At 40.9% G+C, this 71,449-nt stretch overlaps 4 protein-coding genes and 2 long non-coding RNA genes across 9 annotated transcripts in view; 3 read left to right on the plus strand and 3 right to left on the minus strand.

Moving 5' to 3' along the window:
• The first annotated feature begins 5,236 nt into the window (after positions 1 to 5,236).
• Positions 5,237 to 18,893, plus strand: LOC128374308 (uncharacterized). Its single transcript, XR_008322982.1, has 3 exons — positions 5,237 to 5,287; positions 5,401 to 5,577; positions 18,850 to 18,893. It is a non-coding gene; the product is annotated as an uncharacterized LOC128374308 (long non-coding RNA).
• Positions 18,894 to 19,878: 985 nt separating this feature from the next.
• On the minus strand, positions 19,879 to 22,939 carry LOC128373942 (uncharacterized). Its single transcript, XM_053334145.1, has 6 exons — positions 22,917 to 22,939; positions 22,719 to 22,833; positions 22,455 to 22,631; positions 21,877 to 22,050; positions 21,525 to 21,668; positions 19,879 to 19,908 (listed from the first exon to the last, which is right to left on the minus strand). The coding sequence occupies exons 1-6, from the start codon at positions 22,937 to 22,939 to the stop codon at positions 19,879 to 19,881; spliced, it is 663 nt and encodes a 220-aa protein (XP_053190120.1).
• Positions 22,940 to 23,770: 831 nt separating this feature from the next.
• On the minus strand, positions 23,771 to 27,271 carry LOC128374088 (uncharacterized). Of its 4 annotated transcripts, none has more exons than XM_053334338.1 (6): positions 27,249 to 27,271; positions 25,538 to 25,572; positions 25,144 to 25,190; positions 24,665 to 25,044; positions 24,442 to 24,564; positions 23,771 to 24,159 (listed from the first exon to the last, which is right to left on the minus strand). In XM_053334338.1, exons 2-5 carry the CDS (start codon positions 25,555 to 25,557, stop codon positions 24,442 to 24,444), a joined length of 570 nt encoding a protein of 189 aa, XP_053190313.1. In that variant the 5' UTR covers positions 25,558 to 25,572; positions 27,249 to 27,271; the 3' UTR covers positions 23,771 to 24,159. The 4 variants fall into 4 exon arrangements, with proteins under 4 accessions (XP_053190313.1, XP_053190312.1, XP_053190311.1 ...); XM_053334337.1 differs by lacking the exon at positions 27,249 to 27,271 and adding an exon at positions 26,245 to 26,299 and having other exon boundaries at positions 25,538 to 25,573; XM_053334336.1 differs by lacking the exon at positions 27,249 to 27,271 and having other exon boundaries at positions 25,538 to 25,591.
• A 173-nt stretch (positions 27,272 to 27,444) lies between these two features.
• On the plus strand, positions 27,445 to 29,495 carry LOC128374218 (uncharacterized). Its single transcript, XM_053334490.1, has 5 exons — positions 27,445 to 27,472; positions 27,602 to 27,621; positions 27,709 to 27,823; positions 27,913 to 28,089; positions 28,533 to 29,495. The coding sequence occupies exons 1-5, from the start codon at positions 27,470 to 27,472 to the stop codon at positions 29,160 to 29,162; spliced, it is 945 nt and encodes a 314-aa protein (XP_053190465.1). The 5' UTR covers positions 27,445 to 27,469; the 3' UTR covers positions 29,163 to 29,495.
• Positions 29,496 to 46,352: 16,857 nt separating this feature from the next.
• Positions 46,353 to 71,449, plus strand: part of LOC128373975 (growth factor receptor-bound protein 10-like) — a 41,487-nt gene continuing 16,390 nt past the window's right edge. The window contains exons 1-6 of the mRNA XM_053334177.1: positions 46,353 to 46,625; positions 49,600 to 49,708; positions 56,436 to 56,529; positions 59,647 to 59,896; positions 60,707 to 60,830; positions 71,015 to 71,171. Of these exons, the coding sequence (XP_053190152.1) occupies positions 49,658 to 49,708; positions 56,436 to 56,529; positions 59,647 to 59,896; positions 60,707 to 60,830; positions 71,015 to 71,171 (676 nt within the window). The 5' untranslated portion in view covers positions 46,353 to 46,625; positions 49,600 to 49,657. The remainder of the gene's footprint in view (positions 46,626 to 49,599; positions 49,709 to 56,435; positions 56,530 to 59,646; positions 59,897 to 60,706; positions 60,831 to 71,014; positions 71,172 to 71,449) is intronic.
• Positions 63,778 to 71,449, minus strand: part of LOC128373976 (uncharacterized) — a 14,139-nt gene continuing 6,467 nt past the window's right edge. The window contains exons 2-3 of the long non-coding RNA XR_008322962.1: positions 66,801 to 66,863; positions 63,778 to 63,809 (exon numbers count right to left, since the gene is read on the minus strand). This is a non-coding gene — a long non-coding RNA (uncharacterized LOC128373976). The remainder of the gene's footprint in view (positions 63,810 to 66,800; positions 66,864 to 71,449) is intronic.

Genomic DNA, 71,449 nt, shown 5'->3' on the forward strand with positions numbered 1-71,449 from the left:
GAGAAATAGTGTTACCTGTTGATGTGATGTTAGGTGTGGCTTCTAAGGACAAGTTTACTTCTGTAAGCGACTATGTGACCAGAACAGCAGATACACTCTCTACTGTAGTGGAGGCAGTAAAACGGCACCAGGCCAAGGCATCTAATCGGCAAAAGGCAGCACATGATTTTCGTGTTAATTTCCAATATTATTCGGTTGGGGAATTGGTATGGGTGCAAAATAAAGCAAGAAAACGTGGGCTGTGTCCTAAATTGCAAAGGCGATACAAGGGACCTTATAAAGTCCTGGAGAGAGTTACAGATGTGCTATATCGCCTGACATGGGAAGGAGGGGGGCCTGATATTGTAATCCATTTCAATAGACTCAAACCTTTTGTTTCTGGTTCATTTTCAGCGACTCCGGCCACCCCAGCCAGGCCAGGCAGAAGTTTCTCCTCCAGAGGCTCCACTGAGGCATCTCTAACGGGCAGTGGGGTCCACCATGGGCAGACAGAGCCATCTGGGAGTTCCGCTGGTGGGGAGAGACAGGAGCCTACTGTGGTGCCAGGTTGCTCCAGAGGGATGCAGCCAGTGAAAGCCGTGGTTCCTTGCACGGTCTCCGACGGTCCGTCAGCCGAGCCAATAGCTCTTCCTGGGTCTGGGCCAAGGGAGAGCCATTCTGACGAGCGTCGGGGCACAGAGCAACTTCGATCACCTTTACCGGAGGCTGGCGGAGATGGTGCACAGGGGAGACATTCTGGAAGCCGGGGTGCTGAGGCTTCAGGTTATCAGGGGCCACATTCTGACCGCACAAGGAGGCCACCTGTATGGACTAGAGACTATGACATGTCCCGTCCTTAACTCGGGGACGAGTTTTCTCTTCATGGGGGGGAAGAGTGTGATGGACCTATTGGGGGAGGGGAGATGGTTTGATGAGGCTGATTACCTGCAGCTGTGCTTGGGATGCTGGGGTTTAAAAGGGAGAGTTGAGAGGTCTGTCGTTGTTGTTGCTGGGGGAGCATTGTTTGTGTTGCGAGCCGTACACTCAGGGAGCGGGAGGGGTGCTCGCAGCTTATAGTGTTGCCGGCATGAAGATAGTGAGTTAGGGGAGTTGTTCCAGTGCCAGGGAGGGGAGGCTAGACGCCTCCTGTAGTCAGAAAGGGCCCGGGGTTTAGGAGTGTGCGTGTGAGCCTCTGTTCTCCAGCCTTGACGTTCAGCCCTCAGCCTGCTGCTGCGCGCTGACAGCACTGCCCGACCAAATCACTGTTCCCCGGGGAGTCGGACAGTGCCAAGCTCAGACCCCGGGGGAGGGTCTCGCCAACCGGGCGAGTTAAGTATTTTAAACCTGTTAGTTTATTTGTGTTTGTGTATTAATGTTTATAGGCCTAATTGTATATTTAGTTTATTTGTGTGTCTCTTGTTTAGCGGAAATAGAGGGAGGGGGGGGTCAATCTGGTAGACCGCCGCTCGGGAGTGAGGGATGCTCTTATGCCCATAATTTGTAGTGTTAACTCTGGTGTGGAGCCTGTGTGGGCCTTAGTGTTGGTGCATTTGCGCCTGACTGGTGTGTACCCCTTTTTATATGTGTGTATTTTTATAGTGCCGTGCATTGACCGTGTGTCCTGAAGGTGGGGAGCGGTCCCCCCCCGGGGCGAAGAGGTAACCCGGGCGATATCCTCCTCCCTTTTTTAGATTGTAGACATGAATTAATAAAGTGCCATTTTTGTAACTTCTGGTTGTGTGTGATATCTGGCCTCCGATTAGGCCCATCTGGGCAGGTTTATTACAATACCACCGGGCTCACACTAATATGCATATCCTCCTCTCTGAATCTGAGAATTATTTTCCACTCCTCCCTCAGAGTCTTTTTCCGATTAGTTCTCCTATCTTCCTCTGAACTGTTTCCATCCCAACTTCTCTTGCTGCTCTGACTCCTTCCCTCCTGCCTGTCTCCTCCTCTCCTTCCCCCACTAGCAACACGAGACCATTCCCCAAACTCCATGTCATCATCACCATCATCCCCCCCTATCCCCTGTGCCGCCATCCTGATCCAGTCACAAACCAGTTTATGCCAACCACCACTTCGCTATTTCAAAATCACCGTCGTTTGTTTGTCCGTCGCTGAGATCTGTTGCGTACGCCTGCACCTCCTCTTCCGTGTCACGATCGCCGCGTTCCGACACACACACTGTGACGGTGTTGGAGGACCATCAACCTCCAATGAAGAATATAGAGTTAAAACTAATCAGTCTGATGAGTGTAGAAGTGTGTGTGGTTATATTGTAGCAGCCTGGTGTCATCAGCTGATTTAATAAACAGTGAACGGCTGTGCATAATGGCACTGTGCTCTGTGCAGCATCTCAGAGGCTACAGACTTATAAACATGTCAGTCCTACAGTATAAACAGCTGTGGATAACAGACACTGTGAGAGTCACCTACATTCATAAACAGATTAATACAGATGTTTTAACCACAGATGTTCGGATGATGTTCTTGTTGATAAAATCAAGTGGAAGCGGAGCGACTTTTCTCCATCAGCAGACGTGGTTCTGAGACCCTGTCTTCACAAAAACACCAACAACTCACTCTGTGCTGCACACCACACAGACATCATGGCGCTTTGTTTTTATTTGTTTATCTATAATTACAGTTTTAGTTCTCTTTTAAATCGTTTTGTTCAGTCATGGAGTAACAGGTAATTTCAGCAGGGTTTTAATTATTGAAAGTATCTAAACTTATACTGTAGGACGTATATGATGATTAGTCTGAAGCCTCTGAGATGCTGCACAGAGCGCAGTGCCATTACGCACAACCATTCACTGTGTATTAAATCAACTGATGACACCATAACTACACACACCTCAACACTCTGGTCAGTTATAACATTCTTTTCAGCAACATTAACTCGTGTTTTATTCTTGAAACACATTGCTTGACAAATGCGCCATTATAATAGCAAAAAAATGGGGCCCAAAAACTCCCATGTAAAAATGCCCAACTCCCACACTTAGAAATTACATCTAAGCACAAAGCTCATTGCTGTTTGTTGACTTGAACTTTAAAACCTGAATAAACTGAAGATTAATAAACATGTTGTCTTGAGTGGTTTTGAATAAAGGGTCAGTGAATGGTTTTATGAAAATGATGTGAATTATATGCTGTAGTCTTCACATACACCATATGAATGAGGGACCACTTTTCTCTTACTTCCCACACATGGTTCATCTATTTGAGATTTTTTTTAAATATTAACCTGGTGATTTTTCCAGGTTTTATACCGCTGAAGTTGTTTACTAATCACACATTTAAACATGGATTTGCTTGTAGAGCAAAAAGACTGGGATAATATTACTATCTCATTAACCCATTGTGGTAAGGAAACCTTTATTTTGAATTAATATGAGTAGTTTTTCCATCCCTGCTTTTACAAAGAAATATATTTCCTATGTCACAACATAGACAGTGTACATATTTTAGGCATGCATTGTTTCCAAAAACAGGAATTAAGGAAATATGTAGTTTGAGAGAGCTGAAAAGTGTGACACCACCCCATACAGTTGGGCTAAATGGACCTTTGCCTATGCTGTGTAAAGCCAACACATACAATAAACTTTCCATGTTTAAAATGAATTACATTCCCAAATCACAGATGAGAAACAACCATGAACAAATAAAATGCCATTACATGTTTTGCACAGATTCTTACATAACTGTGGTCAGGGAAGAAAACATGACATGATATGACTGTAACCCTTCATAAAAGTAAATCAATCTGTTTGGGTGTCTGTTGTTTTGCATTGCCGATATCTCTTTGCTAAACCACAACAAGTTTCTTTTTCCTGGTATCTGCAGTCATCACTGTGTGACTGAAACTTTCCATTACGTCTGCAGCTATTTACTTCCTGCTTCAGCTGTAGCATCTCACACAATTATACAGACGTACTGTCACTCAAACAGGACAAACATCATCCTCCAACTAATAGTGAGTTGCTGTACTTTGCATTCATGTTGTATTTTCTTTTTTATGTCCTCTTGGTATAAACAGCTTTAATTTAGGAGAAACACACTCCAGCCAGGAGATTATCGCCTGACATTTGTATCTATGCTCTTCTTGTGTTGGCACTCCCTGCACATATCTATAAAACCTGCCTACTCTGTTCAGTCCTGAGCAATCCAGTAGTTTCAGCAGAAAGAGGGTGTGGATAATTACAACGAATGCTATATAGTAGCTACTCATATCTTATTACAGCTGTCCTCATATTGTGAGTTCAACAATTTGGTTTCATGTTACATCAGAAAACTGAGGCGTTTGTTGTAGAAAGCTGTAGTTGTAGAAACAGAGTGCGGGACTTTATTTCTGCCATCCTTTTAGTTTCATTTACTTATAATCACTTACTGTACGATGGTGAGTAGCTGTTTTTAAGTGGTTTCTTTTGCCAATACTTTATATGATCATGTTTTGATTCTGTATTGCTAAATTAATTTCTGTTTTGAGTGGAAAGTTTGATTGATGTAATGTGTCATGTATCATTTTTTAAAATTTGCATTAGAGTGCCAAGAAGATGGAAATGAGGTGAGTCTACTGATTTACTCATTTAACACTTTTTATTGATTTTTGTCAATAAAACACAATTATGAGCAACAAGTTCAAATCTTGGTTGTACAAATGTGTAGCATAAGTAATATAACATAGTAGTATTAGTCAAACCACCCACCCACCTAATCTCCCACCCCACCCTCGTCCAACCCACTCATCCCAACCTCAACCCCATCCAGTCACACCCTACAGTCTTTCTTAACAGACATTTCAAAAGCTGTAATACAGTACAGTATGTTACTATACAATGTACAGTATTAGGTACATATAAACATAAATACATACCAGAACCACAAAAAAGACAAACCAACACATACAAAACAAAACAAAAAGAAGGGGGGAGGGGGGGGTCACCATCTAGTCTGTCTCCTGTAGAGGGATTTGTAGGCTCTCAAAGTATGTCAAGAAAGGACTCCAAGTTCTCTCAAAATTCTGTATAGAGCCCTTCAGTGTGTATCTAATTTTCTCCAGTTTCAGGAAAAACATAATATCTCTTATCCATCTAATGAATGTGGGTGGTGGTCTACTGATTTACTGAACCACGTATTGCTACATTCTGTTTCTTCAATCCCTAAAAACTGTCTTTTTTACCATAGTGAAGCCAAATTGAAGGCAGCCTACTACTTCAGAAGGAATGCTTACTTGATTATTCAGAAAATGGTTGAACTGAATACCATCTCTCCAGAACATACTACATTGTATGTGGATGAGGTATGTCTGAAAATGACTTTTTTGAAAGTATGCATGGCTCTTTCATTGTGTATTTTGCAAAGTTACAAACAACACAGAAATGGTATGTTTTTCAATGTCTTTTTACCATACAGGTTCTTCACAGTATCTTCTTTTTGGGAAAGATCAAGAATTGCCCCAGATATACCCCCCAAATGATTGTGAATGATGATGAAATTTATGATGCGCTGAAGAAGGACTACCCCCGGGCTTTTGACCTGTATTCTTCTCAACTGCCCAAGCGGAGTCCATTTTCATGTGTGCTAGACATGGTAAGATTATAGATTCTTAGAAGACAATACACATCTTCCTTGTAAAATTGTACAGAATTGTTATTGTAACCCACTTGTAGGAAACACATTCAATGACTAGGTTCGAAAAGAGCTCATTTGTCATAGACCTAAATAACCATTATGAACAACACCAAACACCCAGAATTTGCAAAAGTAAACTCTTTAGTGTGTATTATGAGGTAAAGGTTTACAACATTTGAATAAACAGTAATATGAAAAATAATAAAGAAAATAAAATGGCGCCTTTCAAATATTAAAGTCTTATTCCCCTTTTAGTTAAGTACCGGTACTGTTTTGTGTTTCAAGATGTTTCTCTGATCAATCCATGTGTGTTGTCCCTTTATGTATCACTGTTGTGTGACAGTCACCAACTGTAGTTAATAGAACTTCTCAAGGATCTGCGGGAGGCTCGCCATCTATGGATCATCGAATCACTCCATCCAAGCTCTGGATCTTCTTCATATACAGGGACTTCTATGAAGACCAGGGGTCTCCAAAAAACCTGACCTGTTTATTTAAGTAAACAGGACCTTTATGTTAAATCTAATTGTTGTACAACATAACTAAAGCATAATGACAGTTTCCTTTAACTTTTAATCTACATTACACTAAAGTTCAAATATTTTCAAGTTATAAATCAAGTGCTTATAAATGAATCATTGAATAATAATTCAAACATTTAAACAATAATTTTAAATCATGAGAAAATGTATTCATCATGAGTTTCACTTTTAGAGATCATGAGATTAACTTTTTAACTCACAACTGAGGTTTTAAGTGCAATTCTTAACACTATAATTCTTATAACAAAATAAATTCCCTTTTCTTAAAGTTAGAAAAATAAATCCTTCAAACATTTCCTTTAAACACATATTGACACAAGTGCTAATCACATAAACACGTACTTTGTGCTGCCAAAAATTATACTGTTAACTAATTAGCAATGTTCATTTTAGTGCATTAAATACGGACTAAAGAATGAAATAATTACACCATGAAACATAATGCAACAATTCACTAAAGTATCTCCACATAGCTAACCCGTTCAGACATAAACAGCAGCAGCAGCGGCTAACATATCACTCTCACCGATGCGTTTTCTTCCAATGCTGAGTGTGGTCGGCTCTCAACTCTCAAGAAGGGAAAAGCGGTTCGTCTGCGTTACCGCTGAATCACAGTGCTAAACTGTAAACAAAAAGACTAATTGAAGCTAACAATAACTTTAACAATTTGCGGTAGCTTTACTACAATCAATATCTTACCGCTTTTGCTCAGTAGATAGCTGTCTGTTCGCTGCTGCGGCTGGAGTCAAAAGGAAGTGGAAACATGCTGCTTACTGACTTATTTTCTACACAATAGGTTGAACGTGCTCGCTAATTGGCTAATCAACGGTTAGCTGCATTTGTTTGGTCAGACCGTGAACCTGAGTGCCGCCTTCAAGTGCGGTTGAAAACCAGTGTTGCATTCAAGTGCAACTAGGAAAAACATGTTACATTCGAGTGCAACTCGGAAAAAACATTAAAGATGTTTTAACACATAACAGTAAATTAAACATTAATTTCCTTTTCAGGACAACTCTATGGTTTAGTTAACCGGGTTTTACACCTGGGTTACACCTTCCCCTCCTTACATGACATGAGTCCCTTCATGTTCTCCTTTCAAGGAGTAATTACTTTCAAAGGATTCAACCAAAGCTTTGTTAAAACTGTCCACCATGGTTTGGACAAAAGCGATGAAGGGATTCCCAAGCTGTGGGTATGTGAACTTCCCTGGTGCTTTTCTGACACGCTCAGACCTCCGTGGAGGTTCAACTGTTTCCTCACTGTTACCATTTCCTGTTTCAACAGCTGGATTTATACCACTAAGGGTGGATGGTTGAAGCGTATCTTCTTGGGATTCACTCTCAGACACAGGTAGGTTAGCTGGAGTGCATTCATTGGTTCTTTCTCTTGTTCCCAATTGCTCTGTTAGTTCTCCTGTCTCTCCTTCAGTATCAGTTGCAGTGTTCCCTTTTTCCATTTTATTTGCATCCTTTTCATTCGCCATGTCATTTTCAGGTTCATGAGCAACAGGTAAGTTTCCTTCCATTTCCAGTTCAACTGATCTTTTTTCCACAGGTTCTTGTTCCACAGATTCCAGTTCAGGTAAGTTTCCTTCCATTTCCAGTTCAACTGATCTTTTTCCCACAGGTTCTTGTTCCACAGATTCCAGTTCAGGTAAGTTTCCAGTTCCGATTGGTGCGTCAATTCCAGTAGATGTGTCAATTCCGGTAAGTGTGTCAACTCCAGTAGTTATGTCAATTCCAGTAAGGGTGTCATTTCCAGTGGTTGTGTTAATTCCAGGGAGTCTTGTCTCAATAATTTTGACTGAATGAAAGCATTGATCATTTTCCTCCTCATCCTCAGAGGATGAAGGCTGTTCATCAGCTTGATTTGATGTCTGTCTCGTTCTGGGCCTACGAGTAGGTTTAGGCTTCGCCATTTCTTCTTGTGGTTCAGAGAGAAACCCACATGGTAATAGAAGATCACGATGCAATGTACGTGAGGGACCGTCTTGGCCTTCTGGGCACACTGTATAGACAGGTAGGTCTCCAGCCCTTTTCTGCACTACATAAACTGTCGGTTCCCACCGATCAGCTAATTTATGTTTACTGCGAAGGCGGAGGTTTCGCACAAGGACTCTGTCTCCTGTTTCAAGTGTGGACTCTCTCACTCTGGCATCAAATCTTTTTTTGTTTTTGTCAGCTACTTTCTTTGAATTTTGAATTGCAAGCTGGTAGCTTTCCTTCAAGTGAGTCTTTAGACTTTTCACATACTGCGAATGTGAAGTGGACGAACTGTCTTTGACTGGTAACCCGAATGCAATGTCAATGGGCAACCTAGGTTGGCGTCCGAACATGAGTTCGTAGGGTGAAAACCCCGTAACATCATTTTTTGTACAGTTGTATGCATGCGTAAGTGGTTTTACATGTTCACGCCACCTTGTCTTTTCCTTAACCTGCAGAGTTCCCAGCATACTAAGCAGTGTACGATTAAAGCGTTCTACGGGTTTCCCCCTAGGATGATATGGACTTGTTCTAACTTTACGAATGCCAGCTAAAGCACAGAGTTCTTTAATGGTCTGCGACTCAAAATCACGACCTTGGTCGCTGTGGAGACGTTCTGGGAACCCGTAATGACTGAGGAACTGCTCCCACAAACATTTGGCGACTGTGCTAGCTTTCTAATCTTTTGTTGGTATAGCAACAGCATACTTCGTAAAGTGATCCGTTATGACTAGGATGTCTTTGGTGTTATGACTATCCGGTTCTAACGACAAAAAGTCCATACAAACTAGTTCCAAGGGTCTGCTGGTTTGGATGTTGACAAGGGGTGCTGCCTTTTCCGGCTGCCTTTTTCTCCTTCCACATCTCTCACATTGTTTGATTTTTGTCTCGACATCATATGCCATCTTTGGCCAATAGAACCTGGACCTGACCAGCTCTAGGGTACGTTCAACTCCCATGTGCCCCATCTCGTCGTGAAGACTAGTGAGCACTGATGACTTTAGTACGTTAGGCAGGACAAGCTGACACACCAGTTTACTGTCGCACTGCCTTCTCCTGTACAACAGGCCATCCTTTAGTTCAAGACGGTTCAGCTCTCTGAAAATCAGCCGACTTTCAGGTGATTCAGATTTTAGACTGGCAGGTGCAAGTTCTCCAGACTCAATCAGCTCGATGACTTGGCTGATAACAGGGTCTGATCTTTGCAGTTTGGCTAGCTCTTCTTTACTGTGCTTAGGGACTGTGAGCAGACCGTCTTGGACTCCCTCCTCCTCAAACTCTGCAGGAATGGCCTCGGGGTGGATAGCGAGGGACTCTACGAAGCAAGGAGAAGGTAAGTCTTTCAGATATGCAATAGTGTGACTTTGACAGACTGCTTTAATAGCTTCTGTGGGACAGAGGTTATCATCTTTTGAGCTGAGATGATGGGAAGTGAAGGTGTGAATCCTTTCACTTTCCTCTTTAGACTGATCGTCGTTGACCAACTCACCGTGAGACCTCCTGGACAAGGCGTCGGCGTCTTGGTTCTGCTTTCCGGCTCTGTAGGTGATGTCAAAGGTAAAGGTGGATAACTCAGCTAACCAGCGATAGCTAGCAGCATCCAGCTTAGCAGTAGTGAGTATATACCTCAGCGGGTTGTTATCTGTGACTACTGTAAAGGTGTTGCCATAGAGGTAGTCGTGGAATTTATCAGTGATAGCCCACTTTAGAGCTAAAAATTCCAACTTGTGTGCTGGGTACTTAGCCTCACTGTGTGATAAGCCTCTACTCGCGTAGGCAATGACACGAGTTTGTCCATCCTGAACCTGATATAATGCCGCGCCAAGCCCAGTTGTGCTGGCATCTGTGTGGAGGACATACGGCAGCTTGGTGTTGGCATATCCTAACACAGGAGCAGATGTGAGCTTATCAATTATTTCCTCAAAAGCTTGTTGGCAAGCAGGAGTCCATCTCTCAGCGAATGGCTCTTTGGGGTGGAAATATTTGCAGTCACTTTTAGTTTGCTTACGCCCCTTTTGAGGTGGTGGGTAGCCAGCAGTTAAACTGTTTAAGGGCTTCACGATCTTGGCATAATCTTGGACGAATCTCCGGTAATACCCAGAGAACCCAAGAAAAGATTTGAGCTCCTTCAGCGTTTTCGGCATCGGCCAGGTTTTAAGGGCCTTAACTTTCTCTGGATCGGTTTTAATGCCGTCTCTAGATACGATGTGGCCCAAGTAGCGCACTGATGTTTGAAAAAACTGGCACTTTTCTGGTGATAGCTTGAGACCATGTTCTCTCAGACGATTTAAAACATTCAGCAAGCGAGCTTCATGCTCCTCCAAGGAGCTAGAAAAGACAATTATGTCATCAAGGAAAACTAGTGCTTCGCGAAGATGGATGTCGCCCATACACTCCATCAAGCGCTGAAAAGTGGACGGTGCGTTAGTTATTCCTTGTGGCATCCGGTTCCATTCATAAAATCCCAAAGGACAGACAAAGGCAGTTTTTTGTTTGTCACTCTCCTCCATTTCAATTTGGTAGTAGCCGGATTTTAAGTCCATCACTGTAAACCACTGAGTCCCAGCGAGTGCAGAGAATGATTCCTCCAGGTTGGGTAACGCATACGCGTCTCTGATGGTCTGGAGGTTCAACTTTCTGTAATCGACGCACAATCTGACGTCACCATTTTTTTTCTTAACCACGACAATGGGTGACGAGAAAGGGGACTCAGATTCTCTTATGACTCCGGCTTTGAGGAGGGTTTGAAGATGGCGACGCACTGCTTCATAGTCTTGTGGATGGATAGGGCGTGATCTCTGCTTAAAAGGTGTTTCATCTTTTAGTTTGATGTGATGCTTTACCTTTGTTGCATGCCCGAAATCAAGCTCATGCTGAGCAAAGACATCAGCATAATCACTTAGCCTCTGTGTTATCTTTGTTTTCCAATCTTCAGGAACTGGAGAGTCACCGAAGTTAAACTTCAGCTTTGGACTTTCATCCGGTGCTTGCTGACTGGAGATGCAGGCTGTGTACTGCGGCTTGTCAGGTTGAGAGGGTTCTTTATTCAGGTGAGTCGGTTCTTGGTTAGGGTCTGCATCATGCACAATCTCATGAGCAACTGTCAGTTCAGCAATGACACAGTTAGTGGGCAGTATTATGTCATGGTCTGATTCATTTCTCAGTATTACAGGTACTTTATAAGGAGCCTGTGTTGGTATCGTGATGAGACATCGATCTATGAAGATTCCACCAGGTAGGTTTGAGTTAGATGGTTCTTCCAGCAATGCCCATTCTTCACTGCCCACCGCTCTGGCACCAATAAAACCTTGCAGGAGGACTTTTTGGCCAGCGGGAATGACTTCAGGTGTGCTGCCTCTGAGTTTGACAATGCCAAGGGTGCCGCTGGAGTACTGCTGGTGTCTGCGTTGTAGAGCTTTTAGTACTTGGACATAACCACAGAGGGTAGCAGCTTTCAAAGTATCATCATCACAGAACTCCTCATAGAGAGGGTCAAGGGTGTTTGTACCAATGAGTACTTGTATACTGCTATTTGAGCGGTTGTCATGCACTACCAAGGCTAAGGTCTGCACCTCAGGTTCTGAAGCTATGAACTCCTTGGGAAACTTCATGTTTAGCTCTACATAGCCAAGGTAAGGGATAGGCAGGCCGTTAGCTCCATCTACCTCGAGTATATTGTCGACAGGCTCAATTGGGCATTCTGACAGGTATTCATCATAGAATGACTGGGATACAGTTGTAACCTGAGAGCCTGTATCAATCAAACAATTACTCTCCACTCCACTAACGGTCACATTGGCAGTGCATTTTCATCCAACAAGTCTTTTCAGGATCCTTTTAGGTCCAACTAGCTGCTCTTTTAGCATTGCTTTGAGTTTGGAGTTTTTCTTTTGATTGGAACTTTTCTTCTCATCAGTAGTGTCTTGTTTGTTGTTAGAATTTTCTCCTTTATCAATAGTGTTTTGCTTTGGTTCGGGACTTTTCTCTTTGTCGGTTCCTATCTGTCCCTCCATAGGAGCCGTTACAAGTTTAAAGTGCCATTAGGGGTGTTCTCCCTATCCCAAGCTTTTTGTTTTTCTTTTAGTTCTTCTCTTTTGGCTTCAACCAGTGTTGGGTTTGGGGGGTTGTTACAGCTTGTGGCAATATGGCCATCTTCCCCGCATTTAAAACAATACCAGGGTCTGGGTCTCTGAGCCGTTTGCTGTGTTAGTGACTGTTTAAAGCCAGTAGGCTTAGCTTGACTTGGATTAGCTTTCTTTGTCTTTGTCATTTTTGGTTTGACTGATGTATCTCCCTTGACTACAGAGAGAGCTGCAATCTGTGCTTGCATGCTACTGATCTGTTTCTGTAACTGCTCAATGAGTGAAGGCATTCTGTTATCTTGGATTGGCATACCAAACTCACTCACCTCACTTGTACATACAGCCTGTGTGTTAGCTTGAGCTTTAGCCTTGGAAAGTCCTAGGTGGTGTTTCATTCGACTAACCTTTGCTGCTTGCTTGTCCTCCTCGGTGCGCAACATCAACAGGAACTCTGAGAAGGTGGGTGGATTACGCTGCCTTTGCTCTAGCTGAAGTGTTGCAATGAGTGAGTTGTTCCAGCACCAGGGGTAGACAATAAGGAAAATTTGCCACTGGCCCTCCGGGCCAGTGGCTTTTGAAGATCACTGGCCCGACTATTGTAACCACTGGCCCAGGTCAACGTCAGGTATAGATCCCAATAATCATGAAAAAGAACAATTCAGTAAATGGCTTTTCTTTCTTCAGCACATAATAGGCTGTGTGGAACATGTTTTCCATTTGTTTTTTGAACCCTGCTGCCATTTCACTATTGACATGCACACAAGCTGACACAGGAGATGTTACATTCTCTGCCTACTTCTTTTTAAAGCAGTTTTGGTGTGCGATGCTCTTTTCATGAGGGTCAAAGCCAGTAGCCCGCTCTGCTACATGGCCCTTGTAGAGTGGAGAACTCCTCAAATAAACAAGCAAGAAATAAAAAAATAATTTTTACTGCTCATCCTTTGTAAATATATGAAACTAGCCACTCTACATTTCTATAAAGCAAGTGTCTATCGTTAATTGCCTGTTAAAATAATTGCATCCAGGGCTTGAAATTAACTTTTTGATCTACTAGCCAAGTGGCTAGTAGATCAAAAAAGTTACTAGCCAACCAGATTTTTTACTAGCCAAAACCAAAACGTTGCTTTACTATTGTATTTGTATTTCATAGGGGTGTGTATAGTGTGTAGTAGTGTGTAGGGGTGTGTATAGTGTGTAGTAGTGTGTAGGGGTGTGACGATACACTCAGCTCACGAGACGAGACACGATATTGGGTTCACAAGATCAAGACAAGACTTTAACTATATTTTTAAGAAAACTTCAATGAGGAAATAAACGATTGTTCTTTTATTTGAAATTCACAAAATTGAATTGAAATGTTTTAACTAATCATCTTGTAATGAATCACTTCAGTTCTACTTTCTAAATATATAATTATCATATGCAGTATGCAGCACTGTAAGAGGTTTCTCCATATAGATATTTTATATATTGATAATTTTGATATTAATGGAAATAACAACCATAAATACCTAAGTTAGATACAATCACAAATACTAAAAAGTAAATTATAAAGAGTAGAAACAATTCTAATATATAAATATAAATTAAATAAAGAATCTAATTCTCACAAATTATAACATAAAATAAAATAAATATAAAATAAATAAAACAACACAGAAATAAAAGTAAATTGCACAAATCCTGTATCACATAAATACACAAGTAGAACAAAATATAAATTGTGTTATAATTTGTTAGTGTGACTCATTTTACTTTTGGCATCATTAGGCTTCCATACATGCGCTAGATTCCTCAGCTGCTCCTACCTCAGGCTCTCAGTGTAGAGACCTGAGGTTAACCTGCTGCTGCTTCTCTCCTCATCTCATACTTCTGACTGAGATCTTCTCAACAGGTAGAAGCTGTAACAAGCTTAATGATCCACGAAATACACGGTATCAGCAGCTGCACTGAACGGCCGCGCGCGTTCTGCGGGAGCGAGCAAGGTGTGTTTACGTCCCACGGAGAGCACAGTCTGGTTGCATTGACGGCTGTCTTTGATCGGGATCACGTAAAGTATTAGCGGTATAGTTACCGAGACGATTTAACAGAAATCATCGCAAAACATTGGAACCACGGGAAATTAATGTGAAGTTAGATTTTTTTTACTTGTTTTTCTTTTGTTTGTTTTTTTTAATCAAGGGCATTATTTTTACTGGCCCCATCGGGCCAGTGGTTGGAGCGTTCTGGTGGCCCTGACGGTTTTAAAAGTACGTCGGGCCACCGGGCCAGTTATATTGTCGACCCCTGAGCACCCTCTACAGAATTATTTGAGCAACTGTTTGTCTGCGTCACAGGTAGGGATGTCACGATTACAGATTTTCTTGGTACGATTATTGTGAGAGAAATAATCACGATATTACGATTATCACGATTATTTTTGCATTAATTAATTTCACACTACCATGAATAAGTAAAATCACATGAAAACTCCTCATAGGTCTTGAATTAATTTATAGGGGGCTATAAAAGGGATTGTTTGTATTCTATTCTGAATACACCAATTTAAACTGTAACTATAACAGAATACAGTTACTCGTATTTTGTATTTTAAATACGTAATGCCGTTACATGTAATCCGTTACTCCCCAACCCTTCTTATACAGGCCATTGCACAGTGACACTGAAACTGTTTGACTTAATAGGAATCGACCTCACACTGTGTCAATCTATATGTATGGGTACGCTCCCCTATGAGACATGTTCAGCTTTACGTAACGTTACGTGAATGCGGCTTAACTTGTCCCGTTGCACTGTAGCCAAAACAATCCCACACGACTGGCTTCAAGCATTTATTCGGAGGGAATAGCTCTTCCTCTTCCATGCTTTACCTCCTGTGGGACTGGGACGCCTCCGTCTGCAACTCGCACGGACCGAAGACAAAGCAACACAAGCGGTGACACGCGGTTGTTGTCTCACTTTGTTTTCGTTCCGGGCGAGTTGCGCTGATGTACCAATATAGTTCCAGCATAATATTTTCCGGAATTTGACGGTATTTAGCACACGCTACGATTAACTAATCGTAAAGTTTAATACCGCAATTAATCGTGAAAACGGGTAATCGTGACATCCCTAGTCACAGGTACTTACAACTTTCTTTTTCACTACCTCGTTCAGACATGACTGCAGCCTATGAAGAAAGTCGGATGGCTTTTCTCCTGAATTTTGGTGAGTATTGAGAAATTTAGCAAACAACTCCTCACCATCCTCTACCGTTGCATACGCGGAGTCAAGCACGTCTAGGTAAGTACGAGGAGTGGCTCTGGGACCTAAAGATTTCACAACATGAGCAGCAGGGGGTAGAAGGCTGTCGACCATTTTTCTCACTAACTGCGATTGAGAGACAGTGGAATCAGTCAGGTAAAATTCAACACTAGATCTCCATGTATCATAGTCGACCTCATGGTTGGGAAAAGGGACCCGTCCTGAGAAGGTCCTCAATTTAACATGTGAGTGAAGCTGAGTTGCAATCTCTGTGCTCTTCACAACATGTTCCACTACTACCCGCTGTACTTCAGGGGGGCTAAGTTGATCCAGGGGTAAACTGAAGCTGCGCACGGTTTCTGCTACACCAGGTGAAACGATTGGAGCTGTAGTTTGAGTAAGAGGCTGGGCTTCAGGAGATGTCAGTTTTAATTCCCTAAAAGAAGGGGACTGTTCTGTGTGATTCTGTGTGAGGCAGGATTCAGCTCCGGCAGTTTGAGAGGGGGTCAGTACATTTTCTGTTGGTAGTTGGATAGTAGGCTCCGGAGCTGCCTCAACCTCTGCCACTGGGGTCTCTTCTGCAAGAGATTTAGTTATTCTAGTCAGCTCCTCTTGCAAAATGTCCTCAAACGGCTTCCCGCTCATTTTGGCTATGCTCTTAAGCTCAGACAGAAAGGTATGAGTGGTTTCAGGTCCTGCCTTACTGCTGTAAACACTAGCCAGTGTTTTTACATGGTGAGTGACTGAAGGGTTTGAAGAACTGGTCCTATGCAATGGTAAGATGGGCTCAAGTGCTTGTACTGCTGTACCTGATTCAAACTCAACAATGGCCTGACCGTGAAATTCTGACAGTAAATTGTCAATATGTATTATGCGACTTATTTTTCCATGCTGCTTGAGATAGTCGCCAATTTCATCATCTGTAGGAGTACCAGACAACCCACTGACTATAAGGGAGTTAGGCACTTTAATACCCTCCCTCTCAACAATCTCCATTTCAAAAAGTTACCAGAAATCAGGGTCAAGGGCTATATAGTTCAAAATGTTCAAAGTAGGTTTTTTCTGTATATTCTTGTTCTTGCAATCAAATGAGATGTTCATGTATGGCTATAATGGTCCATTCACAGAGCTCCTGGCTGGCTCGCCAAGTTTTTCTGTAACCCACTTGTAGGAAACACATTCAATGACTAGGTTCGAAAAGAGCTCATTTGTCATAGACCTAAATAACCATTATGAACAACACCAAACACCCAGAATTTGCAAAAGTAAACTCTTTAGTGAGTATTATGAGGTAAAGGTTTACAACATTTGAATAAACAGTAATATGAAAAATAATAAAGAAAATAAAATGGCGCCTTTCAAATATTAAAGTCTTATTCCCCTTTTAGTTAAGTACCGGTACTGTTTTGTGTTTCAAGATGTTTCTCTGATCAATCCATGTGTGTTGTCCCTTTATGTATCACTGTTGTGTGACAGTCACCAACTGTAGTTAATAGAACTTCTCAAGGATCTGCGGGAGGCTCGCCATCTATGGATCATCGAATCACTCCATCCAAGCTCTGGATCTTCTTCATATACAGGGACTTCTATGAAGACCAGGGGTCTCCAAAAAACCTGACCTGTTTATTTAAGTAAACAGGACCTTTATGTTAAATCTAATTGTTGTACAACATAACTAAAGCATAATGACAGTTTCCTTTAACTTTTAATCTACATTACACTAAAGTTCAAATATTTTCAAGTTATAAATCAAGTGCTTATAAATGAATCATTGAATAATAATTCAAACATTTAAACAATAATTTTAAATCATGAGAAAATGTATTCATCATGAGTTTCACTTTTAGAGATCATGAGATTAACTTTTTAACTCACAACTGAGGTTTTAAGTGCAATTCTTAACACTATAATTCTTATAACAAAATAAATTCCCTTTTCTTAAAGTTAGAAAAATAAATCCTTCAAACATTTCCTTTAAACACATATTGACACAAGTGCTAATCACATAAACACGTACTTTGTGCTGCCTGCAGTCACATGTACTAATAATTATACTGTTAACTAATTAGCAATGTTCATTTTAGTGCATTAAATACGGACTAAAGAATGAAATAATTACACCATGAAACATAATGCAACAATTCACTAAAGTATCTCCACATAGCTAACCCGTTCAGACATAAACAGCAGCAGCAGCGGCTAACATATCACTCTCACCGATGCGTTTTCTTCCAATGCTGAGTGTGGTCGGCTCTCAACTCTCAAGAAGGGAAAAGCGGTTCGTCTGCGTTACCGCTGAATCACAGTGCTAAACTGTAAACAAAAAGACTAATTGAAGCTAACAATAACTTTAACAATTTGCGGTAGCTTTACTACAATCAATATCTTACCGCTTTTGCTCAGTAGATAGCTGTCTGTTCGCTGCTGCGGCTGGAGTCAAAAGGAAGTGGAAACATGCTGCTTACTGACTTATTTTCTACACAATAGGTTGAACGTGCTCGCTAATTGGCTAATCAACGGTTAGCTGCATTTGTTTGGTCAGACCGTGAACCTGAGTGCCGCCTTCAAGTGCGGTTGAAAACCAGTGTTGCATTCAAGTGCAACTAGGAAAAACATGTTACATTCGAGTGCAACTCGGAAAAAACATTAAAGATGTTTTAACACATAACAGTAAATTAAACATTAATTTCCTTTTCAGGATAACTCTATGGTTTAGTTAACCGGGTTTTACACCTGGGTTACATTATGTTATCAAAGCATTCTCAAATATCACAGTTTATGATGAATGTACGGTACTGTGCAAAAGTATTAGTCGCTAACAGTAAAGTGAGGATCCATTCAAAAATAATCCATTAACTTAATACAAAGTGCAGAAGAAACCTAAATGAAGTCAATATTTGGTGCAAGCTGCTTTGCGTTTAAAACAGCAGCAGTTCTCCTCAGTACACCTTCACACACAAAAAGGTGGTCCTTCATCTTGGTGAAGTTGCCTCAGTTCTTCTTCTGCAGATTTCGGCAGCTCAGTTGCTTCTGTCTCATGTCATCCCAGACTGACTCCATGATGTTGAGGTCGGGGCTCGGTGGGGGCAAAACCATCTTCTGCAGGACTTCTTTTTCTGCTTGTTGCTGAAGATAGTGCTTTTTGACTCTTGCTGTATGTTTGGGGTCATTGTCATGCAGCAGAATACACTTAGGACCAATCCAATGTCTCCCTGATATTACTGCATTAAGGATAACAAATCTAAACATCTAAAGTGCCTAAAACAGTACACAGCACAGTACTTTGTATCATTCCATTTCATAAACACAAAGTGTATCTCATTACATGTTACCTGGTTTGTGGGCATGAAAAAAGCTTAATGACATTTTGATTGCTTGCAGATTGTCCACCTGGAAGGACAACAAAATGAAGACTTGATAATAAACAGACTGCAACAGCTAATCTCTCCACTAAAGGAAAATAACAAAGGTGAACTGGTCTCCTCCACCATCTGTGTCTCCAACATCCCAAATTCAGGCAGATACTATGGAGTCTCCATGTCCACTTCTGGACGGGAAGCAGGGCAAATTGTCATTGCTGCCTCCTGTTTTAGCATCTGGGATGATTATGTAGCTGGTGCAGTGATGACCTACTATCCAGAAAAGAGCAAGAAGTCATATTTTGATGGAACCATCACACTTGCAGAGGATGTCAGGTGCCAGGCGTTCAGCCTCTCTAATGCAGGGCCAATGCCTCCTTGCAGATCATGTGTGGATTTGTTTGGTTTGATGAGCACTGCAAATGAACGGTGGCGCTACGGCAACTGCGCTGAAGCAGAAAGTTTGAGCAACTTACTCAAAGGGGAGGAAAATGTTAGAGAACAAACACGACCAACATCTACACTGTGCACAGAAATGAACAGGCAGAGAGCTACAGAACGTGTTATGAGATATCTTAGGGGTTTGCTGCTTGACATACAATTTGATTGGGATGATCATTTCTACACCCCACAAATGGAAGATTTTTAAAAAGAGGAAATATTGAAGAAATTGTGTTGTGTGTGTTGTTTCCTCTCCTTACCTTGTTGTACTTTAGAAAGCCTTCTAAACACCATGGCCAGGAGGCTACAGATAAAAATCGTCTAATTCTGTAATTTTTTAAAACTCATGTATTACCATGTTTTTTCTTAATTTGCACTGTCCTTTCTTAAATAAACTAAACTGAACTAAACTAAAATGCATGATTATTTTAATAGCTATATATACAGGTACACTACACATGTGACTGGTCCAATTCTAAGACATATCAGCGGTATAATTTGGCAGAGGAGGTCAAACAGCGATAGAGAGCATCATCATAGAGGAGATAATCACAGAATACATGGCTGAGTGTAAGAACAGGGTTGTACTTATATACACTCAACAAATAAGTTAATGGGATCTCAGGTTTATACAGATGTCCTGGAAGAAGAGTCACGAAGAGCAAATGATATAAACATTTAATTTGCTAATTTAATGCAGGTGATGAAGTCATCTCCTCCTCTTGGTTCTTTGTCATTTGCACAGATATGCCACTAGATGGCAGGAGTACATTGTTCAGTTGAAAGTTCAGACATGCTGTTTTTGTGTAGTGAATCTGGTCTAATGTAGTCTGAATGAGGAAAAAAGCTGTCATATCAACCTATTTTCAGTTTTCACAAATCTGAAAGTGTTTTACTTTTTTTTTTTTTTTACTTCCATGTATCACAATTAGAAGTGTGTTCATAAATCTGTAACAATGTTTTAAACAGTTGGAGTCTACCTGTTAATCCAGTTTAGAACAAGAGTAAGATATTTTCATGCTAGACCTGGTCTAATGTTGGCTGGATGGAGAAAAAGCAGTAAAATCACCTTTTGATTTGTTTACACAATAATACAAAAATGTTGCACACATCTGAAAGTGGATGTTCGACTTTTAGATGATTTTGCTGCTTTTTTTGCATCCAGATCATGTCTAGATCAAAAACGTGCCAGATCTGGACTAGATTTATTTAGAGCAGTTAATGACTGTTTAAAACAATAAAATAGTAAAAACTACATTAGACCAGGACTAATGTAAAAACAACTATACTTTAACTTTAATAAGGACTCAAATGTAGACTTTTAACTGAACATGTCATGCAGCATCTGTACTAGTGGGACACACCCCAGTGGAGGAAAAAAGACAATAAAATCACTTCAAAGTTTAAACTTAGTGATTACAGTATGTTAATAATTAAGTTCTGATTGGCTATGCTACTCCTCATTGCAGTGTAAGAATGAAAGTGAGAAAAACTCTTTATCACAAACACCTTAAATAGTTGTTTTCCACATTGACCCTTTTACTTTAGACCAAGAACTATGAACTGAAACCAATCATTAACAGTACAGAGACTCATGATAGTACTATTTACACATATATTTCCTGGACAGAAAACAGACTGACTGAAACAGAAACAAACATTTAGCATAATTCAGTTCATAAAGCCCATCACTGTATGTGTAGTAAGGGCTCACCAAAAATAACCATGTGATCATTTTATGAGATTTCCATTAGACACAGTTCTGTTGATCTAAAGTCATGAGTATTACAGACACAGTGAACTGTATAGTACACACTATTACATATACAAATATATACATATTATTGTATTACTGCATGTATTATGTATTACTGTACTATTCTTAACTTCCCATTGAGATATTTTACAAATGTTACAATGACACCAGAACAAAATCTACTAAGATCATGCTATTATGCTGCTACTGAATAGTCATTGTTGTGACACGTTTAACTGCAGATTAGAATGAATAAAAAGCTGTATACATAAAGATAGATAGATAAAGATAAAGTGTTTTAACAACAACTTTAACTGTGGAGTATTTTTGTTCATGAAGAATCACATTCAAACACATATATTAGGCCACTTTGTAATAAAAGAGCATGACCATTTTGTTAATTTCCTACCCTCTTTTTAAGAATAGTTAGTATGTGGGGTGTAGTAATTGTTATCCCAACAAAATTCCACCATACACAGTACACCCCTAAGATGTCTCACAACACGTTCTTTAGCTTTCTGCCTGTTCTCATCTGTGCATGTTGGTTGTGCATTCTCTTTAACATCTTTCTCATTTTTGAGCAAGTTGCTCACACTCTCAGCTTCAGCACAGTTGCCATAGGCCCACTCCGCTTTCTCATCTGTCTGCAAACCAAACAAATTTGCACATGATTTACAAGGAGGCATTAACTTTTCTTCACAGAGGCTGAACGCCTGGCATCTGACAGCCTCTGGAAGTTTGATGGTTCCATCAAAATATGTCTTCTTTTTCTTCTCTGGATAGTAGGTCATCACTGCACCAGCTACATAATCATCCCAGATGCTACAACAGGAGGCAGCAACGACAATTTGCCCTGCTTTCCGTCCAGAAGTGGACATGCAAGTATCTGTCTGAATTTGGGATGTTGGACTTCTGAGAGACACAGATGGTGGAGGAGACCAGAAACCTTGATTTCAGTTCATTGAGGAGATCTCTCAGACTCTGTAATATTTGATTTTCATTCTTTTGCCCTTTCTGCAGGACAATCTGGAAGCAAATACAAACAGTACCAAGCCGTTATCCCCATTTGTCATTTGTTAATTGCAACAGAGGAAATGAATCATGAGCTGCAACATTTGAGGATTGAGGATGTTGAGGTAAAGGAACATTTAGTTATTCTTCTGAAAAAAATAAAAATAATGTATTTCTTGAAATATTGAACACAGGTGAAAATGAAATGTAAAAAAAATTAATGCTATATGAATGACGTATAGAATTATAATGTTGGTTGTAAGTATTTTCTAATTGATTCTATCTCAATATTATCCAGGTCAATTTTAAAGTAAAACACAATGATATAAAACAATACAAAATTATAAATAAAGCAGAATGATGAAAAATGTCTGTAGCTAGTAGTATGACATGTATGTATAGTACTACATGGATCTCACCATGTCTAGAACACAGGAGAATGGACTCCTCCTGGGTAGCTGAGTGGAATAGAGCTCAAAAGGCTTAGGGTATCTCTCCTTCAAGTTCTCCAAGATCTGCTTATCATCAGCAAAAATCATTTCTGGGAGAAACTGAGGCTTGTTGATTTTTCCCAGAAAGAAGATGCTGTGAAGTATCTGTTGTGATAAAGCGTATAAAAATATAATTGTAACATTATGAATAAGATTATAGGACACAATTTAAAAAAATCAAAACGTCATTACCTCATCCACAAACTTTTTACTTCCTTCAGTCATATTACACCAATCCAGCATTTTAGTGATGATCTTGAAGGCATTGTGTCTGAAAGGTTCTTGACTTTTCAGAAAGTCTTCTTGTCTAAAACAGTATTGATCAAATTATTAGAGGTTTAAAAACACAAAATGTGCTTGAACAATTGCGGATCGGAAGAAGCAGCTGACTCACCTCGTCTATTGTTCACCATTGTTCAACCATGAGAGGAAAAACATGAAAACAATTAAACATTGCCCTCTTAAAAAAAAAAATCAGGCTTGCAGAATCTGAAGACAATTAAACAACAAAAGGATGCCACCAAAATGCTGTTACTCACCATTGCTGCTGCAGAGTGAGAATGGAACAGAAACCGAGTAAAACAGCGCCCCCTTAGTCAACCAACGCCTTTAATAGTTCATCAAGTGATTTACGGGAAATCCACATTGACTCTTTTGCAAAGGATGAATGAATGACTGTAAAGTAAATATTAATATAAGTATGCTAGGACTATGTCTATTTCCTGGAGCAGACTATCAAGAATGCAGAAGGATCAGGAATTTTTGAGTTAAACTGAGGATTTACTTTACTATTGAGACAAAAATGTACATTCAGCATAATTTTAGACCAATGACTTTGAACTGCAACCAATCAAACAGTACAGAGGTAAGGTAGACCCATGATGGGACTATTTACACGTATACACAGAAAGATAAGGAGTTTGTAGGTTAGATTGTAAAGCCCTATGGTCATTTTATAAGACTTCCATTAGACAAAGTTCTGTTGATCTACACTCATGAGTATTACAACTACATGCATTATGTATTACTGGATTATTAAAGTAACTTCTAATTGAGCTATTTTTTTTTTAACAAATGTTACAATGACAGCAGATTAGATACGGATATAAACTCTAACATCGGTAAGATCATGCTATTATGGTGCTAGTGGATAGTCTTAGTTGTGATATTACAGTTTCATGAGGTCAAATGCTAAACTGTATACACCTAGAAAATGCATGCAGATGTAAAAAATACAATGGACATAGACATGAATAAGTCTTTATTAAGTACAGTTTAATAAAATATTGAATGTGCTGCTACAGGTTATGGAAAATTCATGCTGTGCTCAGGTAGCTGCAGGATATTACAATATAATGAAATAAAATGAGACAATTTGTTTAAGAAAACTTATGTGTGAAATCTAGCATTACACATAAATGGGTATGATGTACAGTGAGCAGTTCATGTTATGCATCCAGTCACAGCTTTAGCATCACTGTTTCAGTTGTGGTCAGAGGTGCAACATGCTTAAGATTTCATGCCACAGAGAGCAGTGTGCCAGGACTTTTCTTTTTGATTAGGATGTTGTTTAAAATGATGAATCTCAGACTTTCGCAGCAGGGCTTTCCTTCTTTTAAAACACAATCAGCATCTGGAAACGACAAGGAGTAGTTATTAAGTGTGTGTCAGATATTCTACCATCAGATAAATACAACAGTAACACTGAAAGAAGTTACAACTATTGAAGCTGTTCCATGGGTTCCCAAGACCCCCATACTGTCCATACAGACTGAATCTGTATATTAATATGCTTCATTTGTGTAATGTTGCAGCTGGGGTTGAGTGTAAAGCTACAGTACAGGGGCTCAAGAGGATCAAGTGGAACCATTAAGACCTTAGCATTCATCCTGCAAGATAATGTTAAAACACCCACCTATGTGTGCCCAGACAGAGACTCCAATAACGCCTTCTTATTTTCTTGCACCAGTTTTTGATGCTCTTGCTCGAGTCTCCTCCCCACAGCTCCCTTCCTCACATCTGCCCAGTCATCTTCAGTCTACACACAACAGACCACATAATAAAAATCTTGTCAGTACCCACAGGTGATCAGGTCATTACTATCAGGAATCACAAAGCCCTGCTTGTTCTCTTCTCACCATATCCTGGAATGCCTCTCCATTGTAATAGCTTTTGGATGCTGGATATTCAATTTCTTTGTTGTTTAACTGATTCCAGCTTGAAACCACCAAATGCAGCTCCTCTCCGTCATAGGCGTACAGCTTTTTGTTCTCGCAGGTCATTAGAACGAGCTGCTCACAAGGACACGAGCTGCCTTCCACCACACCTACCACCCGCATGTTCACCATCTCGGGAAGGTAGAATTTTCCCCATGCGTTCACCTCCTCAGGTTCATCTCTGTAAATGGTGTCTTCAAGCCCTCCTATCCTCCACGTGGCACCAGCTGGATTCTTTAAGGTTAAACTCTTGTGTCTATATGTGGACACAAAGTTTGACACCTGTGCCAGGAAACGTTCACCTGTAACACATTGCAAGACAACACAAATATGAAGGACTGTGATATTAACAAAATAAGAAAATATTATCATGGTATGTAAGGAAAATATGTGTGGTCAACCTGACGTGGTCTCGTCACACTGCTGCAAATCAAACAGATATACGTCACTGAAAGATAGAAAAGATTAAGAGAAAAAATTAAACAAGCCACAGTGATCACAGCTGGTTTATTGTCAGAATAACATACTGTAGTGAAAAATGTGTTTTTGTGATTTGAATAAACTGACTCCTTTAATATAAGCCATGAAGAAAATGCCTAAATATGATTCCCAATCTGAGCTCCATATTTCCTTCTTACTTATTTGACTCTGTTGGACCCAATTTTACTTTTACATATGTCTGTAATTAATTATGTTCTGTTTATATCACCAAATGTAAACCTTCTTCTCAGGTATCTTGTGATAATGTTTATTTCAGCGCCCCTGAACAGACGAGAAACTTGCTCCTGAAGGTACCTCACTACTGCAGCCGCCATCCTAGTTTTCTGTCACCTAGGGGGCGAAAAAAGAAGTACAAGTATCAATATCACACTAAAAAATATTACACTGATTGAAAAACTTATCACCTATCTCAACACCTAACTACTGCATTCTGTTTACTGACTGAAACTACTTCTTCTGTGCCTAATAAAAAGGCAACTCGAAATAGTCAAATACAATGCAGAAACATCTCCATTTAAAATATGGTGCATTAACAGTATACACTTCCACAAAATGGAAATACTTGAAGGAAGGAAGCTCAAATTTGTCCTGAACTACATGAGAAAACTGTATGGTATTATATTGTAAATGCCAACTATGTTTCAATTATACTTTTTTGTTAATCAGTTTGCAACACCTGTAACCAAACACGTAATTATATAAAAATAAATAAACACATGACATCACTTGCAAACGAGAACTTCCTTTCTGTCACATATCATTATTTATATAATATTTAACATTGCAAAAGTAATTAACATGTTCTAAATTAAAAAAGAATAACAAATGCATTGATAACCGCGACATATTATTGAAAAAATGGCGACAACAACTACTAAGTAAGTAACTGCGTCAACTGTGGATATCAATGTAACAAGAGATTCACGAAGTACAGAATGGCGTGAAAGACACACCATAAACATACATTCATATGAAATATAAATTAAAAAGAGAGTAGTTACCACTGAGGCAAACACACACAGACTGACACCGCCGCTGCTCTCAGGGAAACAAATAATACTGTAGTTACATTTGATCTGCTCTCTCCCTCCCAATGTGATGCATTCACGTACCCAGACAAAAGTTGCAAGTTCTACTTAAGTTTCGTTTTCAAACGCAAGCTCTGGATAGGCGACATAATAACTGGTTATTAAGAACTTTTTTTTATAATTATAGATTGTCTGTGAGGATGTGATAGTTTGTGCCCTTTTAGGAGAATGAATGAATTAAATCAGATCCGGTGAATGTTTAATTTTGATTGAATGCAATTGTGTAATTTACCACAAATGTAGGCGTTTAACCAATGGCAGGGTATGCCAGGCATGACTGAAATAGACCTGCATTGCTTTTGCTATTCAACAGTGAAACGGTAGTCGTGTTGTGTAATCGAATGACTTCATATATAAATATATATATACACCCAAAACACGGTGCCTGTGAATGCAACACAGGAATGACGCAGCAGACTGTCTGTGAAAGTGTTGCATTCACAGACGCTGTGATTTAAGATTTCACATCATTTGATCTCAAACTTCAAACAGGACTACCTTGATAACACTGTTAACAAAAAGCAAAAAACATTTCAGTTTTATGTAAGCCAGCCCTGTATGGAGACAGGACGACAGTCATCAGTGTAGATCAGATGGCTGTCCCCTACCATACATCCAGCCTTACACTCTACTAACTTCTTGGAAAGATCACGCATACACAGATTGAAGAGAATAACTGACAGTATTGCAAATGATGGGACCACAGTGGTCAATATTAATGTAGCCTACTTCTTTTTTTTCTTGGTAGCAGGGAACAAAGCAGTGGTGAGGTCTATTCAAGGGTACTGATATCAATATTACTTTAAATGAGAACTTATTACACATACAGTGATGCTTTTAAGAAGTGAATTATGTTGAATATGTATATTTCTCAGTGGCAGAGTAAATCCTCAGTCTAATGCACAAACACACAAACTCCTTATCTTTCTGTGTTCTTGATAGTATGGTTCAGGAAATAGACGTGTAAATAGTCATGAGTCTACATATTACTCTGTACTATTAATGATTGTTTGCAGTTCATAGTCCTTTGTCTAAAGTAAAAGGGTCAATGTGAAGTTCTTGTAAATCACGGGTTTGTCAAAGGCGTTGTCTGATAAAGGGAACTCACTTGTTTCTGTTTCATTCTTACACTGCAGCAATGGTGAGTAGCGATTTTTTGTTGGCGTCATTTGTTGTTAAATTATCTTTAAATTCTGCAAGCCTGATTTTAATTCTTTTGAGAGCGAAATGTTTAATTGTTGTCCTGTTTTTCCTCTCATGATTGAAAAAGGATGAAAAAGAGAGGAAGAGGTGAGTCAGCTGAATTTTTCGATGCGCAATTGTTCAAGCTCATTTTGTGTTTTTAAACCTTTAATAATTTGATCAATACTGTTTTAGACGAGAAGACTTCCTGAAAAGTCAAGAACCTTTCAGACGCAATGCCTTCAAGATCATAAAGAAAATGATGGATTGGTGTAATATGACTGAAGGAAGTAAAAAGTTTGTGGATGAGGTAATGACGTTTTGTTTGAGTTTTTTTAAATCGTGTCCTAGAATCTCATTCATAATGTTAATAATGTTTTATACGCTTTATTTCAACAGATACTTCACAGCATCTTCTCTCTGGGAAAAATCAACAATCCTCAGTTTCTCCCAGAAATGATTTTTGCTGATGATAAGCAGATCTTGGAGAACTTGAAGGAGAGATACCCTAAGCCTTTTGAGCTCTACTCCACTCAACTACCCAAGAGGAGTCCATTCTCCTGTGTTCTGGACATGGTGAGACACATAACCTAATAACTAACTATAACTATATAATAACTACCCCTATTACAGATACGTGTAGTTTGTGGAATAAACATTTTCAGACTAATAATAATACTGATGATAATAATAATAACAATTGTTATTATTATTATTATTATTTTAAATATACATTAAATACCTGATTAATATTCTATCTTAATATTAAGATATACTCAATCAAGTAATAAGAAAATATTTATAACCAAAATCATAATTGTATACATTTCATGCTGATTTTTTTTTTACACTTTTCACATTTTTTACCTGTTCCCAAATGTTTATCAAATGAAAAGTGAAATGCTCCTTTACCACAACATCCTCAAATACTTCAGCTCATAATTCATTCCACTGTTGCATTTAACAAATGACTCAGTTTGCAGGGATAACAGTTTGATGATGTTTGTATTTGCTTCCAGATCGTCCTGCAGAAAGGGCAAACTAATGAAAACCAAATAATACAGAGTCTGAGAGATCTCATCAAGGAACTTGAACCAAAGTTTCTGGTCTCCTCTACCATCTGCGTCTCTCAGAAGTCCAACATATCAAATTTAGAGAGACACTACGGTGTCTCCATGTCCACCTTTGGCCCAAATCCTGGGCAAATTGTCATTGCTGCCTCCTGTCTTAGCATCTGGGATGATTATGTAGCTGGTGCAGTGATGACCTACTATCCAAAGAAGGAAAAGAAGACATATTTTGATGGAACCATCAAACTTCCAGAGGCTGTCAGATGCCAGGCGTTCAGCCTCTGGAAAGAAGAGTCATTGTCTCCTTGTAAATCATGTGCAAATTTGTTTGGTTTGCAGACGACTGACAACAAGCAGTGGCCCTATGGCAACTGTGCCGAAGCTGAGAGTGTGAGCAACTTGCTCAAAAAAGAGAACGATGTTAAAGAGAAAGCAAAACCGAAATCACCAACATGCACATATGAGAACAGGAATGAGGCTAAAGCAAGTGTTGAGAAAGAGCTGAAGCGTTTGCTAGGCATGGTGCAATTTAAGAAATGGGATGGTAATTACTACACCCCACAAACCAACTTTTCTTGAAAAGAGGGAGGGAAAGTAATGGTCTTTTAACACAAAGTGGCCTCATATATATATGTGTTATATGTCATAAACAATAATGCTCCACAGTTATACTATGGGCATGACATCCTATAATCAGAGATTCAATATATCATGCTTTCTCATTTCAAACTGTTGCTCCTACAGCTGCCTGTTATGTGCATTTCTGTACAGAATTCATGTTAATCGCCAGATTAATAACTGACTACTAACTGTAACTGGAATAACTGTAAGCCTAATGTGTGTCAGTGGAGCATGTGGAACATGTAAAAGTTGATGTGTGGTCCCATGTTGTTAACAATAAAATTAGACTAATTAAACTTCATGATTATTTTGATTTTTTAACTCCTGCAACCCCATCTAAAAATATATGTCAATACTGTATATGTAGTAGATAGTTTGCCATACAAGTACTTTTTGGGGCGTCATGTCCAACTCTAAGTCAGTGGTGGACTTAAACATAAGTAGGAAGAGATAAGAAGGACTTAATGTAATTATCTCAAACAGAGGAAAGCTGACAACATGAAACTGTTGACCCTTAACAAAGAGCAGCAGTTTCCATTGTACTGTATGTCACAAGGTATTGATTGAAAACTATGTGTGAAACAAGAGAGTCTTTTTAAAACGATGATTTCATCTGCAATCAATGCTCTAAAATGGATATTATCCGTCATGTTCAATGTTTTTGGCACAATAATCAAAAGCACAGCAAACAAAGCTGGCAGCAAATTTGTTTGTTCTGTGCATTACAGAGACTGATCAGACAATAAATTCAGAAACAACAACAACAACCCAATATTCATACATACTTGCATACACACACACAACAAATTAGCTCTGTACATATACAGATTCATGGGAGGGATAGTCATGAAAGAAAACAAATAGACATTTTTCACAACCATATTCATAGGCAGCAGCTATGATATTTCTTTCATTAATGACATCTTTATGATCAAAATTTAAGTGTAAGAGCAATTATATGCACAATGAGCCAAAAATACACAGACATCAGTGTATCTTAATGGCTTTTGTTCATGTTAAAAAGTTGTGTATTAAAACACTGTTATCCTCTTCATTTTAAACATAATCCGATTAACGACATACAACACTGACTCAGTTTTAAAAGTTGTCTTTTTCTTCCACTGGGTTTTGTTCCATTGGCACAGATGCACCACTAGATGGCAGCATTCAGTTAAAATATCCTATCAGATCTAAATAACAGTCAACCTTGCCAGAACTGCCACACACGCCCAGAAGTCAAGCCATTTACAGAAAACTCTGTTTTGTCCACTTCATACATAAAATAAATAACGTACAGTATCACCTTCACCTCTGACTAGCTAGACTACATCATTCACACCAAACAAAGATAGGAAACATGCTGTCCAAAAAATACATTTCCATCTTTTAAAGGAAAGACAAGAATCAAAGTTCAACAGGAAAAGCAAATAATTCACATTCATCTGTCATTAGGCATTAGACCTATTCAGTGGTAGGAGAAATACACTTTCTGACTTCAAATGAATGTATTTATACTAATGGGAAAAAAACTGGGCAAACAGAATTAAATGCCATTGTATGCTTATACAGATTGTTTTAGCGAACTGTGGTCAGGGAAGAAACTCAATCATGACAAGGTTGGATTTAATCACCATTTAATATCCATGAATTCATTAAAGCCAAATGTTGCCAAACTAATATATCATTGTGTAGACCACTCTGTACTTCTCTGTTGATCTTTTTGTTGCCAATGAGGTCATTTTTCAATCATAAGCCTTGAGAACCAAACAAAATGCCATTCTTCAGTAGAGATTTAATGTCTGGTGAGTGATGGGAAATGCAATTTATTTTCAGCTGCTACGTCACAGACGCTTTGTCTGGCTTTTCCTGTGACCCTCTCTCCAATAACATGTTTGTTTTCAGGGTCTATATTTGTGTAGCCAACTGCTACCGGTGGGGGAAATCCTGTCTGACCTCTCAGCCTGTTGTGATGAAAACATGGGCACTTGGTGACGTCCAGGAGATGGACTGCTCATTTTTCTTGAAAGATTATGTAACTCACAGCTCTAATCTTTGTTTGAACAGGCAATCCCCGGTACCTTACAGGAACATTAGCCTGGAAGCACTCGGAAATGTTCTTCACTATGAGAAAACACACAGATGCACATAGATGATAAATAATGCATCACACTTGCGTGTGCATACCCTACTGCAAGTTGCAGTTAGACTGTAATATTTCAACTGAAGTTGGCCATGGCTTTTCATGTATGGAAAATCTGAGTAATGCTTGTTTGACAAATCATTTCTGATTTAATGTAGGCTTTGTTTAAACACCCTATAATGCATTACAGCATGCTTGTTCTGTACGTGAAACAGATGCTCAGATAATTAACACACATTGTTATCACTGTAGGATGCATTTCCAATCTTATTACTTGTCCAGCACCTCATTCTTTAACATACTCTACTTTTCATTGTCCTTCATTTAGTTTGAAATGTGTGGATAAAAAGCAGACCAGAGTAGATAACTATGGAATTTCATTCAAATATAATGCATGTGTAAACAGCTTACAGCTACTAACATTGTATATTTCTCCCATTTCCTACTCCAAAGAAAAGAATTCCTATTGATGTATGATGTGAATTACACTAAACAACTTTAAAGGCATACCATCATTATTATATATTTTATGACAATGTTGAATGTTACATAAGAACACAAATGTTCTTAAAATCACCCATTACTTACTCGGAAAATGATGGCTACAGTATGGCTACATGTCTGTGAGAGCATTCCCCACATACAAGATGCCACTCAGCACATCTGTGGATGCTATTTTTATTTTAAGTTGAAAACAGTACCTTATGTTTAAGCCAAGCTAACATTGTTTTGCCTCACCCTCCAAAGAACTGTACTCATTACAGCAGTATGTGTTTTTCTTGCCCGAATGGTCCAGTTTTATTAGCAACCTTTAAACTAGTTAAACTATCTGACATTTACATAAGCCAATTTTGCCTATAATTTTGCCCTTTCGAAAGAAAAAGCATTGGAATGTTTTATGTCTGATTTTGACTTTACCCAGAAGGGGATAATGATTAAACATTGATGAACTGACCCTTTAAAAAGAAATTCATTATTAAAATTAAAATCTGAGAATGGGCCACTATTTTTGTGGTTTGCAGTCTTAAACCTTAAAATCAAATAGATGATTATGATGCAGGAACACAATAGGCTCTGAGGAAAAACTGTATCTATGGCCAGTGCATCATGCTTCTCATACACACTTTGTGTGCACACTTTGATTTGTAGAAACCTGCTGTGTACTACCAGATCCCATCCCATCAGAAGTTTATGTGCGTCAGTGCAGACTCAATAGTCTGTGTGTGCACGGTACCTTTTGTAGCTCTAATGCTAAGCTCTTCTTGGTATGTACCAATCCCTCTGACAACCAAATCAACAATATGTTTGTTTTGGTGTAAACAGTGGAGGAGAGGCTGTGTTTTGTGTGTGTCTGGAGAAAAATAGTAGCAAAGCAAGTTATTTGTTTTTAGGACATGGTGAAACAGGCCAGTGCTTGCTACACACATCCAACGTCGTAACAATAGCTTTTGTGAATGAGTGTGTGTGTGTGTGTGTGTGTGTGTGTGTGTGTGTGTGTGTGTGTCATATCTCCTGTTATTGTGTCTCTCTGCAACCACTGATCCAGACAGCTCCAGGCTGCAGCGGGGGGTCCGAGGGGTTTTGATAAGGCTGCTGCCACTGGTCCGCCACTTCCCATCATGCCGTTCAGTGTGGCTGGCTCTTAATGGGTGACTCAGCAAGTCTGTGACAGACACTTTATGTTGCTCCACTGTAACAAAGAAAGAAAAGCAACACTGTGCTCCCTGAGCTGTGTGTGGAAGAAGCCAGGCCTTCTCCACCAATCAAAGTCCAGCTGCTGCTTTTACTGGTCCTAATGAACATTGGGTGTGTGTTGTGTATTCGACTGTGATACGCAGTCATGGTTGGTCAGTCTTCCCATTAGGGAAACTTCATTCTTGTGTTTGGGATGAACTAAAATCTTAAGAACAATTAGAGACAAGTGTGACTGTACCGAAAAAATGGGAAGGATTTTCTCCTCTCTTGTACATAAAACCAACATGAAATAAGTTTTGAAGTGTTGCTGCTGGAAAATACAGCAAAGTGGCCAGAGTCAGTACAGGTCTTATATAACAGGCCATATACAGAGCAAATGGGCCCCAGCCTTAGTGAAGCTGTCATCTGCTGGGGTAGTAAAACAATGGGAGTGAAGGGTGAGAGATAACAGAGCACTGCCCCTGCTGTGATAATAACACTGTGGGATGGCTATATTTAGGGGCTCACTTTGACAAAATTGCACAGTGTGTGTGTGTGTGTGTGTGTGTGTGTGTGTGTGTGTGTGTGTGTGTGTGTGTGTCATTACACACTGTGCTGCCCAGAGCTCAAAGCTATGCACAACAGCTCATAATTTAACCTTGCCAGTAAAATCACTTTCAAATGCTATAATGTGTATAGTTGTGTGTGCTTAATGTCCCTACTCCCCCATAACGGAGATGTCAAATAAAATATAGGTGGGTCGTTTTATTTTACACCACCACATTCATTTGTATATTTTTGTCTATTTTAAAAATACCCACATATATTATGTAATTTAATGTTTACTGTGAATTCTCGTCATAACAATTCATGTCAAACAGAAGGTGGGTAAGCTGAATTGACGTATAGTTGTGTTCATTAAGAGGCGCACAGACGTACATACACTCAGTTTTAAATTTGACCTTTTCATAAAGGGACACTGTGGCCTTTCCCCTGCATTCTCAGGCCAAAGCACACCACTCATTAAACCAGCACCATAGCTTGCTACCAAGACTTCACCTCCAATAAAAACAGCTCAGGCCTGGACAGCAGAATAATGACTTTTCACTCGATTTTACTCGGGTTTGAGGCCAGCTGATGCATTTACAGGCGATGTAATAACGCTCCCCTGCTTTCCCTTTTTCCTCTTGAGCTCTAAAGAAACCCACACTGCAGTTGGACACATTTACACACACACAGAGAACTTGAAGTCGTAGATTTGTTCAAATTTAGTAGACTTGGGAAGGTGAACACACCTGAAGAGCATGAATAGCCTATACCGAAATGAAGATCAAACAAAACAGGTCGAACATGTTTCACTGATTTGTTTAAAATAATGCTGAAATTAATGTATCTGAAGAATCTAGAGCAGCACTAGAGGGGTATAGAGCAATAGCTCACAGCTATGACTTAGTAGTTCCACCTGTGCTTCTCCTGCTGTGACAAGTCAAAATTTTAAAAAAGGTCAAAATATGACAAAAAAAGTCTTTTGAAAGTAGTTCATAAAGAGAGGAGCACTGATATTGGCCTGACACACCCATGTTACACTCCCACAGATGTTCTACTTTTTTCACCTTTTCTCATGACAGTACTTTCACACACTGTGTTTGATTGACATGTCCTTCATTCTCCTGGTTGTTCTGTTTCACCTTTTAGGGTGGGAACATTGATAGACATCATCACAGTTCCAAAAAACAAAAAGCCAAAACACCTCAACTGCGCCCATGTGGCTGGCTGCAGTATAGATCATAAATCCTGCCACTTCCATGTTAGCAAATGGGACAAAAGACATCAAATAATTTTTTCCCAAAGATGGTTCCTGTCATTTTAGGTAGTTCTTATCATGCTGATGTTTGTCCCGCGTGCAAATTATTCTTTTATTAGTTATTTGAATATATAAAAAGCTGGTGTGATAATGCCATGATTGACAACTGTGATAGTCAGACTGTCCAATACTACTGCGCAGACATTGGCTCCAAATAACGTCACACAAGCAAGATGGCAGCTCTTTACTTTTCTTTTCTTTTCCACCTTGTAAAAAGGTAAAAACATATTTTACTTTGTTTGGAATTCAAGATGTCCTGTCAACAGTTTTACAGATGTCTCTTTTCCAATGATGGTCTATGGGGAAAACTCTTTCTGTGGGCCACAGGGTGATTTTTTGCTGCAATACCACAAGTGGCCATTGGAAAAAATTGACAATTTACACTTTCATCATTGGCTTATTAGCAAAAAGTGGTGTAAATTTCTTCACTAATTTGTTGCATTTTGTTAATTTGTCCAATGTTAGCTTGAGGGAGGCGTAAACAGATAATTGAGAACACCTGTTAAATCTTTCATTAGCTGTTTTTTTTTATGTGTCTTGTCTGTAGTATCATTTATATGCCACAATCAGCATCTTACTGGGTAAGAGCGTATGAATCTAGCCTGTGTATCTTACCCTACCCTCACTAGCTAATAAGGTAGCCATAGGTAAACCTGCATTAAAACATTTTTAGTCACTTGGCTGCACAGTAACAAGCTATAAACACAAAGTTTAGACATTATGTGTTAGCAAAACGTGCTAATTCACATATCAAGCAAACATGGCAAGTCAGGAAATGTGCTTCTGACCACCTGGAAAGTCCAATAGTGACTAATTTTAGCTCTGAATTGGTCTCCACCAACTATTGAAGGAAATGTCCTTTTCTTTAGCTGCTAAATACTATGCTCTCTTGCCAGTTGTTAACCTTGTCTACTGTTTGGTGCAGAGTGGGTGGCATGCAGTATGTTTGTCAGAACCTTTTTTTTAAACAGCTGCATGCTGGGGCTATAAATGAATTTGATGTGAGCTGTTAGACCAAAACTCAGAGCTGAAAGACTTTTCTGCAGCATTAAAAACATCACTGTTAAAAAATGTAAAATCTCTCCATCACTTGTGTGGGATTTGGGATTTTGGGATTTTTCTTGAGGGTGAACAGACCAGATAGCAAGCAGTTTTGAACAGGCATGAGGTAGGGAAGCTAAAGAGGAGGGGCTGGAAAATGAAAATAGATGGGGAGGTCAAGCAGCCTGCTGCCAGCAGATACATTGTAAATATGACGCCAGGTCAAGCTGCCAAGTATCTGCTATTTGTTTGGCTGATACAAAGGCATTTTAAAGGTAAATTACGTCAGGGTTAGAGAATGGTGTCACATGCCAGAGGACTATATTTATGACGACACAGCCTGATACTCACTATGGTGCCTAATAATAGATCAATACAGTATTTAACATTGACAAGACTGCTCATCCAACTTTTAGTGCAGCATTAATTTCATATTCAAATGTACTGAAATAACATTTTTGCTCCTTTCAGACATTTCGGCAACCTAAAAAAGGGAAATGAGAATTGAGAGAGCTATCCCCTCCAGTTCCTACTTTAACAGTACGTTTCTGCAGCCTAAAAAGAAACACTATTATTAATAATTCATGCAGTATTTTTAGGTGGCACAGAAAATAGAAACCAAAGTGAAAGTAGTGTTTCAACACCACATTGACTTTCAAACCACTGTACTGACTTGCTAGTTAATTATACTAACCCATTTTTATCATGCATTATCCCAACACTTGATTAACACAGCTGCAATAACTATGTCTGCAGGGAATATTGCATGGCTGGGAAATTAACACATTTATTATTGCGAGTATTGACAGACAGGTCTTATCTACTATAAAATAAGAGACTTCACGTCATACTCCTCACAAGTTCACTCTTTCCTGTGTCTCAGCACAATGTGTTTCCTTGCCATTGATTGGAGCAGAGTGTTCCCTGCTCTGTTTCTATTGGCTGGCAGCCAGGGTTTTTGAAGCCATCATGAAGAGATAAGCCAGTCAGCATGGCCAGGTTAACCTCAGGGTTATCAACACCACTGTTTACTGAACCCTTTTCACCACAAGTACTCAACACGTGCGGATGTGTAGGCCTATGCATGTTTGTAGCTCCGGCTTGCTATTTGAGCTGAGTTTGCACTGTGCATAGTACAGTGTTTCATTGTTATTATATGAAACAAACCATCACAGGCTATCAGACATGTATTCCTCCAGACACTGCTACACAAACACACTTACTGTGTCTTTTCTTGCACACTCCTCCCTCCCTTTTTGTCTTCAGATAATGGACAGATGTGTCAGGTTTTGGGTGAATGCCAGTTCCAGAGATACTAGAAGTGCAGGCACGGCCCTGCAGAACAGAGTCTTTGTCATGCACACACATGAATGCACACACACACACACACACGCACACATGCACACTTCTCCTCCTTCCCCCCTCTTCCTGTTGGATTTTGTTCCCACTGTTCTGAGAAAAATGAAGCTTGACTTTTAAAAGGGAATGTTCTGGACCTTGTCAGCAGGGTTTGGTACCGGTCATCCAGCCACAGTCAGCTGGGCAAAACTCACAGTCTTACATGTTACATCATGCTCTCCAGGTTAGCTCCCGTTTGACCTTTCCCTGCCACCTTAAACGGAAAGTCCCGCTGGGCTCAGACAAAGTAATAATCTGGACTTTTCTGAAATGACTCTCTTGCAAAATCAAAGAGGTGGTTGTTCGGCTGCATTGCAAAGGCTGGAAAGTGGAGTTGTGTTACTTTGCAGCACGACCACCTCATCGTCAAGGTGGTTGCAACTCCTGCAAAATCCCCCCCTTACCCAATTCATTGACAGTTATCTTGACAGAGCCAATATTCCTGAGAGCGGACAGACAACGTTTCTTCAAAAAAGTCAAAAGAAGTGAGTGCCTCTGAAAAATGTTGATATAATTGACATAAATGTGCACAAAAACCATGTCACAGTTTTCACGAGAAAGCCCTGTGCACTAGGTGTCACTGTTTTACATAGAGACACCCTTGCTATGCATTACCCCATTAAACTGTGCTTGTTTTATTGCTCTGAAGCTCACTGTGACCCCACAACCCCATCAGCATAAACACAGTCATGCTCACACATTACAGAAAGCATCACATGTACCACTTATTGTTGACAGACAGCATGCTGGATAGCGCAGGCTAGATTGCAAACTGGAAACTGACATAGAAAGAGCTGTAACCTAAATCTACTACAAAATGATAAATGCCTATTATGTAAAGTCTTTGGAGATTAAATGGCTCAAAAAGCTTTTGGCTTCTTGGTCTTACAGTTGATCTTTGTGCTGCAAGGCCCACAAATCACCCTCACTCCAGCTTGGCAGGCGTTCAGCAGCGAGACTCCAAGTTGCTGGCTGACGCATGTACAGTGCGCTCGCCCTCACCAAGTTTAAATGATTAACCTCTTCAATCGACTGTTCTCCCCCCACCCCGCCCCGCCCCCATCTGAAGGAACATTGGAGATCTGTTTAGTTTATCTCTCATTCCTCTTCTTTATGCTACCAGGGTCGTTTGAGTTTCTCTGTACTGTTTAATGGACGCCGAGCTCAGCCTTGACCTAAACAAATGTGGTTTAGATTCTGGGAGTGTTGCTATTAATATCCAGTCAGTCTTTTGGCAGGAGATAGCTGATACTTAAAGAGGGACACGGGGCATGATGGGAGGGAACTGCCCGCCTGCCTGGTGCACAGGGGAAAATCTTTGCATAACCCAAGAATACTTTGTTTTAATCTATTTCACAGTCAGTAGCTTAATATATCAGGAATTTGCAATTACACAGATACATTTCCAGTGAAATTGGAGTGTATATAGAGTGTTTCAGCCACAGTTTGAATTGATAAGCACAGACTAGAGAACAGTTTCAACTTTATATGCTTCTAGAGAGGCAGTTAAAAGAGTTAAATGAGCTCTGATTGTGTAAAAACGGACAAAGTGTTGATTGGTACACTTTCAGAGTTCCATTGTCTGTGATAATCGTAATCCAGACATCAGAAATATGATTACAATACAGGTCGTAACTCGGATGGACTTCACTTGTCTAAAAATGTAAACACTTAATTGCTCATCGAAAGATTAATGGGGAAAAAAAACATTTACACTCCTCAGAGTATTTGTTATATTTCTTTCTTTCTTTCTTTTTGACAAGTCTGGTTTTTCATGCCGACCTCATTCTCAGGGTTCATTTGCCCTGCTTATAATGAAAATCCACTGTGCTGGGACTGAGTCAGTTTCTGAGGTGAAATGCAAACATTCCAAGTGATTTAGGCTAAATTAAATTCCTCAAATGATTATTGCTGAACTCTTTTTTCTTTCTTCTAGTGCGCTCATAAAAGAAAAGACTTGCAGGTGCAGGAAGAACATTCCTCTATCATGCTATCGCTATTGAAAGGGGAGTTGTACTCTCTGCTTTCTCAGTACTCTATTCCTGTAGCCGACGGAGCTCGAGCCAGATGGAAGGGTGGCGTTCCACCACACAGCGATCCAACCCAAACATCTGCCTGGCAACGGCTGAGGCCTTCTCACTGAGACAAAACACAGGCCTGCTCTGTGCGATACCATTACAAATGATTTCTCAGTTTGATCGGGAATAGCTGCTGCTCTCTGCGCTTCCGGCAGTGAGATGTTAGGTTGAGGTAGAGCTGGATGTTTCAGCTTGCCCAGCCTTCACCCAATTAACCTAGTCATCACACTGTACTCACCCAGTTTACTCAGCCTTAACCCAGCTCTCAATCAACCCTCACCTGGCTCACCCAGATCTCACCACAGACTAAAGAAAAACATGAAAGTAGCTTCTCTGGACTCACACAGGTTTCTGAAGGGACTTCCTGAAACTTGGATTCAACAGGACATGAATACAAGTATTTGAATAATGGATTAGAAGACTTTAGACTTGACGAAACCAAACAAACCTGACCTGCCTTTAAAACATCAAGGATTTGTGGCTTTAGCCTTTTGACTTCCCACCCAAATGATAAAAGAATGCCTTTCTGTAAGCTACAATATCTATAAAAAACAAAATTCTTATCTAGCACTTAAGGAAATTATTGATAGAGAAGTTGAGGGTTTTCCTGAGCTAGTGGTTGCTCTTGGCTCTCACCCACTTCACTCATCCAAGTCACCCAGGCTTTAATCAGTTGTCTCCTATTTACGGAACTCATTTCAAAGTAAATATCTTGTTACCACTTCATGTAATATGCTGCACCTTTTTTAGCACAACAGATAATAGGATACTTTATATTTCCTAAAGGACACAAGCCCATGTTAACAAAGAAAAGTTTGCTGGAAAACATGTAATTATGTCATTAAAATCATACTTTATTACCATTACAACAAGTGTAACAAAAGATTCTCAAGTGTGTAAACATGTATAACTGCTGTGGTTAAATTTAGTTTTGCAGAGGTCTGGTTTTGAGTCCATGTGTTGGTGTGACTGTGGAGGCTCGGTGGCACTGACGTACCAGGCAGCCAGAATGAAAAGAATGTTCTGTTATTAGTGGAAAAGCTCTTGTTATGTGGATTAATCTACAGCTTCGACTTTGATCTCCTGACTCACTCTAAGCGACTTTGGAAGGGAGTTGGGGCCAGTGCAGACACACACACACACACACACACACACACACACGCACGCACACACAAATGCACACATGCACACACATACACACACACATGCACACACATACCCACACACACACATGCACACACATACACACACAAACGCACACATGCACACACATACACACACATACACACACACACACACGCACACACACACACACACATACGCACACATGCACAGACACATACACACACAGTGTACATGCTGCAAAGTAATGTTCACCGTGAGTCACATAATCTCAGTTGAAAATATAATTAATTCTCTCAAAACAAGTCAAAATAATCGGTCAGATTTCTCATTGTTCAGTTAATCAACAAAATTGTTGAATTGTTCTCTGGTGATGTTTCCTAAGATTGGCACTTTCTCAAAAATGCCTCCAGCTAATGAAACATACAGTTTCTGACCCAAATGGCAAAGGTTATCACGTGCTAAATCCTGACTTTGAGATTAAAAAACTTGTTAAGGATATTTTCCCCTATTATAGATTTACTTTAAATAAACCCAATTAAAATGTACTTTTTTGCATGTGTGTGTGTGTGTGTGTGTGTGTGTGTGTGTGTGTGTGTGTGTGTGTGTGTGTGTGTGTGTGTGCGTGTGTGTCTGTGTGTGTGTGTGTGTGTGTGTGTGTGTGTGTGTGTAGTTCAAGGCTTACCAGGACCAGAAGAACCAAAATCTCTGAATCTTAACACAGTGTTCCAAGCTCTTAATAAGATTTAAGCTTGTAATGTAGATGACTAAGTACATCCCAATCCCATGTTGGGGCAAAAGACAGAAAATAATTATTGCATTACTAATTTAGATTTAATGATTACCAAGGTGTTAGGGGATTAATGACGCTTGAAAATGAAACAACAACCCGTGAACTCAGTTTTGAACCAAGAGAATGATCAAGTATGTAGAAACTATTGATGTTTTACCAATGCAACTTGAAATAATGTAAATGCTAGCCAATACAGAGTTAAATACATATGAATTCCCTTTATTATTGTTAATTACACAAAATGTGCACATAAACAAGAGTGTACAGCCACGCTAGTAGCTTTGTAAGGCTAAAATGCCCCCTCCCCAAAATACATTTATAGTCATCCTCCACTTAAAACCTTGAGTGCCCCGTTCCGGATTTTCCAAGAGAAGGTGTAAATGTATTTCCAAACAATTTCTGCAACGGTAATTGCAAATTTTGTGGAAGACCCATATTAGCCAAAAATATTATTCACAGCAGGGTATGTTTCTATGTCCTAAAACACATAATAAAGATGTTAATGCAATGACTGCTTTAGATCAGTCAGAGGATCAGAGGAAACAAACAAATTTGATGATAATCCTTCGAATAGTTGAGGAAGCGTCATTTCAACCCCAAACCAAAAATGTCAACCTCATGGAGACATTAGAGGAAAAGCCAAATGAGCACCAAAGTTATTGAGCTTAATCCACTGGAGACCATGAATTTCTGCACAAAATTTCATGTAAGTCCATCCAATAGTTAGACCACTAAAAGTAGTGGACCAAACACATCCATAAATCAACATCACCATCCCTAGAGCCAAAGAAACAAAATAATCATCTGCTTCATGCGGTTCCTCCACCTTTCTGCAGCGAACCCCATCTCTGTACAGTATTATGGTTGGAGAAGTAGTGGCATTCCAGCTTGAAGGTGCACATCAATAAAAATAGCAGGACGTCAACAACAGCACGGAGACCACCCAACCACAGACATTTTGTCCACACAGACAAATCCACAAACACAGACGCATCCAATGAATCACCTACAAAACATGCCGCAAGCACACACGTTGTACCCTGGAAGATATGACACACACACACACACACACACACACACACACACACACACACACACACACACACACACACACATGCAAACACACATGGACACAAATGTCAGGATGACCCAGTTCCATGTGGCTGGACTCAGTTTTGTTTACTCCGCCGAGCTCTCGGAGGTTTCAATATGGTCACAACATGCCGAGTTTGGAACACAACCATTCATGGTATTTTAATTGTCTCACACATCAAAACACACACTCAGACGGGGTAATGTTTTGATGTCACTCTTTAGCCTGTTATGCATCCCATGTTAGCATACTGTACACTGTATTTACAACTGCAGACAATTCCACTCATGCTGGTGGTGATGAGATGACCTCCCGAGACCTTGAGACACTCAGATTCCTCCACATCTGGGATGCCTAACTGTTTCCCAACAAGGGTCAGTGTAATTTTTATGTAACAGCCACGCTTCTCTTGTGTTTTCAAAACACGGTCCATGTCAGTGTGTTTGCAAGCTGACCCATTTCAGTGGGAATTATCAAGCTGTTCCTGTTGTCGATTGCGTAACTCTATTACACATAACCTATAAATGCAAACAAATAGAGCAGTGGGACTCAACGGTCATCGGACCAAGCTAGGGTTTTGCCTTTAAAGTTTGTTGGTTTTCCTAGAAGGCGCTGTGCTTTGAAGTGGTGGAGGGTCTCATCTCTCAAAAGCCTGAGCAGTGATTTTTACCAGCACACAGTGTTTGATGTTGGAATGGAGGCATATTTCGAGGCGAACATTCACGCAGAGCTCAGATATTCCAAACAGCTACTATTAAAGGTAAATAACATCCCTTTCTTTCAACCCAACATGGCTTGTTTTAAAGTTGTCAAATCAAGACATGTTATGTGTTTTATCCATATCTGCATTTGTTCATGATAATGACACTTGTATTAGACATTTCCCAAAACAGGTGAACTGCAGTGAAAACACAAACACTAGCACAAATCCTGTGTGTTCTATAAAAATAACAAACAGTGTTTAAGCCTCAAACATCCAGTAAATAATTTAAGATGGAAATTGTTGGAATCAGCACTTTCTTACAAAGCATACTTAAGAGGATCCAGTTGACTGCTTTAGCTCTCTTGTGTGTGCTTTTTTGTGTGTGTGTTTGTGTTTGTGTGTGTGTGTGTGTGTGTGTGTGTGTGTGTGTGTGTGTGAACATGTTGCCAACAGTTTAATGTCGCTGATAAATGAGGGTAACAGGTGCAGGATTTTGCCAATGATTGGATGGGAAGACGTGGGAGAGATGTGTTTGTTTCACACAGTAATATGGTCACCACCACTGTAAAAAAGTAACTTTAATTTATCTCAAAGTGTAAAATGCTTCCCCCATCTCGCTGCAAACACATCTCAGTCTATGACATTTAAATAAGAACTCCCAAAACCTATTCCTATGTAAATGAAATGAGTATTAGTTGCTTTCCAGAATCTGTGAAATAAAAAGGAATTCTTGCTGAGTTTTGAGCAAATTTAATGGTAATTTTTTTTTTTACTTCAACTGCTTTATCATATTATCATGATCCACTGTCATGTTGATGCCAGAGTGTGCAAAACACCTTCCTGTTAAAGCAGTTGTCACCACAGTTGCTGTTTATGTGGAGAGGATGCTTGGAGTTCCGATTGCCACTAGGTTGATGTAGCCAATGTATCACTTGCTGCCACTTAGTCACATTAGCTGGACTGGAAGACAAATGAAAGTCAAAATCAGCCATGTGTACAGAAAGGACCAGCGGCCAATTAAACACAGTGATGCCCCAACTGTACTGTAAGCCTCGTTTTTAACCATTTAGACTCCACTATTTGCTGGTATGAGTTAACATATTTTCTGCTCAGGCTACTACAAGTGCAGCCCCCCCCCCCCCCCCCCCCCCCCCCCTAAAAAGATCATCACGCACTTCTTTGAATGCTCAATCTGATATGTAATTGCAGTCTGTGCTGTAATAAGTGCAAATGCTACAGAATTGCTACAGATGTCGGAGAAGTTCTGCCAAGTTCTGTAACTGAGTATAAACACTCCCATGTGATGGTGAGGTTTTGATACTCCATATGTTTTTCCAGTGGACCTCCTGGTGTTGGTTTTGTAAGCAAAAGCCTACGTGGGGCGCTGATTCTGGAAATAGCCTGTACCTTTCACCTATTTACAGAGCAGACTGTTCCTGAAAAACTGATGAAGTCCCGCATACATGAGCCCAAGGCCACATGGACTCTATGTGCAGGGCTCATGTTTGATTTTGGCAGGCTTACACATGTGTGTATGCTCAGGTTGTCAGAGGTAGGAGGATGTCTAACAGCAGCAAGAGTGAAGCATCTGGGCTATTGCTGTGTCCTTACATAATTAATTAGGTTTGGGTAAGGCATTTTTACTGTCTTTCTCCTTACTGGATCCACTTCTCCAAGAATCCTCTTATCTGCTGTCAACTCCAACATGTGTTCACATGCTGCCGGTCTAAAAGCAGATAAGGTGGAGGGTTTAGCTGACCTCTGATTGGGTTAAACCTGAGTTTAACTGATGGATGGCTGGAAGGGGAGGAGCTGACTAGGATAATCTAACGCACTTTTGAACAAACAATTTATGGCCCGTAAAAGAAGCTAAACTGTATACATAGTATTGGTGGGAGCTGTCAACTGTAGCTACTGATACTCTATACTCTCAGTGGTTTGGTTTATGGGCTGATGTTCAGCTACAGCAACTTAGGCCAAGTATTGATGACATTTCTTTCAACTTGAGTATTCATTAAGTAAAGAACTTGGCATGTGTAGCGGAACAGAATAAACTAGTGCGTGGTTGCTTTGAGGACCATGAAATTAATTGAAGTTGGAGGGGGGGTTATAAGCAGGGCAAGAAGCTTTTACTGACACACACTGTATGCAGGCACAGCAGTCCTACTTCTTTGAGCTAAATACTAATGCCAGCATGCCAACATGCTCGCAATGACAATGTTACCATGCTGATGATTAGCAGGTGTAATGGTTAACATGTTCACCCTCTTAATTTATGACCAGATGAAAAGTCATGGGCGCCTGTACAAAATTCCACTATTACCAACACCAATATATAAGTCCAGAACATATAAACAGCTGGAATTCTGTGAGTAAGTTCAGGGGTGATTCATGGTGGACTGAGGTGGATTGATCTATCTATCTATCTATCTATCTATCTATCTATCTATCTATCTATCTATTTATCTATCTGTTCATCTATTTATCTATCTATCTATCTATTTATCTATCTGTCTATCTATTTTACGGTTTTCCATTAGGGTTTCTGTCACTTCCATCACAATTTATAGTCTGTTTATAGTTCTCATTAGTCCAACAGTGACCTTATCATTCTATGTTATGTTTAACTTATATGGTATCTGTAATGTGCCCTCAGGGGGTTTTGCCGTTTGTATAATTTACTGCTGTAGACGTGAGATTAGATCTGACATTTGGACATTTGCTGCAGGTTACAGTTCAGGTGCATACTGTAAACCTGCAGGTGACACCAGATGGATGGTCTGACACTAATGACTGTGACACTACAGCTTGCAAAGCGAAGGCCCCCATCTATTTGAAGGGTTAAAGTCAGGTCTTGGACACACTGCAAAAAATGTCAACCATCGCAAATATTTTGAGCATTAAAAAAAGTGAAAATTCTTCCGAAATAAAATGACAGTCTTAGAAAGCTTAGTGGCAAACTTTTATGAGGTTAGATTTTTATTCTTTAACTTGTTTTACCACATTTACACACTTTTCACTAGCTTGTAAAAATGACTTTTTTGCAGTGTGCTGCTGTGAACAGGGCGGGGCGGAGAGAGGAGGTTTCCTTCAGCGAGTGTGAGTAGTCTGTGTGCGTGTGTGTACGTGTGTGTGTTTGTGTGTGTGTATGTGTGTGTGTGTGTGAGAGAGAGAGAGAGAGAGAGAGAGAGAGAGAGAGAGAGAGAGAGAGCGTGTGCAGAGAGCGAGAAGAGTCAGCTGGTCGAAAAGTGTAGGGTGAGCCCAGTACATGTGTGCGTGTGTTTGGATGTGCGCGAGTGTGCGTTCGCGTAGATGTGTGTGCGTGTGTGTATGCGTGAGTACGTGTGTGTGCGCGAGGAAAGCAGTTCGAGGGGACAAGGTGAAGACAACTGAACGGACTTTTTTGGGGGAGAAGCAGTTTGTGCGGAGATCCAGACGAGGACAGTCGAAGCGCGCCGGGTGCTGCTCCGTCGTGCGTCCTGGACACCATTCTTGAGTCCTGCCCTTTCATTACAGTAAGCACTTTGCTTATTTGTTTAGAAACTCATCTGTCAGTAGGAATGCATAGATTTCACTAACCAGCAACCATTTCTCTTATAGAAGCTTGTTGTGCACATACCAAGATGCGGACGAGTCTTATAGACGCTTCTGAATTCATTTTACCTGCGTTTTTCTGGCAGAAATAACTCCTTTTTTTTTGCTGTGACATGAGATAGAAAGTCACTGTACACATCCTAAATAAGTTGGACTACAGGAGATGATATAGGTATAGAAGTGATACAGAGCATGCATCTCTGGAAGGCATTTGTGGTGTTTACAGTATGAAGATGACCACCTGGAGCACAATTTATTTTCTAACACTACACCACTGACACTTGATTGATGGTGGTGGTGGTGCTGGAGGGAGGTTTCTCACTTAAAAGACAAAAAACTGATGGGTCACACCACCTTTTTTTTTAAAGATGCTCCATCAGTGTCAGAAGCCTCTGTAGTGACTCATTCATCACCTCACCCTAACTGTACTTTGGTCTCTTCTACTAATTGCAACTTTGTAAGGGCGTTATCTGAGTCCACAGCACATATAGAAGCGATGGCACCAAGGATAAGATGGCTAAGTGTGTGTGTGTGTGTGTGTGTGTGTGTGTGTGTGTGTGTGTGTTGATGGTCTGTCATAAAGCTCCACTAGCTGCGACTTAATATAGGCTAATCTCTGCATGCTGCTAAACTTCCTTCTTCCTTCCTTCCTGCTGTATAATAAAGACTGCTGGTCTGTTTAGGATCAGGGGACATTAAGGCTTATAGGGGGCTCTGAATGGCAGATATTATTACTGTGTGTAAGGTGCAGGTGCACATGGATTATTAGTGAATGTCTCAGATGAGGTTGCAGTGTTTCTTGATAAGAAAATACAGTTATTGTCACTAAAAACGTGGAACTAAAATGCACCCAGCGTCAGGATCAGGAGTCCATTTGTACTATGAGAGAAGTAGGTGTGTTATATCCATAAACACACACATACGCGTGCGTGCGCAAACACACACACACACACACCAAAACACGTGTGGCATTATTAAGTTGCTCCGTGCCCCATTTAATTCTCTAGATCTCCCTGTATGACCAGTAAAGCTGAATTACTCCCTTTCTCTGCAGGAGGAACCACAAATGTCAGCAAATGTCAAGCACTTGGAGCTTTGGCTTTGCTTTCAGGCTTATTAGCCGCGCATACAGTCAGCCCCACTTGCCCTTTAGGCCAGCAGTTTGATTGGTATGAACACACATATAAGCCTATGCCAGAACATGTGAGATATAAAAGCAGTTGCAGTAAAAAAAAAAAAGAAAAAAGTGTGCAATTATCAGCAGCGAAGAGTCTTTTCGATGTGTGTGCAACTGTGCACACACATTTAAACACACATTCTCAGTCAGCAGAGCGACCTAAAGATAGCAGAGCCCCAGTGGAAACAGTAATTAGTGGGGTGAAAAGAGAGGGAGAGGGAGAAAGGAGGAGGAGGAGGAGGAGGTGGAGGAAGAGATATTGTTTGAACCATCTGATATCTGTTATATAATGACCTGTACAATGGAGACACGCTGGGAGAGAAAGTGAAGAAAAAACGGTGGAGTCAAAGAGTGAGAGGAGCTAGTGAGAGAGCTGCAGAGGTCTCTCTCTCTCTCTCTCTCTCTCTCTCTCTCTCTCTCTCTGTGTGAGTGTGTGTGTGGATTCAGTTTGCTGAACCTTTGTTGAAAGCAGTATCAGTTGCAGCACTTCCCTGAAATTTGTATGTGGGCTGTAGAAAACATCCATCCTCGCAAGTAATATCTTCCTTGTTGGAGTATTCGTATTTTTCTTGAATTGAGAGAAAAACCCAGTTTATGAGGTGGATATCTCTAAAATGTTATTACAGTTTTCCATTAAACTGGGTGGGCAGATAGGAGTTCTGCAAGGGAACAGTCGATTAGATTTTGATGGGATTTCTGGGATTTCCACCAACAGGCGAGGATAGAAGTTTTCAGCCAAAACTATGAAACAAACAGAGATAGAAATCTGATCCCAAAACTGCCAAATGCAGGGCCAAGAAATTAGTTTACCTTCATATTGAAGTGGCTCCATTAAGCCTGTTTGGGAGTGTTGGGTGTAACAGCAAGTTGGAGAATTGTTTTTTAATACTCTCGTAGGCAACTTGCATCAAAAAATGTCCCTGAAAATGATACATTAGGCAAAATAAATAGGTTAGCAAAGGCATCCAGCAGTTTGTTTTCTGCTCCAAGAAACATATAACTCAGTTTAGGATGGATATTATTGTGTGTATATCCTCTTCCCAAACATTCTCACAACTTCCCCCTGCTTACTCACAGACGATAATGCTGCACAATGCAGTGGAAATAGCCAACTCCTATTTCAAGTTCCTTCAGAAAGCCCCCCCGCCCTCCCCCCTCTCTTGATCTCCTCTTCCCCCGCTTTGCCTTCCCCATCAGTCTGCAGGTGGTGAGTGGTCATGTGTTGCTAGCTTGGAGAGGGTTTCTTATTTAGTCTTAAGCCCCAGGCTTTGTTTGGGAACTCACTCAGTGTGTGTGTGTGTGTGTGTGTGTGTGTGTGTGTGTGTGTGTGTGTGTGTGTGTGTGTCACACACAATGGCTGTGTTTACATTGGATTCGGTGTGCACATGTTCATCCATGCATGCACATTCATTCGCACATGCAGGCTTTGTTTTCTCTTTAGGAGAGACTGGGGTGTGTGGATCTTTCTTTTTTCTTTGAGCATACCAAATAGATAAATAGATACAGGTTTTCCAAAGTTGCATTACAGAGTTAAGCACTGATCACTCACCTGGGATGTTTAATCTGTTTTGGTCACTTTTTTCAAGTTATTTTTGGGAGATACCTCTACAAACCTCCTTTTTATTCTTTATCTTTGCTTCATTTGGTGAATGGTGCTTTATTTTCCTTTCCTTTTCATTCAGTCTGTTTCCTGTGTTGTATTCTTCCTTCGTGTGCAGGGTTGCTGGTGAGACCAGTGGGTGTCAATCCCTACAGAGGGAGCATTGAAACAACTCCATGGCCTTAGCGGGATGCCCTGACTACTTCCTACATCACTCAAACTACCAGGTATCTTGATTGTTGTGTATACAATGTGAGTGCTTGTCAGTTGTGGGTGCTTGCATATTCATCAAGAACACAATACAGTAATATAATATTTGATTTCAAGTGAAAGAATGACTCAACACTTGATACACAGACTTTTCACACAGTGGATTTGTTGCAGTCATACATTTATTTGCAACATTTTGGTGCTAGACCTTCATCAGGCGCAGAGTTTCCTGCAGCTTTTGATTCATTCATCCCTCACCTGTCTCATGAAACAGATGTATGAAGTGTTCTTCTGCTCTGGATATTTTCACTTGTCATCACAGCAAAAGCACAGCTGTAACTTATAACTTTAATGATGGCTCCGTGTAATTTTGCTGCCAGTGAGCCAGCTGCTCCTAAATGGATCATAGTGATCATTAATGTTATTAGTCACTGTTTGACAAGATGACAAAATGTCTCATCATCACATACCAACTCATCGCCTTGATGATAGTGGTTCTGATTGGTCATGATAGAAAAATAATAACAATGGAAAAGTAACTGTATTGTAACCAACTAATGATGCAAAGTCATGGAAATGTTGATTACCGTTCCTATTTGAAGAATTGAGAGAGGGTTTCCAAACTTAATTGACCTAAAGGGTCTTAAAGTTTCAGATGAAAGGACAATATGAACTTTTTCACTTTGTTTAGTTCTTATTTTGGCCAGTTTGTGAGAAGAAAATGGACCCAATTCAACCATGTTTCGGTAGCTATAGTGTTGTGTGCATGCATGCTAATGCATGCACACAGTAAAGAGAGATGATTAGCATTGCAGTTCTACCAGATGTTGGTATTTAAATTCTACAGCAGTCATCTTGTAGATAAAGTGTTTTCACTGCAGAAATGTTGACATGTCATAGTAGGAAAAGCAAAGAGTGGTGCTAATAACATTAGCAATGACTATGAGCTACTTTCAAGTGTCCCAAAGCCGTGACAGTGAGTTGGCATGCACAATACTGTCCTCTGAGGAAAAAAAGGCCCAGCATTGAATCAACAGTTGAAGACTTAGCTTTCCACCAAAGTTTTCTCATTTCCTATCAGGAAGTTAATAAAGTTAGCTGGAGAGTTTGTGCTAAAGCAGTGTCAGCTAACTGCTGATATCCCATTGCCTCTGTTACAGTGATGTCGCCATTTCCCCACATCTCAGCAATAAAGTTGGAGAGTAAAATGTTAATATAATAGATAGGAATAGTTGCTAAAATTACAAAAATATATCCTGTTCCTCTTAAAGCTGCATTAATTGTTTGTTTTTTTAAAAACTTGGGGTCAACAGAGCAAGCTGTAAACATAATACTGTAACCAGCTTAAAATACTGCATGTTAGCAAACAGTTGCTTCTTCATAGATCCATTAGACACAGAGCTAACTAGATTAAGTCAAGTCAATTTTACTTACAGCTTGAAACCACAACAGAGGTTATCTAAGGAAACATTTCACATATGCCAGGTCTAGACTGTACTCTATGCTTAATTTACAGAGACCAAACATTCCCCCATGAGCCAGCAATTTATGTCAGTGGCAAGGAAAAGCGGCCATTTGGTCATGTTTCTTGGCCACCTGAGTCTAAGTTCAATATTAACTCTCCTTTTAGCTCTCTTTTGGTCTTCACTGCTGCTGGAAACAAGGTCGATGAAAGTGGTATGAGTGAACCAAACAGTTATGCTGGCTGGAAAAGAACAAAACAATGAACTTAAGGAGGCTAATATGGTGAGGGTGGTGGTGGTAATGCTGAGGGACATTGCACTGAGTCTGGTGATATATACGTGTGTATATATATATATATATATTTATTTTTAAATGAATAATTACAACTTTGGGTTCGGAACTACTGCACGTTTAGGTTAGTAAAAGGTTTAAGCCTTGGGTTATGGGTTGGGAAAGACTGTAGTTAAAGGATAGTCCTCACATGTTTTGGTTATAAAACCTGTGTGTGTGTGTGTGTGTGTGTGTACATTGTCTCTTTGAGTCCATTTGCTTCACAGTGAATGAATCCCAGCCTAGTTAGGTGAAATATGGCATCTCCACAACACAACAGACCCACTTCCACTGTCCAACTCCTGCAGAATGAGCCCTTTGTCCCTTAGCCCGGATTTTCTCCTCTCCAACCCACCAGTAACCTAAAGAATTTGGCTAAAGAGCATGGTGGAGGTCTATAAATAGAGTGCTAAACAAACAACAATAACAAACTGTGAGCTTTGTGGTGTGACGTGCCAGAAAGCATGGGACTGATGGTGTGACGTCTCACTGGGGACGCTTGGACGATGGAGGTGACGTGGTCTGCTGCCTTATTCCTCTTAGTGGAGGTACAAAAATGCAGCTCCCTGCTAACCCAAACCGTGGGACTGCTGAGCCCCTGTTGAGCTGACATTAAGTTGGATTGGTTCACGTTAGCTTCCAGGAAAGGGTTTTGCACCAGTAAGACTGCAGTGAATAGTGAATTGAATCCCCATAGAAAACAACATTCCTCCACCCTGCATCTATTGGAGAAAAAACAGAGTTTAGATAGAGGGAGAGAGGTGGGTTACAACATTGCTGCAACACACACACACACACACACACACACACACACACACACACACACACACACACAGACACACAGACCCCATGGAGTGTCTCTGTAGGTTTAGTGTGTATAGATAAGGAGCAAATGAGCCCTCTTTTCTGCTTACTTACATAACGCTATACATAACGCTGGGCATGTTTGAGAATCTGGGCTGCATTCCAGGCCTGTCTCCAAATTGTGTGTGTGTGTGTGTGTGTGTGTGTGTGTGTGTGTGTGTGTGTGTGTGTGTGTGTGTGTATCTTAGTGAGAACTTTGGCTCTGTTCCAGAGATGTCTCAGAGGAAGCAGCAAGCAGCTCTCGCTTTCTTTCTGTCCTTTTCCTCCAATCTCCCCCAGTGTATGTAAATGTGTATGCACATGCACTGCACAGCGCTAACAAACCACAGACTCGAAGCTCAGCTGAGTTACGACTTTAACCGGTCAGAAGAGTGGAAAGAATGAAGCGGAACAGATCTTCGCCCTCAAAAATCAGTACCAGTGCCAGCAGCAGCACTCCTGAACATGTCTATTCTGTCTAAAAACATGGACTACAGTTCACTCTTCTTTATGATCTCAGAGGTCAGAGGTCAGCGGTTGTTAGCAGCTGTCACCTAAGCAATGGGCACACTCACTCTCGTGCTTTCGAGGAAGCGTAGCCTTTGATGCTCTGAGAGAAAATGTGTTGAAATGCCTAGATGTTAATGCTGTGGGCTATAGAGTGAAAGGTAAGAGGTTTGCTCATAATGAAAGAGCTGTCAGGAGTAGTCATGTCTACTGTTAAGACTAAGACTAAAAGTAACCTCAATATGTCAAGCTGATCGAAGGTCCCAGGCCTCCCAGGCATAAGATTTTCTTGACATGTTCTGCTGACTCCAAGAACTGTGACATTGGTCCAAACAAATGTAACTTCAAGTCTTCAAAATTCAGGACAAGAAATAACCAACACAAATCCAAGAAAAATGTAAGAAATAACTCTTCACACTTGTTATAGAGGAGCAGATGCATTCTGCAGGAAAAAGGATGAGCAGGAAGAGATAACATCGTTTAAAGCCAACACCCTTGAGCAAGAGCTTTTCGCACTCCCTTCATCAACCACTTTACGCTTGATCTGCTAAGGTTTTTCACAGGCTGTAGTTAATCCACCAGAATATTCCAACTGAAATATATGTTTAATACACCCAAAAAACTGTAAGTACTGAGTGGAAACAAATTGCTGACTGATTGAGCTAGCAGAGAAAACCAGCAGAGGAAGGACTGCTATTGTGGTTGTGGACAAATACATGTATACATGTGTGACTGACAAGCTCAGAGACAATTACATGAGTTTAAGTTTTATGAAGAAGATAATTCATACCCTACTGAGTCTCTCCAGTCAACTTTGTGTACATGGATGGTTTTTCAAAATCATGACTTCTTATGTCAAAAACCATACTCAGACTGAAATATCTATTATAAACATTCATATCAAGTATAACTATTGGATAGATTGCCATGAAATGTTGTACATACTTTGGTGATACTCAGACAATGATGCCTATACTTACATCAGGGCTTCACTGACTTTTCCTTTAGCGCTACCATTAGGTTGAAATTTTTGTTTTTTTTTAGTGAAATGTCTCAACAATAATCAGATGGATTGCCATCGCGCGCATGACCACCTCAGGATGAATTATTCTGACTAAGATTTAAAATACTACTATAATACTTTGGTTTATGGCTACATACCTGCAAAATGAATGATATTCTTACTAGCCTTAGTTGTACTTTTGACCACGTTTTTCTTGGGAATAATAATACCTTTACAACAACAATGAAAGAAGTACCTTTTTACCATGTCACTCTTTCTCCACCTTACAAAGATACTTTGACCATGTCTTCCTCCTTTGGTATATAGAGACAACATATTCCTTAATTTATTGACTACTTTGTGGACACAGAAATTTAAAATGACCTGCAGCAGTAACAGAGTGAATTACAGGGATATGAAAGTGTTTTCAGTTTCATTTCACTCCTACATGCAAACAATCTTCACTCCCCTATTAAAAAATCTTCTGTGACCTTAATGAAAAAACAGCAAGTTGAAGATGTCGAAGAAGTTCCCCAAAAGACGGATGTAAACAAGGCTGCATGCTGTTACGAAACTTAAAACCTAAAACACAACACTGGAGGACTGACTCACAAGCCATAAAACTAGAAGAAGAAAGCATCCCCTCATGTACCACTTATACCCTTAAGACTAGTAATATCAAGAATGTTGTTTATAACTACTGGGACAGTGTGCAAAACAATCTGCATCTGGAGAACTGCATTTGGAGAACTTCCTTTAAGTTACTTTTAAGAAAAGACTTTCACATTTGATTCTCCCGTCACTTCAACACCTGTTTGACTGTCTGGGTAGCATCAGTGGGCTGTCTGCAGACTATAGAGTCAGAGAAAGTGCATTATGTGAAGTTCACGATGAGGTTTTTATGGGCAATGTAGCTGTTAAAGCTGTCTCTTTTACTGCACGAGGGCTGCTGAGGGGAGGGGATTTTCCCTGGGTTTACTTGTTGTAGCTATATATTAACACTGCTGCTACTAATAACTAGGACACTGTCCTGCCTCTAACCCCTCAGTGTATACAATTACACTCTTATGCCAGGAAAAGACAGTCCCAAACCAATGCTGATAGTGCAGAAAGAAGAGGTGCACGGAGGTCTTATGACTGTAATGTTTACTTAAACTCCTAAAGTCTATGCCCCTTAATGTATTTAACATTTAGGCACACACAACATTGTTTATTTGCACAAGTGCATTTGATTTCTTGCTGAGAATTTGATGAGAAGATACTATGTCTATAGCCAGCAGCTGGTTAGCTTAGCACCAAGACTGGGAACAAGGCGAACTGTCAATTCAGTGACTCCACAAAGTGGATGCTCCCAGCCTAGAGATAGTTTGATACACTGAAAGTGGTGAACTCTCATTTCTACCTCACTTTTTTGTATGGATTAAACAAATGAGATATATTACGGTAATTTATTTAGAGGTGCTGATAACTGATTTTTATCTTCAGACAGATTCAGGTTATTTCACAAAATGTCACAAAACTTTGGGGTCCTCACTAGAATTTAAAATAGTATTTGGTATGTTTGACCAGTGCTTCGCCATGCAACATCAGTTTGTAGGGATGGGCCTATCAATGGCTCCTGCATAGTCTACCACATCTGTATGAGCAGGAGTCCACTTCTTCTTTGTAGTAATGCTCACTGTTGTGTGTGCATTGGCTTGCATGTCTCTCTCACATGATGACTGAGATATAGTATATTAGATGGGGTTTAGTGGACAGGTAGCTGTATCTCTAGCTTGTCAGCTTAAACTGAAGCCTGCAGACTGCAGACTTTCGCTGTCAGCCCACAGGCAAGCCAAGTTGCCTTCCTTGGAAAGCTTTTGGCTGCTGCTTCTCAGAGCTATAAATCTTACTCTGGGCATTTATGGATGTTTTCGAAGCACCAAGGGGAGCTGCAAGTGTGTGTGTATGTGCATACATGCACAACAGGACCTCTGGCCACGAGCAGTTCCTGGAAGCAATGCTTCCGCGTTCTTCTTTTTCCTGGAAAAGGGAAGATTGAAAATTTATTTGGCCGTATTCCATCTTTTCTCCTCTGCAGCTTTTTTGCCTTGAGGCTGCTTCAAATTAGACAATGTGTGAGGAACTTGGCCATCTGTGCGTGCATCTCCAGACGTGTGAGATTGTATAAGTGTGCCTGAGCTGGTATGTTTTTGCTAAAAATGATTGATTTGTTTTTTTTTTCCGGTTTCTTTTTTTGAAACGCACAAATCAGTACCTGATGCAAGTTTCACATGAGAGCTTGATGCAGAGAGTGAAAGTGTGTGTCTGTGTGATTGTGTGAAAGAGAGACAGGGCGAAAGGTCAGGGGGTCACAAAGTCACGGTGCCACAGTGTCACTGGTCTCTGAACTTGAGGCTTGATGTTCCTCGATAGCAGAGACACGAACCCACCCTTTGTCTGACCCTCTGAACCCTGTGAAAATGACATGTTGTGTTTTGTTTTGCTTCACTAAAATATCTGACATCTTAAACCGACTGCATGTTTTTGTTTTGTTTTTAACCACAGTCTTTTTTTAAAATATGTCTTTCTTTTCTTCTGCCTTTTTTTTTTTACAGGAAGGCATGGACCGCACTTCCTCTCGCAGGCCCGAGGAGCTGATTGTTCCAGGCTTTCAGCGCTCGGCCAATCAAAACTTTCCACATCACCATGGTAACTTCAAATTTCATTCAAAATATGAAATATGGCCAGTCTATTCTTTATCTTATAGATGATGGATGACACAGTCTTGTCCATATTTCACACACCTTTCCATCCATTCCATACCTCACTTTAGGGATCTGTCTTCTGCCAAAACCTATTTGCTGGCACCCTTAATGCTCTTCCTCTCTTCCTAGAAACCCTTTCCCCCCTCAACCCCCCTCTCTCCTTCTCTATCTTAATCTCCATCTAGGACATTGTCTCCCTTCATCGCTGCAGGCACTTCTTACTATGGAGAAAGTGTTGAAGCATTTTCCCCACCATTTTTTAGCACAGCTCAGCATTTCTTCTGCCCTTACCACCCTAACACGTACACACATACGTTAACCTGCTCCCAATATATTCCCAAAGATCCCTTCAGCCTTCTTGGAAAATCTTGGGAATCTTTTTGGAAAGCGACCAACCTGAGGAGAGGTTGTAAATCCTCCCTGCACGACCCCCTTTTTTTCTCCCTTGGGTTGGTGGTTTACTGGATTGTCTGCTCCGCTGATGTGTGGTGGTCATGCTCGTGTGAGAGTATTGTAAATATGGCTTCATGTGAATGGGGTAACTAGATGGGGTGTTTATATAGGCCTGTAGATCAGCCAGTGGCGGGCAGAGGGGAGTTTATAGTAAGTAGGCCATAGGTCTGTGGGGCAGGGGTGGAGATAGTTGAAGGTTACCTGCCCTTCATTTATGCTAGGCATGTCGTTTTGATGATCTGATGACATGTGTCTTGATACTTACCGTGAGACTGGCTGCATGTGTGTCAGGCAGTAATCTACGCCAGATTTAATGTTTTATTTTCTATTTTCTCTTAATTAGATTTGTGTATTCGCTTCTAGACTTGCTCTGCTTCATTTCAATAGTGAATTAGTTGAGCTGTTGAATTACTATGGACTTGAGCAGCTTATTACTCAACTTAAAGCAACGTAAAGTTTTAGTAGCTCTCAGTTTTGACTGTCAGGAGAGGAAAGCGTCCATTATTCACTCATTTTGTGATCGAAATCAGAGACCGGACTAATTTTCACTTTCAATATATTGATAGAAGAAATTTTAACATACCAGAGTACAAAAAGCACAGTTGTAAATAATAAAATGAATCATGGCTGAATTCCATTTGGCTACCGCTGGTATTGTGCATGCTGGCTCCCTGTCGCTGTCCTGGCTTATTGGGACATTTGAATGGAGCCATCGTTAATATTATTAATAACATCTGTGCTTTTACTACTATGAGAAGTCAAACTCTCTGCTGTGAAAAAGGCAAATATTCAGGTTATACATAATAAGCATCTGACAGTCCTCATCTGCACTCTTGTTCTTTTCCAACTGTGTCTCCACCCCTCATGTCCCCACAACCCATGTCCCACTCATGAACCCCGACATCACATGACCTTGTGTCCCAGACTGTCCTTTCTGTGTGTGTGTGTATATATGTGTGTGTATTTGTCTCATGCATACTTCTTTGCGATGCAAGATCAGACGGGCCGACTCCTGCTGTTTTGGGTACATCGGCTTCTTTTCCACTGTGTAGCCTCGGCTTGTATGTTCGCTGTGTGTATGTGTGCGTACACGTTTCATTCTCCTGTATAATTACATGCACATGCTCATCAGCACTGCATAGCGTACATGGTGTCCTGGGCTCTTCTGTGTGTATTTGCGTGTGTTTTGGTGCCCTACTTTGTCCTGATCATTTGGCCACCATGTGCCATGAACAGGCTGGTGAGCGTTCCCAGAGTGCTGTAATTTTTTCCTCCAGGAATGTCAGGAATTCTGTGTGTGGTGTTGGGGTGGGACGCACATAGGACCAAAGGGCCTTGGACAACACACATGCACACAGAAACATACAAGGACATACTGGCCTAGTGAGGACATTAAAGGGTCTTACACATTTAGTAACTTTTTATTCTGCTCTTAACCTAAAACTGGCTTTATTACAGATATTTTTATCCCACTAGTTCATTTCTCCCCATTACCTGGCAGATACACATTAGCTTGTTAAAGTTTAGATTTAGAAAATAAATTGCCATTTGCCTGTGCAGTGGTAAATTATAGTTGCAGTCTGCAAGTCCCTGAAGGGCAAATGATTTTATCGCAAGGCTCTGTTTATACAACTTGTAAGAAACAAAAGAAATGAATGAAGAGCATGTCATCAAAACACTTAAAGTAGCTTTCCATCCAAAACAAGTTAAAGACATGTTCCCTTACTGACTGTCTTAGAGCAATCCTGGGGACCCTTTCACCCTGGTTTGGTTTGGTTGTTGGTCTGTGGGTGACTATTGGATCCAACATCCAGTGCCCGATAGACACCGCAGCCCCTTGAATGACAGGCGTCATGTAGTCGCACCAATGGCAAGCAGAGAGTCTGTGCACTACACAGCCATTGGAAGAGATCCAAACCAAAGTGAAATCCAACACGAGGAGGAGTGAAACTTCAAAACAAAGCTGTGTGCTCTCTCTCTCGCTCTCTTTCTGCTCCAATGTTCATTGGTACGGGGCCACGGTGTGCCTCTGGCAAATGACCATGTTAAATTATGACTTATTAAAGGTGCCGGTATGAATGCTGGGGCATTGTCTCTGTATGCACAAAAAGTATGAACAAAAGGTCAAAAAGCTAAGCTGTACAAATTAAAAGAATGATGCCCCATCACCCTTCATGAAGCACACAGCTAATTGGCCCTAAGTATTTTCTCCTGCTGTTTTTAAATATGGTAGAAATATAAAAAAAGGCAAATAGCTAAAAATGTAGAAGTGTTCATTACCAGACTTACCTTCACTAAGCTGCCAAGAGAAAACATGTAGTCATTTCAGGTCTTCTGTAACTCTGTTTTGTGTATCACTAAATAGGCTGCTGATTGATTCACTTAAATTTAATCTCATTTGCAGAGAGTTCTCAAGACCGTCTGTAAAGGATTATTTTAATGGCTATTAGGTGGTTATATATGGTTTAAATGTAATCTTACAGTGAGGCCCACTGAGGCGACACCTAGTGGATATCTGCAGTCCTGCAACTTTCACTGTCACTGTCACTCACTGTCTTTCTCCACCTTTCTCCACACCTACAACCCTACCTTCCACCTGCCCCTCTAGATGATGATGTGGATCTGGAGCAGCTTGTGAATGAGATGAACTCCTCCATGGAGAGTGTGTACTCTGCCACGGACACAGCGTTACTCTTGAACAACGGCCACGCACACACTCCGCACCACCACCACCACATCCATGCTGCCTACCCGGGACACGGCCAGGCCCACCGGCGTCACACCCCACCCCTACCCCCTTCCTCCCCCTCCAGGGAGAGGCTGCGGCACTCTCAGCCAATGCACATCCAGGCCGTCAGGTACAGAGCACCAGCCCCCTGCATTGATTTCACTGTTTAATGCTCAGTATGAAGACAACTAAAGGCCTGTGCTTGCAGGAATGAAAATGTATATATATGTATGTATTAAACACAGCATTGCATGTGGAAGAGCCAGTTCTTCTTTTTTTTTTGGTCTCTGTGTGCTTTTCTTGATTTGTGTGTATCAGAAGAGTTAGATATTCATTTTATTGTTTTAAGCAAGCTGCTTCCAGCTGTGTTTATACAGTTTCTCACTGGGCCTCTGGAAGCTCTTTTCTCTCACTGCAATTGAAGTGTTATTTCATAATCACCAGTAAATGCCAAATTATAATTGCTAAAATCCATTTGAAAAAAGTAAAATGCTCTTTCAAATTTGATTCATTAGCAATTAGTGTTTGCTTAGCTTATTGAGTTTATTGATGTTAATGTTAGGGTTTGTGATGCTACAAATCACCATGATAATCTACCTGGTACCAAATGTTGGTCTTTAGTGTCATTTTTATTAATTTCTATGCTTAGATCAAATTATTTTGCATTGCTGACGCACAAAAATTAACTCTTTATTTGTCACAATAAATTGTTGTCTGTAAGTCACCAGAAGTTTTGCCCCAAAATGCTGAAGTAACAACATTTTATTTCCAAAACTCTAGAATTGTTTCCTTTCAAACATCAAAGGTGAAATTAACTTTATAGTCTTATATATGATGTATCCCATCATACCCAAATGATTCCCATGAATATGTGTATACACTACTGTGTTTTCACTGGTCAGCTGGGACCTGTCATGAGTGTGTGTGTCTCCCTCTGCAGGTGCCTGCAGGAAGAGCATCATCTGCGTCCAGCCTCGCTGCCGGCTATCCCAAACCCCTTCCCCGAACTCTGCAGCCCAGCAGGCTCTCCCATTCTCAGCCCCATCCAGACCTCTGACAACCACGTAAGTACACATGAACCACCTCACCTGCACTAACACACACTCATTGAAACGTGATTAATGATACATTAATGAACACACTGGAGGAGGCAGGTTGGAAGGTTTCTGATCAAGATGCCACCTTTCAATGCAAAGTGGGGGAAAAATTTACTTCAACAACCCTCTAAGTGAAATAGATACATGGACGTGACATTGCATATAGCAGTATAAGGAAATCCTATACTTCAATTTAGTAGTACTTTGTCAGGTAAATGTCTGATATGATATAAAGTTATTACTGGTCAATACCACTATGGTGGTGATAGATTTTCAACTTATTGCGTTTGTTGTCCTTTATTTCACCACGGTCATGAGAGAGAGTGTGTGTGTGTGTGTGTGTGCGTGTGCGCGTGCGCGTGTGCGTGTGTGTTGAAACCAGCTGACTGGCCTGTTCATGTTCAGGTCAGAGCAGCATGTGTTGACTTTGGCTGCATACAGCCTTTCCTTCCATTACACAACAGCGCAGCCCGGGTTATCTGACTGTGTGTGAGCGTCTGTTATTGTGGAAGCATCATTATCAATCACATGTACACACGCACACACACGTACACACACATGCATAGTGACAGACGTGTTTTGTTGTGGAAGGAGGTGAGCAGTGTCTCCAGGATGCTGCAGACAGAGTGCAGACTTCCGTAGCAGAGCTGGGAATACGGCTGGGAACATTTGCAGGTCGAATCTTTCTGAACCTTCTGCATCTGTCTGCCAGTGGATCCGCAAGACAGGCACCCATTTCCGGTTCACACGCTTCCACGTTGGGTCTTGGCGTCACAGTCTCTCTGTGTGTGTGTGTGTGTGTGTGTGTGTGTGTGTGTGTGTGTGCGTGTTTGTGCCTAGCCTAGCCCTTCCTTCCCCTGACAGAGCCTCCTGTCCCAGGAATGTTCCATCCTTCTCTAAGATGTTTTCAGGATGCCCACCCTGAACAATAAAAGTTATTTTAAAAGCTCACTTTTTCTTACTGAACACACACACATGCACGCACGCACACACACACACACACACACACACACACACACACACACACACACAGGTGGCATTATTCAGTTGACACACGCGCATACACATGTGATTTGGTTGACATCATCTCACAAGGTCTGGAGTCAGAGAGCAAGTTTGCAGTTTGCACAAAAGCTCTTTTGTCTGTGTTTTAGCCTTGTGTGTCTTTTTCCCAGAACATCTTCATTTTTCCCAGTTCAGTTCATTTAACTATTGTCCAGTGTATATAAAGGGCCAAAAATCAGTCAGTAACTGTGAGGAAGAGATTTGGATTCAGTGATCATTTTTCTTACATTTGCTAAAAATGTTTTTAACCACAGCGTGATGTCTATGCGCATCCTTAAAGCCACTTTGCACATGCTTTGTATGTCACATCAGCAACATCTTTCAAACACATCACTGAGAACACTGGCAGCTGTTGCGTCCTCTTTACTGTATTTTTTCATGGCGTGTCACCAGGTTGGAGTAGGCAGGAAATTCTTCAAGACTGCTTAATGGCACAAAACAAAAAAAATGGTGCTATTCTTCCAGTGCGAACAGCGATAAAGCTTGCGCTGGAAGGAGAGAGAGGCACATGGAAACATCACTTCCAACATTCCATCGTGTTTATCTTCATCAGCAAAAGAGAAAAACCTTTTGGCCGAAGAAGCACAGGAGGTGGTTGGGAGACTGATAAATGTGCAAGTGGAGGTGATGGGGATCATGGGAAACAAATATCACCAGTTTGAATTGTTAATTAACTAACAATGATGCATAAAATGCTAAATCGAGTCTTTATGTCTCAACATGAACTGGCCTCTTTCAGTGGATGCGTGTGGAGCCAGGGTGTGCTTCAATGCGCTTTCGTGCTTAAAATCAGCCATGGCTAGTCTTTGGCTGATTGAATGAGACCTTCACTGATCAAATCACTTAAGTTCAGCAAGACCAGTGGCAGACTGGCCACGCCGTAACCTTTAACTCCAGACGACAGTGCCTCGGTTGGCATGCTATGTTGCGTAACCTCTGTGAGCTAACGCAGAGAGGCTATAGGAGTTTAGCCTATGCACAGATTGAAGATGGATGCATGCATGGAGGTGTGCAGGTCAGTTTGGTTTTGTAGTCTGAGGAGGGGTTCAGTCAGCGAGATGCGTTGAGGATGGGCTTACGCAACAATGCAGACGAGACTCTCAGACGTGCCGTGCGTTGGTCTACAGACATAGTTGCATAGTATTTGCATTGGCATGGTTTTATCATAGGATCTCTCTCACAGTCTCCCTCCAGCTGTTGAGTTGGAATCTGAACATTCTTCACTAAGCTTCAGTCTTTCTCACTGGGATACACAGCTAACATTATGAGCCAGTAAAACTGAGTATGTGCGTGACATGACAGGTTTATGGCCCGCGTTACCTTTGATAACATAAATGGATTTGTCCTCAGAGTATCATGAACAAATAACATGACGCTGCATCTCCATCAGATTTTATAAATAAGTTAAGGGGAAAACCCGCCTATAAATCTCATTTTACCTTTTAAATGGGTCTACTAGCTGATGAAGCTAATTCAGTAGCCTGACTGTAGTCAGCGCCGGACCGTCAGACTGTAGCAGCCATTTCCCACGCAAGTTGTGGTAGTCTTACACCATACAGTTCAGTCATGTCGCCCCGGCTTTCACAAGGATTTGGTCAGATCCTGTCTGTCATCACTGGGTAAACGGGTTTACTTTGGCATCGGGATGCCAGTCGTAATGCAATTCTCCCTTTTATTTGCGGCCAGGGAGGCGGTATTACAAACATCAGGGATAGCAGGGAGCCCCAGTGGTTAAAGACACTATCCTTCAACCAGGGGATTCAGGTTCATGCCCCCTGTGTTGGCACACAACAACCGTGCTAAAGTAGCTTTGAGCAACATACTGGTTCCCCTCCAGCTCTGGGTTCAGTGCTCTGCAGCTGACCCTGACCTCCGACCTCCCTGTGGAAGGAGGAAAGAGAAAAGAGGGTTTTAATAATAAAAAAAAGGGATGTGCAAAAGTCAGTTTCTCATGGTTTTGTTATTCAGTGCATGGTCTGATTATTGAAATATTTGGTGCTTGCGAAATTTTACAAAAGATACAGCAGACTATGGACAAAGAGGAATCGTACTTTGCTCACTACAGTCTGATCGACTGGGTGTTGGTGTGGATCTGGGGTGGGAAAAAAGTTGTTGTATATTGGTCAGTTGATACGCACAAACACACATTCACCAAAACACACAAATGCACACAGAAGAGCCCAGGATACGCAGTGCTGAATGAAACGTGTGTACACACACACATACACACAGTGAACATACATACAGAGCTTACACAGTTGAAAAGAAGCCGCTGTACCCATTACAGCAGGAGTCGGCCCGTCTGATCTTACATCACAAAGAAGCACGCATGACACACTTACACACACAGAAAGGACAGCCAGGGACACAAGGTCTTGTGATGTCAGGGTTCATGAGTGGGACATGGGTTAGAGGAACACGGGGGGGCACACACAGTTGGAAAAGAACAAGAATGCAGATGAGGACTGTCAGAGATGATTATTATGTATTACTGCAATATTTGCCTTTCTCACAGCAGGGATTTTGACTTTTCATAGTAGTGAAAGCACAGGTGTTAATAATAATTAATGATGGCTCCATTCAAATGTCCCAATAAGCCAAGACAGCGACACTGAGCCAGCATGCACAATACCAGAGGCAGCCAAATGGAATACAGCCACCAACTATACTTTTTCTACTCAGGCATGTTTAAATATCCTCAGTGAAAAAGGCCTAAAACACATTGTTGGCTGATAGAAGATTAAAATTAGACTCTTCAGAACTTCACACTTTCTATACATCACCATGTTATCAGTCTCATTGTGATCATATTCGCATGCTGACGTCAGCGTTTTGTTCAAAGCACCACTGTGCCTAAGTGCAGCCTCACAGAGCTTTGGCTGTAAACTCCAGCATAACCAGACCCTCCTGTTTACAGATTCTTTGTTGGCTAATACACGTCTGCTGTTAATATTGTGATGCTAGTTTGGCTAAGTCCATTTTCATTTTTATAGTCTGTCCTCCTTGCTGGAAATGCTGCTGATTCAATGTTACTGTTGTGGAGCTATTGTGTGACAAGTGCTGGATCTCACTAAACCAGACTATTGAGTTATTACTAGCCAGACTTTCCTCAGTGGTTGGATAATACTGAAGTTTAGCACATACAAATTATTTTTAATAGCAAATTACAATAATTTGACAATACCTGCAAAAAGATGGATATTAGTATTTTATGATCTACCCCTACAACAGAACATGGCTTCATGGCTATATATACTGCAGCAATGTCATGACAACTAATTTAAGACTAAAGCTCTGAGTCACTGAGTCACACATACCCTTGCCTTTGTCTGTGGTCAGCTGATGTACTTCTGCACGCAATGGTCTGCTGACCCACTGCAATCAGATCAAGTGCATGAACGTGTGTGTGTGTGTGTGTGTGTGTGTGTGTGTGTGTGTCTGTGTGTAACGTTGGCAGAGAAAGCTAGTTCAAAAGAGTAAGCTGATAATGACGTGGCTATAAGCTACATTGAAAACACAAATCTCCAAGTAAATGTCATCGAAGGATTGTGCGTGTGCAGTATGAAGATTGAGTTTTCGAATTGTTTACATCTTGTGGTGATGCGATGACGTACATAAGTTTGTAATGTCTCTGGGAGCATGTGCTTCTTTGATACACACACACAAACACACACACACACGTGCTTGATTGTGTTGTCTGAGGATTACATTTCTCACAGCTGTCAAACTAGAACTCCCATAAAACAAACAAAAAAATGCAGCCAAGTGACTATCATTTATCGATTATTTAAGAGACCTCAGAAATGATCGATTCCTCTGTTGAGAGCCAAAAATGTAACCTTTTAAAAAGTTACATTCAAGAGAGTGTTCTTCATCTCATGGGATTCATCATATCCTGTACACGATTGAACAATTCAACAGGCATTCATTTTCTTTGATGGAGGATGAAGGATGAAGATCTTTCTGTTTCCTGCTCAGACAAATTATAGGAATGTTGATGCGTGGATGGGATCCTTGCACGGAAAAATAAATGATTGTGCAAAGTCTTCTGCCAGATCCACCTTACTTTTTATGATTTTAATATCTGGCAGGTCAAAATTTGACTTATGTTGCGTTGTATTGGATCAAATTAACGACCGTTCACATGACTTTATTAAAACCTAACTTACACGTGAAGGGGTTCCTAGAACTGACTTGTCCATCAGTCGGTCAGAGACTGTGTGTGTGTGTGTGTGTGTGTGTGTGTGTGTGTGTGTGTGTGTGTGTGTGTGTGTGTGTGTGTTAGGTCGTGGGGAGTTGGGGAGGTGAGCCACTCAGTGAGGCTTTGTGGTGGCGCTCTAGTGAGGTGAAATTGAGTTTGGCCTGTCTGCAGAGCTAATCAGCTCTGTCTGGCTTGAAACCCGACCACTTACAGACATGAAAGACAACTGATGCTGGAGTAGACCGGGGAGGGAAGTCACCACCAACCGGCTCTCAGATGCTGACATTAGGGATGGGTGTGTTAGTCTACTACGGCAGCCTCCTTCAAACAAGTTATCATTTAGACGATTGTCAGCACTGGTAGTAAAAAATAATGTCTCTTTCTTTAGCCGTTAAGCACATTTTGAATAAAAAGGTCACAGCCTTTACAATAGAGTAATAGGTTCTGTGTATCAACATGTATTACATAATTCGGAAAAAATAGCAAACAACTTGAAGATTTTAGAAATTTAAGCTGTGTTAATTACTGTTTTTACATCAAAAGGGTGAAAAATGATTTAATCTAATGGGAAAGGTGTTGCTCTTAGCCACTAGCCAAAGCCACTAATCAGGTTTCAATCAGCTTTAGGCTACTGGGTTTTAACGTCTTTCAGCTCATTGTTTTAGTTTTACTGTTTTGGTTGACTCTCACAGCTCTCATCAGCTTCATATCCAGCTATAGCAGGTAGTTGTTTTCTGTAAAAAAAAAACCCAAAAAAACAAAAGTTCGGATAAACCAGCTGATAGTTAACTGTTCAGCACCAAAAAGCAAAGTTTAGGACTAGTGAACATAGCTGAGCGTTTAGCAGCCAAACAGTCGAATACATTTCACCGAAGTTGGTTGAGAGCAAAACGGAGCTAAAAGGAGTGTCAATATTGGACTTGAGCTAATCAGAAACACTCAAATAATTCCAGATGTTGCTCCGTCTCTGCTGGATGTGTGAATTGGCGACTGTTTGCTAACAATAACATTCACAGTATGCACTTTATAAGGTGGTGATATGTCCGATGTTGCAGCTTTAAATTAATGCAGTTTTAAATTAATAGATTTTGGGGATATTTTGGATAATTAGCCAGCTGGTTCAGTTGTATAAGAACATAATTTAGTGCTGTGTGTACATTATCTTGATTGATCAAAGGAAATTATACAGATATAAAACTTGTGACTACTTTCTTTGTTTCCATATGAGCCAAAAGTTGGAGAGTTTCAGATGAATGTATAATTAAAACAATCCCTGCGCAACACATGATGGCATATAAAAAAAGATAAGATGTAAGCAGAGCCCCTCACTACCCCTCCCCCCCTCCACTCTGAATGAATCAATCCACCCCCTTACCCTCCCCGGGAGGAGAAAAAGAGGGGAAGTGGGGGGAAGGGAGAACAGAGAGGGGAGGAAAAAGCCCAAGGTGAGTTAAATTACATCATGTAAAGATCTAATTTGGTAAAGGGACAGTCAAGGCAGTATTGTAAGGGGGCTTAAAGGGTAGAAAGAGTTGTTAGAAAGTTAAAGACATGTACAACAATAAAAGAAAACATAAAACAAAAGAAATAGAATTTATGCATAAAGTGCATCACCCATCCTTTCTTTCACGTGCTCATCACATACATGAACATGCATTATCCTCTCTGTCTCACACACACACACACACACACACACACACACACACACACACACACACACACACACACACACACGTACACTGAGTAAGAACCAAGTATTATACTCCTCCCCAGATGGCTGCAAAGCTGCTGCGTGAGATTGAAGGAAAAAGTTGGGGCAGTAAAGTCCAAAAAACTGCTGGAGCCGGTTGTCATAGTTTACATTTCGTCTTCCTCCTTTTGAGAATGTGTGTGTGTGTGTGTGTGAGTGCGTGTGTAGGTGTGTGTGTGTGTGTGTGTGTGCGTGCGTGCGTGTGTCTCATAGTTCTCATGCACACTGTATTAGGGGCCAGCTGGGTTGGCCTGCGCTCTACACATGAGCCTGATTATGACTCAGTATTGCATTACTGACATTCCTCCATAGCTCTCCCTCTTTACTCTTTCTCTACCGACCCCCCCCCCCCTCTTCTTTTTCTTTCTTTCGCTCTCTCTGTCTCTCTCTCTCTCTTTCTGTCTACCTCTCCTGAGGCCGGGGCAGATTTGCTGAGCAACCACCCCCCGCCCCCCTTTACCCCTTCCTTTCTACCCCTCCCTTGACCCCCTCAGTGAAGCCCAAACGCCAGACACGTGATCCATACAGCTTCAGATCGAATCACCACAACCCCCCCCCCCCAGTTTTTTCTTTCTTTCGCTGTTTAAAAGACTTTTCGCACGCCTCCCTTCGTTCGTTTGCCTTCTTTGCGACCTCGAAGCCGCCAGTGTACGTTACACATGTTGCTCTGGTCCTGACACTCTCGCATAGTATTTCACATACAGCTGAGGAGGAGGAGGAAGAGGAAGAGGAGGAAGATAAGAGGGAGAGAGGGAGGGGGGGGGCAAAGGGGGGGGGGGGTAGAAATTGAAACCGTCAGGCAGTTCAAAAGGAAATGTCAGTGGATGCATAAGAATAAAGGATGTGTGTGTGTTCAATGATTGGCTTAGTAGTTTAAGACATTGAGCGTGTTCTGTGTGTGTGTGTGTGTGTGTGTGTGTGTGTGTGTGTGAGGGGAGTTGTGGGTGTGTTTTAGGGAGAAAGAGAGTTTTACTTTTTGTGCGGCGCCATCAGCCAAAGGAGCTGACGGTCATTTTCTTTTCTTTCTTTTTTTTTTGGGAAGAGGGGATTTGAATGCAGCCCTGAAGATAAGAGTGTACAGTACGTGACAGGTAGCAGCTCACCGTTTAAAAATCCCACACTGGGTTAATCCAGTGTGAGGAGGAGGAGGAGGAGGAGGAGGAGGAGGAGGAGGAGAGAGACACAGGAGCGGCAGCTCATACCACTCCTCGCAGCTCAGCCTTTATGCTGCCCAGCACGAGAAGAAGGGGCAGGCTGTCTCTCTCTCTCTTTCGCTGTGTCTTTTTTTCACTCTCGTCCTTCCTCTGTCACTTCCTCCCTTCTCCTCCCCCCTCTTCCCTATTACCTCTCTTGCCTTCTCCTTGCCAGTCTGTCCCTCCCTCTCCCTCTCTCTCTTCCTGACTTCCTTTCCTTTCCTCTCCTCCTCCCCCTCCCTCCCTCCCTCTACCTCTCTCTCTCTCTCTCTCTCTCTCTCTCCCTGTCTCTCTGTGTCACTGGAGAGCGTCTCAGTGTGAAAATGCCATCCTGCTCTCCAGACTGTTGCCTCTTTCAGGCTGTGGAGGTAAGAGACTTGTGTGTGTTCATTTCTTTCTGCATGTCCGTCGTGAGCTGCGTGCGAGTGTGCGTGTGAGCGTACGTGTGTGTATCTGTGGTTGTCAGTTTGCAGTGATGAAGACCTTTTGCATTTTTTCCTCTTTGCTGCTTCTAAAAGTTTTTAGAAACAAAACTCATACGTCATGAAATTACTTTTTTTTTTTTTGTTAACGGGGGCGTGTGGGAAGAGACGAGGGAGTCTTTTTGGCTTTGCAGGGACAGAGAGCGCTGTGACGTTGTTACTGGTTGCATTTGGAGTATTTCTTACCATCGCCGCGCTGGTGCTTCTGGTGTTTTGTGTCATTTCTAGGCCACCGCTGCTGTCGTTTTTTCGGTGTTTTGTGTGTTTCCACACATTGCGGTGCCATTGTTCGACTTAATTTTCCATGCCCCCCCCCCCCCCTCTCTCCAACCTCTCCAGCCCTTGTACATCACCAGCTTTGTGTCTTGTTTCATGTAATTTTCAACAGTTGTTCCCGGTGGCTTTATGTAAAGTACAGGGCAGCTGAATTTCCAGCAGAATCCCTGCTGTGGACAAGATGTTAAGTACGTGGGTGTGTGAGAATACACACTCAAACATACAAACACATAACAGTGTGTCTTCTCTCTGATACACGAAACATAATCTGAGTCATCCTTGTTGGTTTTAGGCACTTTCCGATGTTAATTTGCTCATATTTATAGAGATTGTGTGTGTGTGTGTTTGTGTATTATGCTGCATGTGAGAGCGAGCTCTTATGGTGATCTGTGTGTGTTAGTGTGTGTACGTGTGTGTGTGTGTGAATCTGCACATACAGTGGTGTGAAGCAGCCGGTCTGTGGTTATCTATGGAGGAACACACTTGGAGATGCAAAATTACACCCGGTTAAAATGTTGCTGTGGGCACTTGGCTGAAATGGTTCAAAATGGCGCAACAATGGGAGGTACTTCGGCTTTGAACTGTACCCACTTGCTGCTCCCAGCCGTGACATTTTTAAGGACATACTCAAAATGGAACATGTGTAAATGCACCGTGTTATTTCACTGTCCAAGTGTGAATGTGTTCTTTCCACTTTTTAACCCCCCCACCCCCTGACTCTGGGTATTGTTGGATGCGACAGAAAACGTGTCATTGTGGGTTTGTGCACAAGCAGATTTACATGCGTATTCGTGGATGCGCGTGATTGTAAGTTTGGTTGAGCCGTGGACAAAGGGGTTGAACTGAGAACGCAGGGGCTGGCCAGCCTTTCCTGAACGTCATCCTATTTCTTTTTTTTTTTTTTTTTAAAGCAGTTCCCCTTGTTGGAGTAACAGAATAATGTGAGCAGGACTTTTTTTTTTTTTTTTTTAAGTGTGGACTTGGTAAAGCACCTGGCTATGGAGGTAAACCTCAGATCTGTTGCTTTCGCCCCTTTTTTATCTGTGGACTTGATATGTCGAAGCGAAGCTCAGGATGCGTCACACGTTCTTTCATTATTAGACTTTTTCCAGCTTGTGACAACGTGACCTTCACTTCTCTTACACACATATTCCCATCATTATCCCCCAATGTGTGTTTTTCAGATAGTGAAGGTGTGGAGCGAGGATGGGGCCGGTAAAGTGGTGGAGATCCCAGCAGACATGACGGCCAGAGACGTCTGTCAGCTCCTGGTCTACAAGAGCCACTGTCTGGATGACAATGCCTGGACGCTGGTGGAGCACCACCCCATCCTCGGCCTTGGTAAGGAATGGACATAAATTCTACTTTTGAGCATTTCTGTGTGCTATATTGCGTATACTGCGTAAAATGATGCAGAAGTTTATGAAAAGCTGCTTAAACATCCAGTCCAGTCAATCCAATCAGGCCACCCCACTAATATAAGTAAGAATCTTCTTAAGGCAAACATGGATTTTACGCCACAAACTGTGATAGATATCATGAAAATATGAAGATTTATAATGGCTGTAGTTAAAAGAAGGGGAAAAACATCTTTGGCTGTGTCTGTAGTGTAGTTCTTT

Source organism: Scomber japonicus, chromosome 15 (genome assembly GCF_027409825.1).
Source record: "Scomber japonicus isolate fScoJap1 chromosome 15, fScoJap1.pri, whole genome shotgun sequence".
NCBI lineage: Eukaryota > Metazoa > Chordata > Actinopteri > Scombriformes > Scombridae > Scomber > Scomber japonicus.

What these genes read in the sequence shown, in the direction of transcription:
- LOC128373942 (XM_053334145.1), bottom strand. Translation starts at nt 22,939, where the DNA reads ATGGTGAACAATAGACGAGGTGA. An exon ending in TCTCCTGTGTTCTAGACATG is followed by an intron (nt 22,051 to 22,454) that starts GTGAGATCCATG and finishes ATTTGCTTCCAG; the next exon opens with ATTGTCCTGCAGAAAGGGCA. An exon ending in AGAAAGCTAAAGAACGTGTT is followed by an intron (nt 19,909 to 21,524) that starts GTGAGACATCTT and finishes CTCTTCTTCCAG; the next exon opens with GACATCTGTATAAACCTGAG.
- LOC128374088 (XM_053334335.1), bottom strand. Translation starts at nt 25,557, where the DNA reads ATGGCGGCTGCAGTAGTGAGGTACCTTCAGGAGCAAGTTTCTCGTCTG. An exon ending in ACAAGATACCTGAGAAGAAG is followed by an intron (nt 25,191 to 25,462) that starts GTTTACATTTGG and finishes TCTATCTTTCAG; the next exon opens with TGACGTATATCTGTTTGATT. An exon ending in GTGTGACGAGACCACGTCAG is followed by an intron (nt 25,045 to 25,143) that starts GTTGACCACACA and finishes AATGTGTTACAG; the next exon opens with GTGAACGTTTCCTGGCACAG.
- LOC128374218 (XM_053334490.1), top strand. An exon ending in GATGAAAAAGAGAGGAAGAG is followed by an intron (nt 27,622 to 27,708) that starts GTGAGTCAGCTG and finishes ATACTGTTTTAG; the next exon opens with ACGAGAAGACTTCCTGAAAA. An exon ending in TCTCCTGTGTTCTGGACATG is followed by an intron (nt 28,090 to 28,532) that starts GTGAGACACATA and finishes ATTTGCTTCCAG; the next exon opens with ATCGTCCTGCAGAAAGGGCA.